Source organism: Lepisosteus platostomus, chromosome 13 (assembly GCF_059453375.1).
Source record: "Lepisosteus platostomus isolate fLepPlt1 chromosome 13, fLepPlt1.hap1, whole genome shotgun sequence".
NCBI classification, from domain to species: domain Eukaryota; kingdom Metazoa; phylum Chordata; class Actinopteri; order Semionotiformes; family Lepisosteidae; genus Lepisosteus; species Lepisosteus platostomus.
In genome coordinates, this window is record NC_142623.1 from 22,754,585 (window position 1) to 22,826,673 (window position 72,089).

Genomic DNA, 72,089 nt, shown 5'->3' on the forward strand with positions numbered 1-72,089 from the left:
CTTGCAGAAACATGTTTATTTCTGCTGAAAAACACGTTTTGACCCTTTCTGCACACTGGGGTTAAGAGCTGAGTGTGTGGGCTCCTCTGAGCCTTGCTGTTACATGGGGATTCAGTTGTCTGAAAAAACGCGTTTATTTCGGGCTGAAAAACACGTTTTGAAAAGTGTTCTGTTACTGTCCCATAACTTACACGGGGTTGACCAAACTTGCAGAAACATGTTTATTTCTGCTGAAAAACACGTTGTGACCCTTTCTGCACACTGGGGTTAAGAGCTGAGTGTGTGGGCTCCTCTGAGCCTTGCTGTTACATGGGGATTCAGTTGTCTGAAAAAACGCGTTTATTTCGGGCTGAAAAACACGTTTTGAAAAGTGTTCTGTTACTGCCCCATAACTTACATGGGGTTGACCAAACTTGCAGAAACATGTTTATTTCTGCTGAAAAACACGTTTTGACCCTTTCTGCACACTGGGGTTAAGAGCTGAGTGTGTGGGCTCCTCTGAGCCTTGCTGTTACATGGGGATTCAGTTGTCTGAAAAAACGCGTTTATTTCGGGCTGAAAAACACGTTTTGAAAAGTGTTCTGTTACTGTCCCATAACTTACATGGGGTTGACCAAACTTGCAGAAACATGTTTATTTCTGCTGAAAAACACGTTGTGACCCTTTCTGCACACTGGGGTTAAGAGCTGAGTGTGTGGGCTCCTCTGAGCCTTGCTGTTACATGGGGATTCAGTTGTCTGAAAAAACGCGTTTATTTCGGGCTGAAAAACACGTTTTGAAAAGTGTTCTGTTACTGCCCCATAACTTACATGGGGTTGACCAAACTTGCAGAAACATGTTTATTTCTGCTGAAAAACACGTTTTGACCCTTTCTGCACACTGGGGTTAAGAGCTGAGTGTGTGGGCTCCTCTGAGCCTTGCTGTTACATGGGGATTCAGTTGTCTGAAAAAACGCGTTTATTTCGGGCTGAAAAACACGTTTTGAAAAGTGTGCTGTTACTGCCCCATAACTTACATGGGGTTGACCAAACTTGCAGAAACATGTTTATTTCTGCTGAAAAACACGTTTTGACTCTTTCTGCACACTGGGGTTAAGAGCTGAGTGTGTGGGCTCCTCTGAGCCTTGCTGCTGCATGGGGATTCAGTTGTCTGAAAAAACGCGTTTATTTCGGGCTGAAAAACACGTTTTGAAAAGTGTTCTGTTACTGCCCCATAACTTACATGGGGTTGACCAAACTTGCAGAAACATGTTTATTTCTGCTGAAAAACACGTTTTGACCCTTTCTGCACACTGGGGTTAAGAGCTGAGTGTGTGGGCTCCTCTGAGCCTTTCTGTTACATGGGGATTCAGTTGTCTGAAAAAACGCGTTTATTTTGGGCTGAAAAACACGTTTTGAAAAGTGTTCTGTTACTGCCCCATAACTTACATGGTGTTGACCAAACTTGCAGAAAAATGTTTATTTCTGCTGAAAAACACGTTTTGACCCTTTCTGCACACTGGGGTTAAGAGCTGAGTGTGTGGGCTCCTCTGAGCCTTGCTGTTACATGGGGATTCAGTTGTCTGAAAAAACGCGTTTATTTCGGGCTGAAAAACACGTTTTGAAAAGTGTTCTGTTACTGCCCCATAACTTACATGGGGTTGACCAAACTTGCAGAAACATGTTTATTTCTGCTGAAAAACACGTTTTGACCCTTTCTGCACACTGGGGTTAAGAGCTGAGTGTGTGGGCTCCTCTGAGCCTTGCTGTTACATGGGGATTCAGTTGTCTGAAAAAACGCGTTTATTTCGGGCTGAAAAACACGTTTTGAAAAGTGTTCTGTTACTGTCCCATAACTTACATGGGGTTGACCAAACTTGCAGAAACATGTTTATTTCTGCTGAAAAACACGTTGTGACCCTTTCTGCACACTGGGGTTAAGAGCTGAGTGTGTGGGCTCCTCTGAGCCTTGCTGTTACATGGGGATTCAGTTGTCTGAAAAAACGCGTTTATTTCGGGCTGAAAAACACGTTTTGAAAAGTGTTCTGTTACTGCCCCATAACTTACATGGGGTTGACCAAACTTGCAGAAACATGTTTATTTCTGCTGAAAAACACGTTTTGACCCTTTCTGCACACTGGGGTTAAGAGCTGAGTGTGTGGGCTCCTCTGAGCCTTGCTGTTACATGGGGATTCAGTTGTCTGAAAAAACGCGTTTATTTCGGGCTGAAAAACACGTTTTGAAAAGTGTTCTGTTACTGTCCCATAACTTACATGGGGTTGACCAAACTTGCAGAAACATGTTTTTTTCTGCTGAAAAACACGTTTTGACCCTTTCTGCACACTGGGGTTAAGAGCTGAGTGTGTGGGCTCCTCTGAGCCTTGCTGTTACATGGGGATTCAGTTGTCTGAAAAAACGCGTTTATTTCGGGCTGAAAAACACGTTTTGAAAAGTGTTCTGTTACTGTCCCATAACTTACATGGGGTTGACCAAACTTGTAGAAACATGTTTATTTCTGCTGAAAAACACGTTGTGACCCTTTCTGCACACTGGGGTTAAGAGCTGAGTGTGTGGGCTCCTCTGAGCCTTGCTGTTACATGGGGATTCAGTTGTCTGAAAAAACGCGTTTATTTCGGGCTGAAAAACACGTTTTGAAAAGTGTTCTGTTACTGTCCCATAACTTACATGGGGTTGACCAAACTTGCAGAAACATGTTTATTTCTGCTGAAAAACACGTTTTGACTCTCTCTGCACACTGGGGTTAAGAGCTGAGTGTGTGGGCTCTTCTGAGCCTTGCTGTTGCATGGGGATTCAGTTGTCTGAAAAAACGCGTTTATTTCGGGCTGAAAAACACGTTTTGAAAAGTGTTCTGTTACTGTCCCATAACTTACATGGGGTTGACCAAACTTGCAGAAACATGTTTATTTCTGCTGAAAAACACGTTTTGACCCTTTCTGCACACTGGGGTTAAGAGCTGAGTGTGTGGGCTCCTCTGAGCCTTGCTGTTACATGGGGATTCAGTTGTCTGAAAAAACGCGTTTATTTCGGGCTGAAAAACACGTTTTGAAAAGTGTTCTGTTACTGTCCCATAACTTACATGGGGTTGACCAAACTTGCAGAAACATGTTTATTTCTGCTGAAAAACACGTTGTGACCCTTTCTGCACACTGGGGTTAAGAGCTGAGTGTGTGGGCTCCTCTGAGCCTTGCTGTTACATGGGGATTCAGTTGTCTGAAAAAACGCGTTTATTTCGGGCTGAAAAACACGTTTTGAAAAGTGTTCTGTTACTGCCCCATAACTTACATGGGGTTGACCAAACTTGCAGAAACATGTTTATTTCTGCTGAAAAACACGTTTTGACCCTTTCTGCACACTGGGGTTAAGAGCTGAGTGTGTGGGCTCCTCTGAGCCTTGCTGTTACATGGGGATTCAGTTGTCTGAAAAAACGCGTTTATTTCGGGCTGAAAAACACGTTTTGAAAAGTGTTCTGTTACTGTCCCATAACTTACATGGGGTTGACCAAACTTGCAGAAACATGTTTATTTCTGCTGAAAAACACGTTGTGACCCTTTCTGCACACTGGGGTTAAGAGCTGAGTGTGTGGGCTCCTCTGAGCCTTGCTGTTACATGGGGATTCAGTTGTCTGAAAAAACGCGTTTATTTCGGGCTGAAAAACACGTTTTGAAAAGTGTTCTGTTACTGCCCCATAACTTACATGGGGTTGACCAAACTTGCAGAAACATGTTTATTTCTGCTGAAAAACACGTTTTGACCCTTTCTGCACACTGGGGTTAAGAGCTGAGTGTGTGGGCTCCTCTGAGCCTTGCTGTTACATGGGGATTCAGTTGTCTGAAAAAACGCGTTTATTTCGGGCTGAAAAACACGTTTTGAAAAGTGTGCTGTTACTGCCCCATAACTTACATGGGGTTGACCAAACTTGCAGAAACATGTTTATTTCTGCTGAAAAACACGTTTTGACTCTTTCTGCACACTGGGGTTAAGAGCTGAGTGTGTGGGCTCCTCTGAGCCTTGCTGCTGCATGGGGATTCAGTTGTCTGAAAAAACGCGTTTATTTCGGGCTGAAAAACACGTTTTGAAAAGTGTTCTGTTACTGCCCCATAACTTACATGGGGTTGACCAAACTTGCAGAAACATGTTTATTTCTGCTGAAAAACACGTTGTGACCCTTTCTGCACACTGGGGTTAAGAGCTGAGTGTGTGGGCTCCTCTGAGCCTTGCTGTTACATGGGGATTCAGTTGTCTGAAAAAACGCGTTTATTTCGGGCTGAAAAACACGTTTTGAAAAGTGTTCTGTTACTGCCCCATAACTTACATGGGGTTGACCAAACTTGCAGAAACATGTTTATTTCTGCTGAAAAACACGTTTTGACCCTTTCTGCACACTGGGGTTAAGAGCTGAGTGTGTGGGCTCCTCTGAGCCTTGCTGTTACATGGGGATTCAGTTGTCTGAAAAAACGCGTTTATTTCGGGCTGAAAAACACGTTTTGAAAAGTGTGCTGTTACTGCCCCATAACTTACATGGGGTTGACCAAACTTGCAGAAACATGTTTATTTCTGCTGAAAAACACGTTTTGACTCTTTCTGCACACTGGGGTTAAGAGCTGAGTGTGTGGGCTCCTCTGAGCCTTGCTGCTGCATGGGGATTCAGTTGTCTGAAAAAACGCGTTTATTTCGGGCTGAAAAACACGTTTTGAAAAGTGTTCTGTTACTGCCCCATAACTTACATGGGGTTGACCAAACTTGCAGAAACATGTTTATTTCTGCTGAAAAACACGTTGTGACCCTTTCTGCACACTGGGGTTAAGAGCTGAGTGTGTGGGCTCCTCTGAGCCTTGCTGTTACATGGGGATTCAGTTGTCTGAAAAAACGCGTTTATTTCGGGCTGAAAAACACGTTTTGAAAAGTGTTCTGTTACTGCCCCATAACTTACATGGGGTTGACCAAACTTGCAGAAACATGTTTATTTCTGCTGAAAAACACGTTTTGACCCTTTCTGCACACTGGGGTTAAGAGCTGAGTGTGTGGGCTCCTCTGAGCCTTGCTGTTACATGGGGATTCAGTTGTCTGAAAAAACGCGTTTATTTCGGGCTGAAAAACACGTTTTGAAAAGTGTTCTGTTACTGTCCCATAACTTACATGGGGTTGACCAAACTTGCAGAAACATGTTTATTTCTGCTGAAAAACACGTTTTGACCCTTTCTGCACACTGGGGTTAAGAGCTGAGTGTGTGGGCTCCTCTGAGCCTTTCTGTTACATGGGGATTCAGTTGTCTGAAAAAACGCGTTTATTTCGGGCTGAAAAACACGTTTTGAAAAGTGTTCTGTTACTGCACCATAACTTACATGGGGTTGACCAAACTTGCAGAAACATGTTTATTTCTGCTGAAAAACACGTTTTGACTCTTTCTGCACACTGGGGTTAAGAGCTGAGTGTGTGGGCTCTTCTGAGCCTTGCTGTTGCATGGGGATTCAGTTGTCTGAAAAAACGCGTTTATTTCGGGCTGAAAAACACGTTTTGAAAAGTGTTCTGTTACTGTCCCATAACTTACATGGGGTTGACCAAACTTGCAGAAACATGTTTATTTCTGCTGAAAAACACGTTTTGACTCTCTCTGCACACTGGGGTTAAGAGCTGAGTGTGTGGGCTCTTCTGAGCCTTGCTGTTGCATGGGGATTCAGTTGTCTGAAAAAACGCGTTTATTTCGGGCTGAAAAACACGTTTTGAAAAGTGTTCTGTTACTGTCCCATAACTTACATGGGGTTGACCAAACTTGCAGAAACATGTTTATTTCTGCTGAAAAACACGTTTTGACCCTATCTGCACACTGGGGTTAAGATCTGAGTGTGTGGGCTCCTCTGAGCCTTGCTGTTACATGGGGATTCAGTTGTCTGAAAAAACGCGTTTATTTCGGGCTGAAAAACACGTTTTGAAAAGTGTTCTGTTACTGTCCCATAACTTACATGGGGTTGACCAAACTTGCAGAAACATGTTTATTTCTGCTGAAAAACACGTTTTGACCCTTTCTGCACACTGGGGTTAAGAGCTGAGTGTGTGGGCTCCTCTGAGCCTTGCTGTTACATGGGGATTCAGTTGTCTGAAAAAACGCGTTTATTTCGGGCTGAAAAACACGTTTTGAAAAGTGTTCTGTTACTGTCCCATAACTTACATGGGGTTGACCAAACTTGCAGAAACATGTTTATTTCTGCTGAAAAACACGTTTTGACCCTTTCTGCACACTGGGGTTAAGAGCTGAGTGTGTGGGCTCCTCTGAGCCTTGCTGTTACATGGGGATTCAGTTGTCTGAAAAAACGCGTTTATTTCGGGCTGAAAAACACGTTTTGAAAAGTGTTCTGTTACTGTCCCATAACTTACATGGGGTTGACCAAACTTGCAGAAACATGTTTATTTCTGCTGAAAAACACGTTTTGACCCTTTCTGCACACTGGGGTTAAGAGCTGAGTGTGTGGGCTCCTCTGAGCCTTGCTGTTACATGGGGATTCAGTTGTCTGAAAAAACGCGTTTATTTCGGGCTGAAAAACACGTTTTGAAAAGTGTTCTGTTACTGTCCCATAACTTACATGGGGTTGACCAAACTTGCAGAAACATGTTTATTTCTGCTGAAAAACACGTTGTGACCCTTTCTGCACACTGGGGTTAAGAGCTGAGTGTGTGGGCTCCTCTGAGCCTTGCTGTTACATGGGGATTCAGTTGTCTGAAAAAACGCGTTTATTTCGGGCTGAAAAACACGTTTTGAAAAGTGTTCTGTTACTGCCCCATAACTTACATGGGGTTGACCAAACTTGCAGAAACATGTTTATTTCTGCTGAAAAACACGTTTTGACCCTTTCTGCACACTGGGGTTAAGAGCTGAGTGTGTGGGCTCCTCTGAGCCTTGCTGTTACATGGGGATTCAGTTGTCTGAAAAAACGCGTTTATTTCGGGCTGAAAAACACGTTTTGAAAAGTGTTCTGTTACTGTCCCATAACTTACATGGGGTTGACCAAACTTGCAGAAACATGTTTATTTCTGCTGAAAAACACGTTGTGACCCTTTCTGCACACTGGGGTTAAGAGCTGAGTGTGTGGGCTCCTCTGAGCCTTGCTGTTACATGGGGATTCAGTTGTCTGAAAAAACGCGTTTATTTCGGGCTGAAAAACACGTTTTGAAAAGTGTTCTGTTACTGCCCCATAACTTACATGGGGTTGACCAAACTTGCAGAAACATGTTTATTTCTGCTGAAAAACACGTTTTGACCCTTTCTGCACACTGGGGTTAAGAGCTGAGTGTGTGGGCTCCTCTGAGCCTTGCTGTTACATGGGGATTCAGTTGTCTGAAAAAACGCGTTTATTTCGGGCTGAAAAACACGTTTTGAAAAGTGTGCTGTTACTGCCCCATAACTTACATGGGGTTGACCAAACTTGCAGAAACATGTTTATTTCTGCTGAAAAACACGTTTTGACTCTTTCTGCACACTGGGGTTAAGAGCTGAGTGTGTGGGCTCCTCTGAGCCTTGCTGCTGCATGGGGATTCAGTTGTCTGAAAAAACGCGTTTATTTCGGGCTGAAAAACACGTTTTGAAAAGTGTTCTGTTACTGCCCCATAACTTACATGGGGTTGACCAAACTTGCAGAAACATGTTTATTTCTGCTGAAAAACACGTTTTGACCCTTTCTGCACACTGGGGTTAAGAGCTGAGTGTGTGGGCTCCTCTGAGCCTTGCTGTTACATGGGGATTCAGTTGTCTGAAAAAACGCGTTTATTTCGGGCTGAAAAACACGTTTTGAAAAGTGTGCTGTTACTGCCCCATAACTTACATGGGGTTGACCAAACTTGCAGAAACATGTTTATTTCTGCTGAAAAACACGTTGTGACCCTTTCTGCACACTGGGGTTAAGAGCTGAGTGTGTGGGCTCCTCTGAGCCTTGCTGTTACATGGGGATTCAGTTGTCTGAAAAAACGCGTTTATTTCGGGCTGAAAAACACGTTTTGAAAAGTGTTCTGTTACTGTCCCATAACTTACATGGGGTTGACCAAACTTGCAGAAACATGTTTATTTCTGCTGAAAAACACGTTGTGACCCTTTCTGCACACTGGGGTTAAGAGCTGAGTGTGTGGGCTCCTCTGAGCCTTGCTGTTACATGGGGATTCAGTTGTCTGAAAAAACGCGTTTATTTCGGGCTGAAAAACACGTTTTGAAAAGTGTTCTGTTACTGCCCCATAACTTACATGGGGTTGACCAAACTTGCAGAAACATGTTTATTTCTGCTGAAAAACACGTTTTGACCCTTTCTGCACACTGGGGTTAAGAGCTGAGTGTGTGGGCTCCTCTGAGCCTTGCTGTTACATGGGGATTCAGTTGTCTGAAAAAACGCGTTTATTTCGGGCTGAAAAACACGTTTTGAAAAGTGTGCTGTTACTGCCCCATAACTTACATGGGGTTGACCAAACTTGCAGAAACATGTTTATTTCTGCTGAAAAACACGTTTTGACTCTTTCTGCACACTGGGGTTAAGAGCTGAGTGTGTGGGCTCCTCTGAGCCTTGCTGCTGCATGGGGATTCAGTTGTCTGAAAAAACGCGTTTATTTCGGGCTGAAAAACACGTTTTGAAAAGTGTTCTGTTACTGCCCCATAACTTACATGGGGTTGACCAAACTTGCAGAAACATGTTTATTTCTGCTGAAAAACACGTTTTGACCCTTTCTGCACACTGGGGTTAAGAGCTGAGTGTGTGGGCTCCTCTGAGCCTTGCTGTTACATGGGGATTCAGTTGTCTGAAAAAACGCGTTTATTTCGGGCTGAAAAACACGTTTTGAAAAGTGTTCTGTTACTGTCCCATAACTTACATGGGGTTGACCAAACTTGCAGAAACATGTTTATTTCTGCTGAAAAACACGTTGTGACCCTTTCTGCACACTGGGGTTAAGAGCTGAGTGTGTGGGCTCCTCTGAGCCTTGCTGTTACATGGGGATTCAGTTGTCTGAAAAAACGCGTTTATTTCGGGCTGAAAAACACGTTTTGAAAAGTGTTCTGTTACTGTCCCATAACTTACATGGGGTTGACCAAACTTGCAGAAACATGTTTATTTCTGCTGAAAAACACGTTTTGACTCTCTCTGCACACTGGGGTTAAGAGCTGAGTGTGTGGGCTCTTCTGAGCCTTGCTGTTGCATGGGGATTCAGTTGTCTGAAAAAACGCGTTTATTTCGGGCTGAAAAACACGTTTTGAAAAGTGTTCTGTTACTGTCCCATAACTTACATGGGGTTGACCAAACTTGCAGAAACATGTTTATTTCTGCTGAAAAACACGTTTTGACCCTTTCTGCACACTGGGGTTAAGAGCTGAGTGTGTGGGCTCCTCTGAGCCTTGCTGTTACATGGGGATTCAGTTGTCTGAAAAAACGCGTTTATTTCGGGCTGAAAAACACGTTTTGAAAAGTGTTCTGTTACTGTCCCATAACTTACATGGGGTTGACCAAATTTGCAGAAACATGTTTATTTCTGCTGAAAAACACGTTGTGACCCTTTCTGCACACTGGGGTTAAGAGCTGAGTGTGTGGGCTCCTCTGAGCCTTGCTGTTACATGGGGATTCAGTTGTCTGAAAAAACGCGTTTATTTCGGGCTGAAAAACACGTTTTGAAAAGTGTTCTGTTACTGCCCCATAACTTACATGGGGTTGACCAAACTTGCAGAAACATGTTTATTTCTGCTGAAAAACACGTTTTGACCCTTTCTGCACACTGGGGTTAAGAGCTGAGTGTGTGGGCTCCTCTGAGCCTTGCTGTTACATGGGGATTCAGTTGTCTGAAAAAACGCGTTTATTTCGGGCTGAAAAACACGTTTTGAAAAGTGTTCTGTTACTGTCCCATAACTTACATGGGGTTGACCAAACTTGCAGAAACATGTTTATTTCTGCTGAAAAACACGTTGTGACCCTTTCTGCACACTGGGGTTAAGAGCTGAGTGTGTGGGCTCCTCTGAGCCTTGCTGTTACATGGGGATTCAGTTGTCTGAAAAAACGCGTTTATTTCGGGCTGAAAAACACGTTTTGAAAAGTGTTCTGTTACTGCCCCATAACTTACATGGGGTTGACCAAACTTGCAGAAACATGTTTATTTCTGCTGAAAAACACGTTTTGACCCTTTCTGCACACTGGGGTTAAGAGCTGAGTGTGTGGGCTCCTCTGAGCCTTGCTGTTACATGGGGATTCAGTTGTCTGAAAAAACGCGTTTATTTCGGGCTGAAAAACACGTTTTGAAAAGTGTGCTGTTACTGCCCCATAACTTACATGGGGTTGACCAAACTTGCAGAAACATGTTTATTTCTGCTGAAAAACACGTTTTGACTCTTTCTGCACACTGGGGTTAAGAGCTGAGTGTGTGGGCTCCTCTGAGCCTTGCTGCTGCATGGGGATTCAGTTGTCTGAAAAAACGCGTTTATTTCGGGCTGAAAAACACGTTTTGAAAAGTGTTCTGTTACTGCCCCATAACTTACATGGGGTTGACCAAACTTGCAGAAACATGTTTATTTCTGCTGAAAAACACGTTGTGACCCTTTCTGCACACTGGGGTTAAGAGCTGAGTGTGTGGGCTCCTCTGAGCCTTGCTGTTACATGGGGATTCAGTTGTCTGAAAAAACGCGTTTATTTCGGGCTGAAAAACACGTTTTGAAAAGTGTTCTGTTACTGCCCCATAACTTACATGGGGTTGACCAAACTTGCAGAAACATGTTTATTTCTGCTGAAAAACACGTTTTGACCCTTTCTGCACACTGGGGTTAAGAGCTGAGTGTGTGGGCTCCTCTGAGCCTTGCTGTTACATGGGGATTCAGTTGTCTGAAAAAACGCGTTTATTTCGGGCTGAAAAACACGTTTTGAAAAGTGTGCTGTTACTGCCCCATAACTTACATGGGGTTGACCAAACTTGCAGAAACATGTTTATTTCTGCTGAAAAACACGTTTTGACTCTTTCTGCACACTGGGGTTAAGAGCTGAGTGTGTGGGCTCCTCTGAGCCTTGCTGCTGCATGGGGATTCAGTTGTCTGAAAAAACGCGTTTATTTCGGGCTGAAAAACACGTTTTGAAAAGTGTTCTGTTACTGCCCCATAACTTACATGGGGTTGACCAAACTTGCAGAAACATGTTTATTTCTGCTGAAAAACACGTTGTGACCCTTTCTGCACACTGGGGTTAAGAGCTGAGTGTGTGGGCTCCTCTGAGCCTTGCTGTTACATGGGGATTCAGTTGTCTGAAAAAACGCGTTTATTTCGGGCTGAAAAACACGTTTTGAAAAGTGTTCTGTTACTGCCCCATAACTTACATGGGGTTGACCAAACTTGCAGAAACATGTTTATTTCTGCTGAAAAACACGTTTTGACCCTTTCTGCACACTGGGGTTAAGAGCTGAGTGTGTGGGCTCCTCTGAGCCTTGCTGTTACATGGGGATTCAGTTGTCTGAAAAAACGCGTTTATTTCGGGCTGAAAAACACGTTTTGAAAAGTGTTCTGTTACTGTCCCATAACTTACATGGGGTTGACCAAACTTGCAGAAACATGTTTATTTCTGCTGAAAAACACGTTTTGACCCTTTCTGCACACTGGGGTTAAGAGCTGAGTGTGTGGGCTCCTCTGAGCCTTTCTGTTACATGGGGATTCAGTTGTCTGAAAAAACGCGTTTATTTCGGGCTGAAAAACACGTTTTGAAAAGTGTTCTGTTACTGCACCATAACTTACATGGGGTTGACCAAACTTGCAGAAACATGTTTATTTCTGCTGAAAAACACGTTTTGACTCTTTCTGCACACTGGGGTTAAGAGCTGAGTGTGTGGGCTCTTCTGAGCCTTGCTGTTGCATGGGGATTCAGTTGTCTGAAAAAACGCGTTTATTTCGGGCTGAAAAACACGTTTTGAAAAGTGTTCTGTTACTGTCCCATAACTTACATGGGGTTGACCAAACTTGCAGAAACATGTTTATTTCTGCTGAAAAACACGTTTTGACTCTCTCTGCACACTGGGGTTAAGAGCTGAGTGTGTGGGCTCTTCTGAGCCTTGCTGTTGCATGGGGATTCAGTTGTCTGAAAAAACGCGTTTATTTCGGGCTGAAAAACACGTTTTGAAAAGTGTTCTGTTACTGTCCCATAACTTACATGGGGTTGACCAAACTTGCAGAAACATGTTTATTTCTGCTGAAAAACACGTTTTGACCCTATCTGCACACTGGGGTTAAGATCTGAGTGTGTGGGCTCCTCTGAGCCTTGCTGTTACATGGGGATTCAGTTGTCTGAAAAAACGCGTTTATTTTGGGCTGAAAAACACGTTTTGAAAAGTGTTCTGTTACTGCCCCATAACTTACATGGTGTTGACCAAACTTGCAGAAAAATGTTTATTTCTGCTGAAAAACACGTTTTGACCCTTTCTGCACACTGGGGTTAAGAGCTGAGTGTGTGGGCTCCTCTGAGCCTTGCTGTTACATGGGGATTCAGTTGTCTGAAAAAACGCGTTTATTTCGGGCTGAAAAACACGTTTTGAAAAGTGTTCTGTTACTGCCCCATAACTTACATGGGGTTGACCAAACTTGCAGAAACATGTTTATTTCTGCTGAAAAACACGTTTTGACCCTTTCTGCACACTGGGGTTAAGAGCTGAGTGTGTGGGCTCCTCTGAGCCTTGCTGTTACATGGGGATTCAGTTGTCTGAAAAAACGCGTTTATTTCGGGCTGAAAAACACGTTTTGAAAAGTGTTCTGTTACTGTCCCATAACTTACATGGGGTTGACCAAACTTGCAGAAACATGTTTATTTCTGCTGAAAAACACGTTGTGACCCTTTCTGCACACTGGGGTTAAGAGCTGAGTGTGTGGGCTCCTCTGAGCCTTGCTGTTACATGGGGATTCAGTTGTCTGAAAAAACGCGTTTATTTCGGGCTGAAAAACACGTTTTGAAAAGTGTTCTGTTACTGCCCCATAACTTACATGGGGTTGACCAAACTTGCAGAAACATGTTTATTTCTGCTGAAAAACACGTTTTGACCCTTTCTGCACACTGGGGTTAAGAGCTGAGTGTGTGGGCTCCTCTGAGCCTTGCTGTTACATGGGGATTCAGTTGTCTGAAAAAACGCGTTTATTTCGGGCTGAAAAACACGTTTTGAAAAGTGTTCTGTTACTGTCCCATAACTTACATGGGGTTGACCAAACTTGCAGAAACATGTTTATTTCTGCTGAAAAACACGTTTTGACCCTTTCTGCACACTGGGGTTAAGAGCTGAGTGTGTGGGCTCCTCTGAGCCTTTCTGTTACATGGGGATTCAGTTGTCTGAAAAAACGCGTTTATTTCGGGCTGAAAAACACGTTTTGAAAAGTGTTCTGTTACTGCCCCATAACTTACATGGGGTTGACCAAACTTGCAGAAAAATGTTTATTTCTGCTGAAAAACACGTTTTGACCCTTTCTGCACACTGGGGTTAAGAGCTGAGTGTGTGGGCTCCTCTGAGCCTTGCTGTTACATGGGGATTCAGATGTCTGAAAAAACGCGTTTATTTCGGGCTGAAAAACACGTTTTGAAAAGTGTGCTGTTACTGCCCCATAACTTACATGGGGTTGACCAAACTTGCAGAAACATGTTTATTTCTGCTGAAAAACACGTTTTGACTCTTTCTGCACACTGGGGTTAAGAGCTGAGTGTGTGGGCTCCTCTGAGCCTTGCTGCTGCATGGGGATTCAGTTGTCTGAAAAAACGCGTTTATTTCGGGCTGAAAAACACGTTTTGAAAAGTGTTCTGTTACTGCCCCATAACTTACATGGGGTTGACCAAACTTGCAGAAACATGTTTATTTCTGCTGAAAAACACGTTTTGACCCTTTCTGCACACTGGGGTTAAGAGCTGAGTGTGTGGGCTCCTCTGAGCCTTGCTGTTACATGGGGATTCAGTTGTCTGAAAAAACGCGTTTATTTCGGGCTGAAAAACACGTTTTGAAAAGTGTTCTGTTACTGCCCCATAATTTACATGGGGTTGACCAAACTTGCAGAAACATGTTTATTTCTGCTGAAAAACACGTTTTGACCCTTTCTGCACACTGGGGTTAAGATCTGAGTGTGTGGGCTCCTCTGAGCCTTGCTGTTACATGGGGATTCAGTTGTCTGAAAAAACGCGTTTATTTCGGGCTGAAAAACACGTTTTGAAAAGTGTTCTGTTACTGCCCCATAATTTACATGGGAATGACCAAACTTGCAGAAACATGTTTATTTCTGCTGAAAAACACGTTTTGACCCTTTCTGCACACTGGGGTTAAGAGCTGAGTGTGTGGGCTCCTCTGAGCCTTGCTGTTACATGGGGATTCAGTTGTCTGAAAAAACGCGTTTATTTCGGGCTGAAAAACACGTTTTGAAAAGTGTTCTGTTACTGCCCCATAACTTACATGGGGTTGACCAAACTTGCAGAAACATGTTTATTTCTGCTGAAAAACACGTTTTGACCCTTTCTGCACACTGGGGTTAAGATCTGAGTGTGTGGGCTCCTCTGAGCCTTGCTGTTACATGGGGATTCAGTTGTCTGAAAAAACGCGTTTATTTCGGGCTGAAAAACACGTTTTGAAAAGTGTTCTGTTACTGTCCCATAACTTACATGGGGTTGACCAAACTTGCAGAAACATGTTTATTTCTGCTGAAAAACACGTTTTGACCCTTTCTGCACACTGGGGTTAAGATCTGAGTGTGTGGGCTCCTCTGAGCCTTGCTGTTACATGGGGATTCAGTTGTCTGAAAAAACGCGTTTATTTCGGGCTGAAAAACACGTTTTGAAAAGTGTTCTGTTACTGCCCCATAACTTACATGGTGTTGACCAAACTTGCAGAAAAATGTTTATTTCTGCTGAAAAACACGTTTTGACCCTTTCTGCACACTGGGGTTAAGAGCTGAGTGTGTGGGCTCCTCTGAGCCTTGCTGTTACATGGGGATTCAGTTGTCTGAAAAAACGCGTTTATTTCGGGCTGAAAAACACGTTTTGAAAAGTGTTCTGTTACTGTCCCATAACTTACATGGGGTTGACCAAACTTGCAGAAACATGTTTATTTCTGCTGAAAAACACGTTTTGACCCTTTCTGCACACTGGGGTTAAGAGCTGAGTGTGTGGGCTCCTCTGAGCCTTTCTGTTACATGGGGATTCAGTTGTCTGAAAAAACGCGTTTATTTCGGGCTGAAAAACACGTTTTGAAAAGTGTTCTGTTACTGCCCCATAACTTACATGGGGTTGACCAAACTTGCAGAAAAATGTTTATTTCTGCTGAAAAACACGTTTTGACCCTTTCTGCACACTGGGGTTAAGAGCTGAGTGTGTGGGCTCCTCTGAGCCTTGCTGTTACATGGGGATTCAGATGTCTGAAAAAACGCGTTTATTTCGGGCTGAAAAACACGTTTTGAAAAGTGTGCTGTTACTGCCCCATAACTTACATGGGGTTGACCAAACTTGCAGAAACATGTTTATTTCTGCTGAAAAACACGTTTTGACTCTTTCTGCACACTGGGGTTAAGAGCTGAGTGTGTGGGCTCCTCTGAGCCTTGCTGCTGCATGGGGATTCAGTTGTCTGAAAAAACGCGTTTATTTCGGGCTGAAAAACACGTTTTGAAAAGTGTTCTGTTACTGCCCCATAATTTACATGGGGTTGACCAAACTTGCAGAAACATGTTTATTTCTGCTGAAAAACACGTTTTGACCCTTTCTGCACACTGGGGTTAAGATCTGAGTGTGTGGGCTCCTCTGAGCCTTGCTGTTACATGGGGATTCAGTTGTCTGAAAAAACGCGTTTATTTCGGGCTGAAAAACAGGTTTTGAAAAGTGTTCTGTTACTGCCCCATAACTTACATGGGGTTGACCAAACTTGCAGAAACATGTTTATTTCTGCTGAAAAACACGTTTTGACCCTTTCTGCACACTGGGGTTAAGAGCTGAGTGTGTGGGCTCCTCTGAGCCTTGCTGTTACATGGGGATTCAGTTGTCTGAAAAAACGCGTTTATTTCGGGCTGAAAAACACGTTTTGAAAAGTGTTCTGTTACTGTCCCATAACTTACATGGGGTTGACCAAACTTGCAGAAACATGTTTATTTCTGCTGAAAAACACGTTGTGACCCTTTCTGCACACTGGGGTTAAGAGCTGAGTGTGTGGGCTCCTCTGAGCCTTGCTGTTACATGGGGATTCAGTTGTCTGAAAAAACGCGTTTATTTCGGGCTGAAAAACACGTTTTGAAAAGTGTTCTGTTACTGCCCCATAACTTACATGGGGTTGACCAAACTTGCAGAAACATGTTTATTTCTGCTGAAAAACACGTTTTGACCCTTTCTGCACACTGGGGTTAAGAGCTGAGTGTGTGGGCTCCTCTGAGCCTTGCTGTTACATGGGGATTCAGTTGTCTGAAAAAACGCGTTTATTTCGGGCTGAAAAACACGTTTTGAAAAGTGTTCTGTTACTGTCCCATAACTTACATGGGGTTGACCAAACTTGCAGAAACATGTTTATTTCTGCTGAAAAACACGTTGTGACCCTTTCTGCACACTGGGGTTAAGAGCTGAGTGTGTGGGCTCCTCTGAGCCTTGCTGTTACATGGGGATTCAGTTGTCTGAAAAAACGCGTTTATTTCGGGCTGAAAAACACGTTTTGAAAAGTATTCTGTTACTGCCCCATAACTTACATGGGGTTGACCAAACTTGCAGAAACATGTTTATTTCTGCTGAAAAACACGTTTTGACCCTTTCTGCACACTGGGGTTAAGAGCTGAGTGTGTGGGCTCCTCTGAGCCTTGCTGTTACATGGGGATTCAGTTGTCTGAAAAAACGCGTTTATTTCGGGCTGAAAAACACGTTTTGAAAAGTGTGCTGTTACTGCCCCATAACTTACATGGGGTTGACCAAACTTGCAGAAACATGTTTATTTCTGCTGAAAAACACGTTTTGACTCTTTCTGCACACTGGGGTTAAGAGCTGAGTGTGTGGGCTCCTCTGAGCCTTGCTGCTGCATGGGGATTCAGTTGTCTGAAAAAACGCGTTTATTTCGGGCTGAAAAACACGTTTTGAAAAGTGTTCTGTTACTGCCCCATAACTTACATGGGGTTGACCAAACTTGCAGAAACATGTTTATTTCTGCTGAAAAACACGTTTTGACCCTTTCTGCACACTGGGGTTAAGAGCTGAGTGTGTGGGCTCCTCTGAGCCTTGCTGTTACATGGGGATTCAGTTGTCTGAAAAAACGCGTTTATTTCGGGCTGAAAAACACGTTTTGAAAAGTGTTCTGTTACTGCCCCATAATTTACATGGGGTTGACCAAACTTGCAGAAACATGTTTATTTCTGCTGAAAAACACGTTTTGACCCTTTCTGCACACTGGGGTTAAGATCTGAGTGTGTGGGCTCCTCTGAGCCTTGCTGTTACATGGGGATTCAGTTGTCTGAAAAAACGCGTTTATTTCGGGCTGAAAAACACGTTTTGAAAAGTGTTCTGTTACTGCCCCATAACTTACATGGGGTTGACCAAACTTGCAGAAACATGTTTATTTCTGCTGAAAAACACGTTGTGACCCTTTCTGCACACTGGGGTTAAGAGCTGAGTGTGTGGGCTCCTCTGAGCCTTGCTGTTACATGGGGATTCAGTTGTCTGAAAAAACGCGTTTATTTCGGGCTGAAAAACACGTTTTGAAAAGTGTTCTGTTACTGCCCCATAACTTACATGGGGTTGACCAAACTTGCAGAAACATGTTTATTTCTGCTGAAAAACACGTTTTGACCCTTTCTGCACACTGGGGTTAAGAGCTGAGTGTGTGGGCTCCTCTGAGCCTTGCTGTTACATGGGGATTCAGTTGTCTGAAAAAACGCGTTTATTTCGGGCTGAAAAACACGTTTTGAAAAGTGTTCTGTTACTGCCCCATAACTTACATGGGGTTGACCAAACTTGCAGAAACATGTTTATTTCTGCTGAAAAACACGTTTTGACCCTTTCTGCACACTGGGGTTAAGAGCTGAGTGTGTGGGCTCCTCTGAGCCTTGCTGTTACATGGGGATTCAGTTGTCTGAAAAAACGCGTTTATTTCGGGCTGAAAAACACGTTTTGAAAAGTGTTCTGTTACTGTCCCATAACTTACATGGGGTTGACCAAACTTGCAGAAACATGTTTATTTCTGCTGAAAAACACGTTTTGTCCCTTTCTGCACACTGGGGTTAAGAGCTGAGTGTGTGGGCTCCTCTGAGCCTTGCTGTTACATGGGGATTCAGTTGTCTGAAAAAACGCGTTTATTTCGGGCTGAAAAACACGTTTTGAAAAGTGTGCTGTTACTGCCCCATAACTTACATGGGGTTGACCAATCTTGCAGAAACATGTTTATTTCTGCTGAAAAACATGTTTTGACTCTTTCTGCACACTGGGGTTAAGAGCTGAGTGTGTGGGCTCCTCTGAGCCTTGCTGCTGCATGGGGATTCAGTTGTCTGAAAAAACGCGTTTATTTCGGGCTGAAAAACACGTTTTGAAAAGTGTTCTGTTACTGCCCCATAACTTACATGGGGTTGACCAAACTTGCAGAAACATGTTTATTTCTGCTGAAAAACACGTTTTGACCCTTTCTGCACACTGGGGTTAAGAGCTGAGTGTGTGGGCTCCTCTGAGCCTTGCTGTTACATGGGGATTCAGTTGTCTGAAAAAACGCGTTTATTTCGGGCTGAAAAACACGTTTTGAAAAGTGTTCTGTTACTGCCCCATAACTTACATGGGGTTGACCAAACTTGCAGAAACATGTTTATTTCTGCTGAAAAACACGTTTTGACCCTTTCTGCACACTGGGGTTAAGATCTGAGTGTGTGGGCTCCTCTGAGCCTTGCTGTTACATGGGGATTCAGTTGTCTGAAAAAACGCGTTTATTTCGGGCTGAAAAACACGTTTTGAAAAGTGTTCTGTTACTGCCCCATAACTTACATGGGGTTGACCAAACTTGCAGAAACATGTTTATTTCTGCTGAAAAACACGTTTTGACCCTTTCTGCACACTGGGGTTAAGAGCTGGGTGTGTGGGCTCCTCTGAGCCTTGCTGTTACATGGGGATTCAGTTGTCTGAAAAAACGCGTTTATTTCGGGCTGAAAAACACGTTTTGAAAAGTGTTCTGTTACTGTCCCATAACTTACATGGGGTTGACCAAACTTGCAGAAACATGTTTATTTCTGCTGAAAAACACGTTGTGACCCTTTCTGCACACTGGGGTTAAGAGCTGAGTGTGTGGGCTCCTCTGAGCCTTGCTGTTACATGGGGATTCAGTTGTCTGAAAAAACGCGTTTATTTCGGGCTGAAAAACACGTTTTGAAAAGTGTGCTGTTACTGCCCCATAACTTACATGGGGTTGACCAAACTTGCAGAAACATGTTTATTTCTGCTGAAAAACACGTTTTGACTCTTTCTGCACACTGGGGTTAAGAGCTGAGTGTGTGGGCTCCTCTGAGCCTTGCTGCTGCATGGGGATTCAGTTGTCTGAAAAAACGCGTTTATTTCGGGCTGAAAAACACGTTTTGAAAAGTGTTCTGTTACTGCCCCATAACTTACATGGGGTTGACCAAACTTGCAGAAACATGTTTATTTCTGCTGAAAAACACGTTGTGACCCTTTCTGCACACTGGGGTTAAGAGCTGAGTGTGTGGGCTCCTCTGAGCCTTGCTGTTACATGGGGATTCAGTTGTCTGAAAAAACGCGTTTATTTCGGGCTGAAAAACACGTTTTGAAAAGTGTTCTGTTACTGCCCCATAACTTACATGGGGTTGACCAAACTTGCAGAAACATGTTTATTTCTGCTGAAAAACACGTTTTGACCCTTTCTGCACACTGGGGTTAAGAGCTGAGTGTGTGGGCTCCTCTGAGCCTTGCTGTTACATGGGGATTCAGTTGTCTGAAAAAACGCGTTTATTTCGGGCTGAAAAACACGTTTTGAAAAGTGTGCTGTTACTGCCCCATAACTTACATGGGGTTGACCAAACTTGCAGAAACATGTTTATTTCTGCTGAAAAACACGTTTTGACTCTTTCTGCACACTGGGGTTAAGAGCTGAGTGTGTGGGCTCCTCTGAGCCTTGCTGCTGCATGGGGATTCAGTTGTCTGAAAAAACGCGTTTATTTCGGGCTGAAAAACACGTTTTGAAAAGTGTTCTGTTACTGCCCCATAACTTACATGGGGTTGACCAAACTTGCAGAAACATGTTTATTTCTGCTGAAAAACACGTTGTGACCCTTTCTGCACACTGGGGTTAAGAGCTGAGTGTGTGGGCTCCTCTGAGCCTTGCTGTTACATGGGGATTCAGTTGTCTGAAAAAACGCGTTTATTTCGGGCTGAAAAACACGTTTTGAAAAGTGTTCTGTTACTGCCCCATAACTTACATGGGGTTGACCAAACTTGCAGAAACATGTTTATTTCTGCTGAAAAACACGTTTTGACCCTTTCTGCACACTGGGGTTAAGAGCTGAGTGTGTGGGCTCCTCTGAGCCTTGCTGTTACATGGGGATTCAGTTGTCTGAAAAAACGCGTTTATTTCGGGCTGAAAAACACGTTTTGAAAAGTGTTCTGTTACTGTCCCATAACTTACATGGGGTTGACCAAACTTGCAGAAACATGTTTATTTCTGCTGAAAAACACGTTTTGACCCTTTCTGCACACTGGGGTTAAGAGCTGAGTGTGTGGGCTCCTCTGAGCCTTTCTGTTACATGGGGATTCAGTTGTCTGAAAAAACGCGTTTATTTCGGGCTGAAAAACACGTTTTGAAAAGTGTTCTGTTACTGCACCATAACTTACATGGGGTTGACCAAACTTGCAGAAACATGTTTATTTCTGCTGAAAAACACGTTTTGACTCTTTCTGCACACTGGGGTTAAGAGCTGAGTGTGTGGGCTCTTCTGAGCCTTGCTGTTGCATGGGGATTCAGTTGTCTGAAAAAAACGCGTTTATTTCGGGCTGAAAAACACGTTTTGAAAAGTGTTCTGTTACTGTCCCATAACTTACATGGGGTTGACCAAACTTGCAGAAACATGTTTATTTCTGCTGAAAAACACGTTTTGACTCTCTCTGCACACTGGGGTTAAGAGCTGAGTGTGTGGGCTCTTCTGAGCCTTGCTGTTGCATGGGGATTCAGTTGTCTGAAAAAACGCGTTTATTTCGGGCTGAAAAACACGTTTTGAAAAGTGTTCTGTTACTGTCCCATAACTTACATGGGGTTGACCAAACTTGCAGAAACATGTTTATTTCTGCTGAAAAACACGTTTTGACCCTATCTGCACACTGGGGTTAAGATCTGAGTGTGTGGGCTCCTCTGAGCCTTGCTGTTACATGGGGATTCAGTTGTCTGAAAAAACGCGTTTATTTTGGGCTGAAAAACACGTTTTGAAAAGTGTTCTGTTACTGCCCCATAACTTACATGGTGTTGACCAAACTTGCAGAAAAATGTTTATTTCTGCTGAAAAACACGTTTTGACCCTTTCTGCACACTGGGGTTAAGAGCTGGGTGTGTGGGCTCCTCTGAGCCTTGCTGTTACATGGGGATTCAGTTGTCTGAAAAAACGCGTTTATTTCGGGCTGAAAAACACGTTTTGAAAAGTGTTCTGTTACTGCCCCATAACTTACATGGGGTTGACCAAACTTGCAGAAACATGTTTATTTCTGCTGAAAAACACGTTTTGACCCTTTCTGCACACTGGGGTTAAGAGCTGAGTGTGTGGGCTCCTCTGAGCCTTGCTGTTACATGGGGATTCAGTTGTCTGAAAAAACGCGTTTATTTCGGGCTGAAAAACACGTTTTGAAAAGTGTTCTGTTACTGCCCCATAACTTACATGGGGTTGACCAAACTTGCAGAAACATGTTTATTTCTGCTGAAAAACACGTTTTGACCCTTTCTGCACACTGGGGTTAAGAGCTGAGTGTGTGGGCTCCTCTGAGCCTTGCTGTTACATGGGGATTCAGTTGTCTGAAAAAACGCGTTTATTTCGGGCTGAAAAACACGTTTTGAAAAGTGTTCTGTTACTGTCCCATAACTTACATGGGGTTGACCAAACTTGCAGAAACATGTTTATTTCTGCTGAAAAACACGTTTTGTCCCTTTCTGCACACTGGGGTTAAGAGCTGAGTGTGTGGGCTCCTCTGAGCCTTGCTGTTACATGGGGATTCAGTTGTCTGAAAAAACGCGTTTATTTCGGGCTGAAAAACACGTTTTGAAAAGTGTGCTGTTACTGCCCCATAACTTACATGGGGTTGACCAATCTTGCAGAAACATGTTTATTTCTGCTGAAAAACATGTTTTGACTCTTTCTGCACACTGGGGTTAAGAGCTGAGTGTGTGGGCTCCTCTGAGCCTTGCTGCTGCATGGGGATTCAGTTGTCTGAAAAAACGCGTTTATTTCGGGCTGAAAAACACGTTTTGAAAAGTGTTCTGTTACTGCCCCATAACTTACATGGGGTTGACCAAACTTGCAGAAACATGTTTATTTCTGCTGAAAAACACGTTTTGACCCTTTCTGCACACTGGGGTTAAGAGCTGAGTGTGTGGGCTCCTCTGAGCCTTGCTGTTACATGGGGATTCAGTTGTCTGAAAAAACGCGTTTATTTCGGGCTGAAAAACACGTTTTGAAAAGTGTTCTGTTACTGCCCCATAACTTACATGGGGTTGACCAAACTTGCAGAAACATGTTTATTTCTGCTGAAAAACACGTTTTGACCCTTTCTGCACACTGGGGTTAAGATCTGAGTGTGTGGGCTCCTCTGAGCCTTGCTGTTACATGGGGATTCAGTTGTCTGAAAAAACGCGTTTATTTCGGGCTGAAAAACACGTTTTGAAAAGTGTTCTGTTACTGCCCCATAACTTACATGGGGTTGACCAAACTTGCAGAAACATGTTTATTTCTGCTGAAAAACACGTTTTGACCCTTTCTGCACACTGGGGTTAAGAGCTGGGTGTGTGGGCTCCTCTGAGCCTTGCTGTTACATGGGGATTCAGTTGTCTGAAAAAACGCGTTTATTTCGGGCTGAAAAACACGTTTTGAAAAGTGTTCTGTTACTGTCCCATAACTTACATGGGGTTGACCAAACTTGCAGAAACATGTTTATTTCTGCTGAAAAACACGTTGTGACCCTTTCTGCACACTGGGGTTAAGAGCTGAGTGTGTGGGCTCCTCTGAGCCTTGCTGTTACATGGGGATTCAGTTGTCTGAAAAAACGCGTTTATTTCGGGCTGAAAAACACGTTTTGAAAAGTGTGCTGTTACTGCCCCATAACTTACATGGGGTTGACCAAACTTGCAGAAACATGTTTATTTCTGCTGAAAAACACGTTTTGACTCTTTCTGCACACTGGGGTTAAGAGCTGAGTGTGTGGGCTCCTCTGAGCCTTGCTGCTGCATGGGGATTCAGTTGTCTGAAAAAACGCGTTTATTTCGGGCTGAAAAACACGTTTTGAAAAGTGTTCTGTTACTGCCCCATAACTTACATGGGGTTGACCAAACTTGCAGAAACATGTTTATTTCTGCTGAAAAACACGTTGTGACCCTTTCTGCACACTGGGGTTAAGAGCTGAGTGTGTGGGCTCCTCTGAGCCTTGCTGTTACATGGGGATTCAGTTGTCTGAAAAAACGCGTTTATTTCGGGCTGAAAAACACGTTTTGAAAAGTGTTCTGTTACTGCCCCATAACTTACATGGGGTTGACCAAACTTGCAGAAACATGTTTATTTCTGCTGAAAAACACGTTTTGACCCTTTCTGCACACTGGGGTTAAGAGCTGAGTGTGTGGGCTCCTCTGAGCCTTGCTGTTACATGGGGATTCAGTTGTCTGAAAAAACGCGTTTATTTCGGGCTGAAAAACACGTTTTGAAAAGTGTGCTGTTACTGCCCCATAACTTACATGGGGTTGACCAAACTTGCAGAAACATGTTTATTTCTGCTGAAAAACACGTTTTGACTCTTTCTGCACACTGGGGTTAAGAGCTGAGTGTGTGGGCTCCTCTGAGCCTTGCTGCTGCATGGGGATTCAGTTGTCTGAAAAAACGCGTTTATTTCGGGCTGAAAAACACGTTTTGAAAAGTGTTCTGTTACTGCCCCATAACTTACATGGGGTTGACCAAACTTGCAGAAACATGTTTATTTCTGCTGAAAAACACGTTGTGACCCTTTCTGCACACTGGGGTTAAGAGCTGAGTGTGTGGGCTCCTCTGAGCCTTGCTGTTACATGGGGATTCAGTTGTCTGAAAAAACGCGTTTATTTCGGGCTGAAAAACACGTTTTGAAAAGTGTTCTGTTACTGCCCCATAACTTACATGGGGTTGACCAAACTTGCAGAAACATGTTTATTTCTGCTGAAAAACACGTTTTGACCCTTTCTGCACACTGGGGTTAAGAGCTGAGTGTGTGGGCTCCTCTGAGCCTTGCTGTTACATGGGGATTCAGTTGTCTGAAAAAACGCGTTTATTTCGGGCTGAAAAACACGTTTTGAAAAGTGTTCTGTTACTGTCCCATAACTTACATGGGGTTGACCAAACTTGCAGAAACATGTTTATTTCTGCTGAAAAACACGTTTTGACCCTTTCTGCACACTGGGGTTAAGAGCTGAGTGTGTGGGCTCCTCTGAGCCTTTCTGTTACATGGGGATTCAGTTGTCTGAAAAAACGCGTTTATTTCGGGCTGAAAAACACGTTTTGAAAAGTGTTCTGTTACTGCACCATAACTTACATGGGGTTGACCAAACTTGCAGAAACATGTTTATTTCTGCTGAAAAACACGTTTTGACTCTTTCTGCACACTGGGGTTAAGAGCTGAGTGTGTGGGCTCTTCTGAGCCTTGCTGTTGCATGGGGATTCAGTTGTCTGAAAAAACGCGTTTATTTCGGGCTGAAAAACACGTTTTGAAAAGTGTTCTGTTACTGTCCCATAACTTACATGGGGTTGACCAAACTTGCAGAAACATGTTTATTTCTGCTGAAAAACACGTTTTGACTCTCTCTGCACACTGGGGTTAAGAGCTGAGTGTGTGGGCTCTTCTGAGCCTTGCTGTTGCATGGGGATTCAGTTGTCTGAAAAAACGCGTTTATTTCGGGCTGAAAAACACGTTTTGAAAAGTGTTCTGTTACTGTCCCATAACTTACATGGGGTTGACCAAACTTGCAGAAACATGTTTATTTCTGCTGAAAAACACGTTTTGACCCTATCTGCACACTGGGGTTAAGATCTGAGTGTGTGGGCTCCTCTGAGCCTTGCTGTTACATGGGGATTCAGTTGTCTGAAAAAACGCGTTTATTTTGGGCTGAAAAACACGTTTTGAAAAGTGTTCTGTTACTGCCCCATAACTTACATGGTGTTGACCAAACTTGCAGAAAAATGTTTATTTCTGCTGAAAAACACGTTTTGACCCTTTCTGCACACTGGGGTTAAGAGCTGAGTGTGTGGGCTCCTCTGAGCCTTGCTGTTACATGGGGATTCAGTTGTCTGAAAAAACGCGTTTATTTCGGGCTGAAAAACACGTTTTGAAAAGTGTTCTGTTACTGCCCCATAACTTACATGGGGTTGACCAAACTTGCAGAAACATGTTTATTTCTGCTGAAAAACACGTTTTGACCCTTTCTGCACACTGGGGTTAAGAGCTGAGTGTGTGGGCTCCTCTGAGCCTTGCTGTTACATGGGGATTCAGTTGTCTGAAAAAACGCGTTTATTTCGGGCTGAAAAACACGTTTTGAAAAGTGTTCTGTTACTGTCCCATAACTTACATGGGGTTGACCAAACTTGCAGAAACATGTTTATTTCTGCTGAAAAACACGTTGTGACCCTTTCTGCACACTGGGGTTAAGAGCTGAGTGTGTGGGCTCCTCTGAGCCTTGCTGTTACATGGGGATTCAGTTGTCTGAAAAAACGCGTTTATTTCGGGCTGAAAAACACGTTTTGAAAAGTGTTCTGTTACTGCCCCATAACTTACATGGGGTTGACCAAACTTGCAGAAACATGTTTATTTCTGCTGAAAAACACGTTTTGACCCTTTCTGCACACTGGGGTTAAGAGCTGAGTGTGTGGGCTCCTCTGAGCCTTGCTGTTACATGGGGATTCAGTTGTCTGAAAAAACGCGTTTATTTCGGGCTGAAAAACACGTTTTGAAAAGTGTTCTGTTACTGTCCCATAACTTACATGGGGTTGACCAAACTTGCAGAAACATGTTTATTTCTGCTGAAAAACACGTTTTGACCCTTTCTGCACACTGGGGTTAAGAGCTGAGTGTGTGGGCTCCTCTGAGCCTTTCTGTTACATGGGGATTCAGTTGTCTGAAAAAACGCGTTTATTTCGGGCTGAAAAACACGTTTTGAAAAGTGTTCTGTTACTGCCCCATAACTTACATGGGGTTGACCAAACTTGCAGAAAAATGTTTATTTCTGCTGAAAAACACGTTTTGACCCTTTCTGCACACTGGGGTTAAGAGCTGAGTGTGTGGGCTCCTCTGAGCCTTGCTGTTACATGGGGATTCAGATGTCTGAAAAAACGCGTTTATTTCGGGCTGAAAAACACGTTTTGAAAAGTGTGCTGTTACTGCCCCATAACTTACATGGGGTTGACCAAACTTGCAGAAACATGTTTATTTCTGCTGAAAAACACGTTTTGACTCTTTCTGCACACTGGGGTTAAGAGCTGAGTGTGTGGGCTCCTCTGAGCCTTGCTGCTGCATGGGGATTCAGTTGTCTGAAAAAACGCGTTTATTTCGGGCTGAAAAACACGTTTTGAAAAGTGTTCTGTTACTGCCCCATAACTTACATGGGGTTGACCAAACTTGCAGAAACATGTTTATTTCTGCTGAAAAACACGTTTTGACCCTTTCTGCACACTGGGGTTAAGAGCTGAGTGTGTGGGCTCCTCTGAGCCTTGCTGTTACATGGGGATTCAGTTGTCTGAAAAAACGCGTTTATTTCGGGCTGAAAAACACGTTTTGAAAAGTGTTCTGTTACTGCCCCATAATTTACATGGGGTTGACCAAACTTGCAGAAACATGTTTATTTCTGCTGAAAAACACGTTTTGACCCTTTCTGCACACTGGGGTTAAGATCTGAGTGTGTGGGCTCCTCTGAGCCTTGCTGTTACATGGGGATTCAGTTGTCTGAAAAAACGCGTTTATTTCGGGCTGAAAAACACGTTTTGAAAAGTGTTCTGTTACTGCCCCATAATTTACATGGGAATGACCAAACTTGCAGAAACATGTTTATTTCTGCTGAAAAACACGTTTTGACCCTTTCTGCACACTGGGGTTAAGAGCTGAGTGTGTGGGCTCCTCTGAGCCTTGCTGTTACATGGGGATTCAGTTGTCTGAAAAAACGCGTTTATTTCGGGCTGAAAAACACGTTTTGAAAAGTGTTCTGTTACTGCCCCATAACTTACATGGGGTTGACCAAACTTGCAGAAACATGTTTATTTCTGCTGAAAAACACGTTTTGACCCTTTCTGCACACTGGGGTTAAGATCTGAGTGTGTGGGCTCCTCTGAACCTTGCTGTTACATGGGGATTCAGTTGTCTGAAAAAACGCGTTTATTTCGGGCTGAAAAACACGTTTTGAAAAGTGTTCTGTTACTGTCCCATAACTTACATGGGGTTGACCAAACTTGCAGAAACATGTTTATTTCTGCTGAAAAACACGTTTTGACCCTTTCTGCACACTGGGGTTAAGATCTGAGTGTGTGGGCTCCTCTGAGCCTTGCTGTTACATGGGGATTCAGTTGTCTGAAAAAACGCGTTTATTTCGGGCTGAAAAACACGTTTTGAAAAGTGTTCTGTTACTGCCCCATAACTTACATGGTGTTGACCAAACTTGCAGAAAAATGTTTATTTCTGCTGAAAAACACGTTTTGACCCTTTCTGCACACTGGGGTTAAGAGCTGAGTGTGTGGGCTCCTCTGAGCCTTGCTGTTACATGGGGATTCAGTTGTCTGAAAAAACGCGTTTATTTCGGGCTGAAAAACACGTTTTGAAAAGTGTTCTGTTACTGTCCCATAACTTACATGGGGTTGACCAAACTTGCAGAAACATGTTTATTTCTGCTGAAAAACACGTTTTGACCCTTTCTGCACACTGGGGTTAAGAGCTGAGTGTGTGGGCTCCTCTGAGCCTTTCTGTTACATGGGGATTCAGTTGTCTGAAAAAACGCGTTTATTTCGGGCTGAAAAACACGTTTTGAAAAGTGTTCTGTTACTGCCCCATAACTTACATGGGGTTGACCAAACTTGCAGAAAAATGTTTATTTCTGCTGAAAAACACGTTTTGACCCTTTCTGCACACTGGGGTTAAGAGCTGAGTGTGTGGGCTCCTCTGAGCCTTGCTGTTACATGGGGATTCAGATGTCTGAAAAAACGCGTTTATTTCGGGCTGAAAAACACGTTTTGAAAAGTGTGCTGTTACTGCCCCATAACTTACATGGGGTTGACCAAACTTGCAGAAACATGTTTATTTCTGCTGAAAAACACGTTTTGACTCTTTCTGCACACTGGGGTTAAGAGCTGAGTGTGTGGGCTCCTCTGAGCCTTGCTGCTGCATGGGGATTCAGTTGTCTGAAAAAACGCGTTTATTTCGGGCTGAAAAACACGTTTTGAAAAGTGTTCTGTTACTGCCCCATAACTTACATGGGGTTGACCAAACTTGCAGAAACATGTTTATTTCTGCTGAAAAACACGTTTTGACCCTTACTGCACACTGGGGTTAAGAGCTGAGTGTGTGGGCTCCTCTGAGCCTTGCTGTTACATGGGGATTCAGTTGTCTGAAAAAACGCGTTTATTTCGGGCTGAAAAACACGTTTTGAAAAGTGTTCTGTTACTGCCCCATAATTTACATGGGGTTGACCAAACTTGCAGAAACATGTTTATTTCTGCTGAAAAACACGTTTTGACCCTTTCTGCACACTGGGGTTAAGATCTGAGTGTGTGGGCTCCTCTGAGCCTTGCTGTTACATGGGGATTCAGTTGTCTGAAAAAACGCGTTTATTTCGGGCTGAAAAACACGTTTTGAAAAGTGTTCTGTTACTGCCCCATAACTTACATGGGGTTGACCAAACTTGCAGAAACATGTTTATTTCTGCTGAAAAACACGTTTTGACCCTTTCTGCACACTGGGGTTAAGAGCTGAGTGTGTGGGCTCCTCTGAGCCTTGCTGTTACATGGGGATTCAGTTGTCTGAAAAAACGCGTTTATTTCGGGCTGAAAAACACGTTTTGAAAAGTGTTCTGTTACTGTCCCATAACTTACATGGGGTTGACCAAACTTGCAGAAACATGTTTATTTCTGCTGAAAAACACGTTGTGACCCTTTCTGCACACTGGGGTTAAGAGCTGAGTGTGTGGGCTCCTCTGAGCCTTGCTGTTACATGGGGATTCAGTTGTCTGAAAAAACGCGTTTATTTCGGGCTGAAAAACACGTTTTGAAAAGTGTTCTGTTACTGCCCCATAACTTACATGGGGTTGACCAAACTTGCAGAAACATGTTTATTTCTGCTGAAAAACACGTTTTGACCCTTTCTGCACACTGGGGTTAAGAGCTGAGTGTGTGGGCTCCTCTGAGCCTTGCTGTTACATGGGGATTCAGTTGTCTGAAAAAACGCGTTTATTTCGGGCTGAAAAACACGTTTTGAAAAGTGTTCTGTTACTGTCCCATAACTTACATGGGGTTGACCAAACTTGCAGAAACATGTTTATTTCTGCTGAAAAACACGTTGTGACCCTTTCTGCACACTGGGGTTAAGAGCTGAGTGTGTGGGCTCCTCTGAGCCTTGCTGTTACATGGGGATTCAGTTGTCTGAAAAAACGCGTTTATTTCGGGCTGAAAAACACGTTTTGAAAAGTATTCTGTTACTGCCCCATAACTTACATGGGGTTGACCAAACTTGCAGAAACATGTTTATTTCTGCTGAAAAACACGTTTTGACCCTTTCTGCACACTGGGGTTAAGAGCTGAGTGTGTGGGCTCCTCTGAGCCTTGCTGTTACATGGGGATTCAGTTGTCTGAAAAAACGCGTTTATTTCGGGCTGAAAAACACGTTTTGAAAAGTGTGCTGTTACTGCCCCATAACTTACATGGGGTTGACCAAACTTGCAGAAACATGTTTATTTCTGCTGAAAAACACGTTTTGACTCTTTCTGCACACTGGGGTTAAGAGCTGAGTGTGTGGGCTCCTCTGAGCCTTGCTGCTGCATGGGGATTCAGTTGTCTGAAAAAACGCGTTTATTTCGGGCTGAAAAACACGTTTTGAAAAGTGTTCTGTTACTGCCCCATAACTTACATGGGGTTGACCAAACTTGCAGAAACATGTTTATTTCTGCTGAAAAACACGTTTTGACCCTTTCTGCACACTGGGGTTAAGAGCTGAGTGTGTGGGCTCCTCTGAGCCTTGCTGTTACATGGGGATTCAGTTGTCTGAAAAAACGCGTTTATTTCGGGCTGAAAAACACGTTTTGAAAAGTGTTCTGTTACTGCCCCATAATTTACATGGGGTTGACCAAACTTGCAGAAACATGTTTATTTCTGCTGAAAAACACGTTTTGACCCTTTCTGCACACTGGGGTTAAGATCTGAGTGTGTGGGCTCCTCTGAGCCTTGCTGTTACATGGGGATTCAGTTGTCTGAAAAAACGCGTTTATTTCGGGCTGAAAAACACGTTTTGAAAAGTGTTCTGTTACTGCCCCATAACTTACATGGGGTTGACCAAACTTGCAGAAACATGTTTATTTCTGCTGAAAAACACGTTGTGACCCTTTCTGCACACTGGGGTTAAGAGCTGAGTGTGTGGGCTCCTCTGAGCCTTGCTGTTACATGGGGATTCAGTTGTCTGAAAAAACGCGTTTATTTCGGGCTGAAAAACACGTTTTGAAAAGTGTTCTGTTACTGCCCCATAACTTACATGGGGTTGACCAAACTTGCAGAAACATGTTTATTTCTGCTGAAAAACACGTTTTGACCCTTTCTGCACACTGGGGTTAAGAGCTGAGTGTGTGGGCTCCTCTGAGCCTTGCTGTTACATGGGGATTCAGTTGTCTGAAAAAACGCGTTTATTTCGGGCTGAAAAACACGTTTTGAAAAGTGTTCTGTTACTGCCCCATAACTTACATGGGGTTGACCAAACTTGCAGAAACATGTTTATTTCTGCTGAAAAACACGTTTTGACCCTTTCTGCACACTGGGGTTAAGAGCTGAGTGTGTGGGCTCCTCTGAGCCTTGCTGTTACATGGGGATTCAGTTGTCTGAAAAAACGCGTTTATTTCGGGCTGAAAAACACGTTTTGAAAAGTGTTCTGTTACTGTCCCATAACTTACATGGGGTTGACCAAACTTGCAGAAACATGTTTATTTCTGCTGAAAAACACGTTTTGTCCCTTTCTGCACACTGGGGTTAAGAGCTGAGTGTGTGGGCTCCTCTGAGCCTTGCTGTTACATGGGGATTCAGTTGTCTGAAAAAACGCGTTTATTTCGGGCTGAAAAACACGTTTTGAAAAGTGTGCTGTTACTGCCCCATAACTTACATGGGGTTGACCAATCTTGCAGAAACATGTTTATTTCTGCTGAAAAACATGTTTTGACTCTTTCTGCACACTGGGGTTAAGAGCTGAGTGTGTGGGCTCCTCTGAGCCTTGCTGCTGCATGGGGATTCAGTTGTCTGAAAAAACGCGTTTATTTCGGGCTGAAAAACACGTTTTGAAAAGTGTTCTGTTACTGCCCCATAACTTACATGGGGTTGACCAAACTTGCAGAAACATGTTTATTTCTGCTGAAAAACACGTTTTGACCCTTTCTGCACACTGGGGTTAAGAGCTGAGTGTGTGGGCTCCTCTGAGCCTTGCTGTTACATGGGGATTCAGTTGTCTGAAAAAACGCGTTTATTTCGGGCTGAAAAACACGTTTTGAAAAGTGTTCTGTTACTGCCCCATAACTTACATGGGGTTGACCAAACTTGCAGAAACATGTTTATTTCTGCTGAAAAACACGTTTTGACCCTTTCTGCACACTGGGGTTAAGATCTGAGTGTGTGGGCTCCTCTGAGCCTTGCTGTTACATGGGGATTCAGTTGTCTGAAAAAACGCGTTTATTTCGGGCTGAAAAACACGTTTTGAAAAGTGTTCTGTTACTGCCCCATAACTTACATGGGGTTGACCAAACTTGCAGAAACATGTTTATTTCTGCTGAAAAACACGTTTTGACCCTTTCTGCACACTGGGGTTAAGAGCTGGGTGTGTGGGCTCCTCTGAGCCTTGCTGTTACATGGGGATTCAGTTGTCTGAAAAAACGCGTTTATTTCGGGCTGAAAAACACGTTTTGAAAAGTGTTCTGTTACTGTCCCATAACTTACATGGGGTTGACCAAACTTGCAGAAACATGTTTATTTCTGCTGAAAAACACGTTGTGACCCTTTCTGCACACTGGGGTTAAGAGCTGAGTGTGTGGGCTCCTCTGAGCCTTGCTGTTACATGGGGATTCAGTTGTCTGAAAAAACGCGTTTATTTCGGGCTGAAAAACACGTTTTGAAAAGTGTTCTGTTACTGCCCCATAACTTACACGGGGTTGACCAAACTTGCAGAAACATGTTTATTTCTGCTGAAAAACACGTTTTGACCCTTTCTGCACACTGGGGTTAAGAGCTGAGTGTGTGGGCTCCTCTGAGCCTTGCTGTTACATGGGGATTCAGTTGTCTGAAAAAACGCGTTTATTTCGGGCTGAAAAACACGTTTTGAAAAGTGTTCTGTTACTGTCCCATAACTTACATGGGGTTGACCAAACTTGCAGAAACATGTTTATTTCTGCTGAAAAACACGTTGTGACCCTTTCTGCACACTGGGGTTAAGAGCTGAGTGTGTGGGCTCCTCTGAGCCTTGCTGTTACATGGGGATTCAGTTGTCTGAAAAAACGCGTTTATTTCGGGCTGAAAAACACGTTTTGAAAAGTGTTCTGTTACTGCCCCATAACTTACATGGGGTTGACCAAACTTGCAGAAACATGTTTATTTCTGCTGAAAAACACGTTTTGACCCTTTCTGCACACTGGGGTTAAGAGCTGAGTGTGTGGGCTCCTCTGAGCCTTGCTGTTACATGGGGATTCAGTTGTCTGAAAAAACGCGTTTATTTCGGGCTGAAAAACACGTTTTGAAAAGTGTTCTGTTACTGCCCCATAACTTACATGGGGTTGACCAAACTTGCAGAAACATGTTTATATCTGCTGAAAAACACGTTTTGACCCTTTCTGCACACTGGGGTTAAGAGCTGAGTGTGTGGGCTCCTCTGAGCCTTGCTGTTACATGGGGATTCAGTTGTCTGAAAAAACGCGTTTATTTCGGGCTGAAAAACACGTTTTGAAAAGTGTTCTGTTACTGTCCCATAACTTACATGGGGTTGACCAAACTTGCAGAAACATGTTTATTTCTGCTGAAAAACACGTTTTGACCCTTTCTGCACACTGGGGTTAAGAGCTGAGTGTGTGGGCTCCTCTGAGCCTTTCTGTTACATGGGGATTCAGTTGTCTGAAAAAACGCGTTTATTTCGGGCTGAAAAACACGTTTTGAAAAGTGTTCTGTTACTGCCCCATAACTTACATGGGGTTGACCAAACTTGCAGAAAAATGTTTATTTCTGCTGAAAAACACGTTTTGACCCTTTCTGCACACTGGGGTTAAGAGCTGAGTGTGTGGGCTCCTCTGAGCCTTGCTGTTACATGGGGATTCAGATGTCTGAAAAAACGCGTTTATTTCGGGCTGAAAAACACGTTTTGAAAAGTGTGCTGTTACTGCCCCATAACTTACATGGGGTTGACCAATCTTGCAGAAACATGTTTATTTCTGCTGAAAAACATGTTTTGACTCTTTCTGCACACTGGGGTTAAGAGCTGAGTGTGTGGGCTCCTCTGAGCCTTGCTGCTGCATGGGGATTCAGTTGTCTGAAAAAACGCGTTTATTTCGGGCTGAAAAACACGTTTTGAAAAGTGTTCTGTTACTGCCCCATAACTTACATGGGGTTGACCAAACTTGCAGAAACATGTTTATTTCTGCTGAAAAACACGTTTTGACCCTTTCTGCACACTGGGGTTAAGAGCTGAGTGTGTGGGCTCCTCTGAGCCTTGCTGTTACATGGGGATTCAGTTGTCTGAAAAAACGCGTTTATTTCGGGCTGAAAAACACGTTTTGAAAAGTGTTCTGTTACTGCCCCATAACTTACATGGGGTTGACCAAACTTGCAGAAACATGTTTATTTCTGCTGAAAAACACGTTTTGACCCTTTCTGCACACTGGGGTTAAGATCTGAGTGTGTGGGCTCCTCTGAGCCTTGCTGTTACATGGGGATTCAGTTGTCTGAAAAAACGCGTTTATTTCGGGCTGAAAAACACGTTTTGAAAAGTGTTCTGTTACTGTCCCATAACTTACATGGGGTTGACCAAACTTGCAGAAACATGTTTATTTCTGCTGAAAAACACGTTTTGACCCTTTCTGCACACTGGGGTTAAGATCTGAGTGTGTGGGCTCCTCTGAGCCTTGCTGTTACATGGGGATTCAGTTGTCTGAAAAAACGCGTTTATTTCGGGCTGAAAAACACGTTTTGAAAAGTGTTCTGTTACTGCCCCATAACTTACATGGTGTTGACCAAACTTGCAGAAAAATGTTTATTTCTGCTGAAAAACACGTTTTGACCCTTTCTGCACACTGGGGTTAAGAGCTGAGTGTGTGGGCTCCTCTGAGCCTTGCTGTTACATGGGGATTCAGTTGTCTGAAAAAACGCGTTTATTTCGGGCTGAAAAACACGTTTTGAAAAGTGTGCTGTTACTGCCCCATAACTTACATGGGGTTGACCAAACTTGCAGAAACATGTTTATTTCTGCTGAAAAACACGTTTTGACTCTTTCTGCACACTGGGGTTAAGAGCTGAGTGTGTGGTCTCTTCTGAGCCTTGCTGTTACATGGGGATTCAGTTGTCTGAAAAAACGCGTTTATTTCGGGCTGAAAAACACGTTTTGAAAAGTGTGCTGTTACTGCCCCATAACTTACATGGGGTTGACCAAACTTGCAGAAACATGTCTATTTCTGCTGAAAAACACGTTTTGACTCTTTCTGCACACTGGGGTTAAGAGCTGAGTGTGGGGGCTCTTCTGAGCCTTGCTGTTGCATGGGGATTCAGTTGTCTGAAAAAACGCGTTTATTTCGGGCTGAAAAACACGTTTTGAAAAGTGTTCTGTTACTGCACCATAACTTACATGGGGTTGACCAAACTTGCAGAAACATGTTTATTTCTGCTGAAAAACACGTTTTGACTCTTTCTGCACACTGGGGTTAAGAGCTGAGTGTGTGGGCTCCTCTGAGCCTTGCTGTTACATGGGGATTCAGTTGTCTGAAAAAACGCGTTTATTTCGGGCTGAAAAACACGTTTTGAAAAGTGTTCTGTTACTGCCCCATAACTTACATGGGGTTGACCAAACTTGCAGAAACATGTTTATTTCTGCTGAAAAACACGTTTTGACCCTTTCTGCACACTGGGGTTAAGAGCTGAGTGTGTGGGCTCCTCTGACCCTTGCTGTTACATGGGGATTCAGTTGTCTGAAAAAACGCGTTTATTTCGGGCTGAAAAACACGTTTTGAAAAGTGTTCTGTTACTGCCCCATAACTTACATGGGGTTGACCAAACTTGCAGAAAAATGTTTATTTCTGCTGAAAAACACGTTTTGACCCTTTCTGCACACTGGGGTTAAGAGCTGAGTGTGTGGGCTCCTCTGACCCTTGCTGTTACATGGGGATTCAGTTGTCTGAAAAAACGCGTTTATTTCGGGCTGAAAAACACGTTTTGAAAAGTGTTCTGTTACTGCCCCATAACTTACATGGGGTTGACCAAACTTGCAGAAACATGTCTATTTCTGCTGAAAAACACGTTTTGACTCTTTCTGCACACTGGGGTTAAGAGCTGAGTGTGGGGGCTCTTCTGAGCCTTGCTGTTGCATGGGGATTCAGTTGTCTGAAAAAACGCGTTTATTTTGGGCTGAAAAACACGTTTTGAAAAGTGTTCTGTTACTGCACCATAACTTACATGGGGTTGACCAAACTTGCAGAAACATGTTTATTTCTGCTGAAAAACACGTTTTGACTCTTTCTGCACACTGGGGTTAAGAGCTGAGTGTGTGGGCTCTTCTGAGCCTTGCTGTTACATGGGGATTCAGTTGTCTGAAAAAACGCGTTTATTTCGGGCTGAAAAACACGTTTTGAAAAGTGTGCTGTTACTGCCCCATAACTTACATGGGGTTGACCAAACTTGCAGAAACATGTCTATTTCTGCTGAAAAACACGTTTTGACTCTTTCTGCACACTGGGGTTAAGAGCTGAGTGTGGGGGCTCTTCTGAGCCTTGCTGTTGCATGGGGATTCAGTTGTCTGAAAAAACGCGTTTATTTCGGGCTGAAAAACACGTTTTGAAAAGTGTTCTGTTACTGCACCATAACTTACATGGGGTTGACCAAACTTGCAGAAACATGTTTATTTCTGCTGAAAAACACGTTTTGACTCTTTCTGCACACTGGGGTTAAGAGCTGAGTGTGTGGGCTCTTCTGAGCCTTGCTGTTGCATGGGGATTCAGTTGTCTGAAAAAACGCGTTTATTTCGGGCTGAAAAACACGTTTTGAAAAGTGTTCTGTTACTGTCCCATAACTTACATGGGGTTGACCAAACTTGCAGAAACATGTTTATTTCTGCTGAAAAACACGTTTTGACTCTCTCTGCACACTGGGGTTAAGAGCTGAGTGTGTGGGCTCTTCTGAGCCTTGCTGTTGCATGGGGATTCAGTTGTCTGAAAAAACGCGTTTATTTCGGGCTGAAAAACACGTTTTGAAAAGTGTTCTGTTACTGTCCCATAACTTACATGGGGTTGACCAAACTTGCAGAAACATGTTTATTTCTGCTGAAAAACACGTTTTGACCCTTTCTGCACACTGGGGTTAAGAGCTGAGTGTGTGGGCTCCTCTGAGCCTTGCTGTTACATGGGGATTCAGTTGTCTGAAAAAACGCGTTTATTTCGGGCTGAAAAACACGTTTTGAAAAGTGTTCTGTTACTGTCCCATAACTTACATGGGGTTGACCAAACTTGCAGAAACATGTTTATTTCTGCTGAAAAACACGTTTTGACCCTTTCTGCACACTGGGGTTAAGAGCTGAGTGTGTGGGCTCCTCTGAGCCTTTCTGTTACATGGGGATTCAGTTGTCTGAAAAAACGCGTTTATTTCGGGCTGAAAAACACGTTTTGAAAAGTGTTCTGTTACTGCCCCATAACTTACATGGGGTTGACCAAACTTGCAGAAAAATGTTTATTTCTGCTGAAAAACACGTTTTGACCCTTTCTGCACACTGGGGTTAAGAGCTGAGTGTGTGGGCTCCTCTGAGCCTTGCTGTTACATGGGGATTCAGATGTCTGAAAAAACGCGTTTATTTCGGGCTGAAAAACACGTTTTGAAAAGTGTGCTGTTACTGCCCCATAACTTACATGGGGTTGACCAAACTTGCAGAAACATGTTTATTTCTGCTGAAAAACACGTTTTGACCCTTTCTGCACACTGGGGTTAAGAGCTGAGTGTGTGGGCTCCTCTGAGCCTTGCTGTTACATGGGGATTCAGTTGTCTGAAAAAACGCGTTTATTTCGGGCTGAAAAACACGTTTTGAAAAGTGTTCTGTTACTGCCCCATAACTTACATGGGGTTGACCAAACTTGCAGAAACATGTTTATTTCTGCTGAAAAACACGTTTTGACCCTTTCTGCACACTGGGGTTAAGATCTGAGTGTGTGGGCTCCTCTGAGCCTTGCTGTTACATGGGGATTCAGTTGTCTGAAAAAACGCGTTTATTTCGGGCTGAAAAACACGTTTTGAAAAGTGTTCTGTTACTGTCCCATAACTTACATGGGGTTGACCAAACTTGCAGAAACATGTTTATTTCTGCTGAAAAACACGTTGTGACCCTTTCTGCACACTGGGGTTAAGAGCTGAGTGTGGGGGCTCTTCTGAGCCTTGCTGTTGCATGGGGATTCAGTTGTCTGAAAAAACGCGTTTATTTCGGGATGAAAAACACGTTTTGAAAAGTGTTCTGTTACTGCACCATAACTTACATGGGGTTGACCAAACTTGCAGAAACATGTTTATTTCTGCTGAAAAACACGTTTTGACTCTTTCTGCACACTGGGGTTAAGAGCTGAGTGTGTGGGCTCTTCTGAGCCTTGCTGTTGCATGGGGATTCAGTTGTCTGAAAAAATGCGTTTATTTCGGGCTGAAAAACACGTTTTGAAAAGTGTTCTGTTACTGTCCCATAACTTACATGGGGTTGACCAAACTTGCAGAAACATGTTTATTTCTGCTGAAAAACACGTTTTGACTCTCTCTGCACACTGGGGTTAAGAGCTGAGTGTGTGGGCTCTTCTGAGCCTTGCTGTTGCATGGGGATTCAGTTGTCTGAAAAAACGCGTTTATTTCGGGCTGAAAAACACGTTTTGAAAAGTGTTCTGTTACTGTCCCATAACTTACATGGGGTTGACCAAACTTGCAGAAACATGTTTATTTCTGCTGAAAAACACGTTTTGACCCTTTCTGCACACTGGGGTTAAGATCTGAGTGTGTGGGCTCCTCTGAGCCTTGCTGTTACATGGGGATTCAGTTGTCTGAAAAAACGCGTTTATTTCGGGCTGAAAAACACGTTTTGAAAAGTGTTCTGTTACTTCCCCATAACTTACATGGGGTTGACCAAACTTGCAGAAAAATGTTTATTTCTGCTGAAAAACACGTTTTGACCCTTTCTGCACACTAGGGTTAAGAGCTGAGTGTGTGGGCTCCTCTGAGCCTTGCTGTTACATGGGGATTCAGTTGTCTGAAAAAACGCGTTTATTTCGGGCTGAAAAACACGTTTTGAAAAGTGTTCTGTTACTGTCCCATAACTTACATGGGGTTGACCAAACTTGCAGAAACATGTTTATTTCTGCTGAAAAACACGTTTTGACCCTTTCTGCACACTGGGGTTAAGAGCTGAGTGTGTGGGCTCCTCTGAGCCTTTCTGTTACATGGGGATTCAGTTGTCTGAAAAAACGCGTTTATTTCGGGCTGAAAAACACGTTTTGAAAAGTGTTCTGTTACTGTCCCATAACTTACATGGGGTTGACCAAACTTGCAGAAAAATGTTTATTTCTGCTGAAAAACACGTTTTGACCCTTTCTGCACACTGGGGTTAAGAGCTGAGTGTGTGGGCTCCTCTGAGCCTTGCTGTTACATGGGGATTCAGTTGTCTGAAAAAACGCGTTTATTTCGGGCTGAAAAACACGTTTTGAAAAGTGTTCTGTTACTGTCCCATAACTTACATGGGGTTGACCAAACTTTCAGAAACATGTTTATTTCTGCTGAAAAACACGTTGTGACCCTTTCTGCACACTGGGGTTAAGAGCTGAGTGTGTGGGCTCCTCTGAGCCTTGCTGTTACATGGGGATTCAGTTGTCTGAAAAAACGCGTTTATTTCGGGCTGAAAAACACGTTTTGAAAAGTGTTCTGTTACTGCCCCATAACTTACATGGGGTTGACCAAACTTGCAGAAACATGTTTATTTCTGCTGAAAAACACGTTTTGACCCTTTCTGCACACTGGGGTTAAGAGCTGAGTGTGTGGGCTCCTCTGAGCCTTGCTGTTACATGGGGATTCAGTTGTCTGAAAAAACGCGTTTATTTCGGGCTGAAAAACACGTTTTGAAAAGTGTTCTGTTACTGTCCCATAACTTACATGGGGTTGACCAAACTTGCAGAAACATGTTTATTTCTGCTGAAAAACACGTTTTGACCCTTTCTGCACACTGGGGTTAAGAGCTGAGTGTGTGGGCTCCTCTGAGCCTTTCTGTTACATGGGGATTCAGTTGTCTGAAAAAACGCGTTTATTTCGGGCTGAAAAACACGTTTTGAAAAGTGTTCTGTTACTGTCCCATAACTTACATGGGGTTGACCAAACTTGCAGAAAAATGTTTATTTCTGCTGAAAAACACGTTTTGACCCTTTCTGCACACTGGGGTTAAGAGCTGAGTGTGTGGGCTCCTCTGAGCCTTGCTGTTACATGGGGATTCAGTTGTCTGAAAAAACGCGTTTATTTCGGGCTGAAAAACACGTTTTGAAAAGTGTTCTGTTACTGTCCCATAACTTACATGGGGTTGACCAAACTTGCAGAAACATGTTTATTTCTGCTGAAAAACACGTTGTGACCCTTTCTGCACACTGGGGTTAAGAGCTGAGTGTGTGGGCTCCTCTGAGCCTTGCTGTTACATGGGGATTCAGTTGTCTGAAAAAACGCGTTTATTTCGGGCTGAAAAACACGTTTTGAAAAGTGTTCTGTTACTGCCCCATAACTTACATGGGGTTGACCAAACTTGCAGAAACATGTTTATTTCTGCTGAAAAACACGTTTTGACCCTTTCTGCACACTGGGGTTAAGAGCTGAGTGTGTGGGCTCCTCTGAGCCTTGCTGTTACATGGGGATTCAGTTGTCTGAAAAAACGCGTTTATTTCGGGCTGAAAAACACGTTTTGAAAAGTGTTCTGTTACTGTCCCATAACTTACATGGGGTTGACCAAACTTGCAGAAACATGTTTATTTCTGCTGAAAAACACGTTTTGACCCTTTCTGCACACTGGGGTTAAGAGCTGAGTGTGTGGGCTCCTCTGAGCCTTGCTGTTACATGGGGATTCAGTTGTCTGAAAAAACGCGTTTATTTCGGGCTGAAAAACACGTTTTGAAAAGTGTTCTGTTACTGCCCCATAACTTACATGGGGATGACCAAACTTGCAGAAAAATGTTTATTTCTGCTGAAAAACACGTTTTGACCCTTTCTGCACACTGGGGTTAAGAGCTGAGTGTGTGGGCTCCTCTGAGCCTTGCTGTTACATGGGGATTCAGTTGTCTGAAAAAACGCGTTTATTTCGGGCTGAAAAACACGTTTTGAAAAGTGTTCTGTTACTGCCCCATAACTTACATGGGGTTGACCAAACTTGCAGAAACATGTTTATTTCTGCTGAAAAACACGTTTTTACCCTTTCTGCACACTGGGGTTAAGAGCTGAGTGTGTGGGCTCTTCTGAGCCTTGCTGTTACATGGGGATTCAGTTGTCTGAAAAAACGCGTTTATTTCGGGCTGAAAAACACGTTTTGAAAAGTGTGCTGTTACTGCCCCATAACTTACATGGGGTTGACCAAACTTGCAGAAACATGTCTATTTCTGCTGAAAAACACGTTTTGACTCTTTCTGCACACTGGGGTTAAGAGCTGAGTGTGGGGGCTCTTCTGAGCCTTGCTGTTGCATGGGGATTCAGTTGTCTGAAAAAACGCGTTTATTTCGGGCTGAAAAACACGTTTTGAAAAGTGTTCTGTTACTGTCCCATAACTTACATGGGGTTGACCAAACTTGCAGAAACATGTTTATTTCTGCTGAAAAACACGTTTTGACTCTCTCTGCACACTGGGGTTAAGAGCTGAGTCTGTGGGCTCTTCTGAGCCTTGCTGTTGCATGGGGATTCAGTTGTCTGAAAAAACGCGTTTATTTCGGGCTGAAAAACACGTTTTGAAAAGTGTTCTGTTACTGCCCCATAACTTACATGGGGTTGACCAAACTTGCAGAAACATGTTTATTTCTGCTGAAAAACACGTTTTGACCCTTTCTGCACACTGGGGTTAAGAGCTGAGTGTGTGGGCTCCTCTGAGCCTTGCTGTTACATGGGGATTCAGTTGTCTGAAAAAACGCGTTTATTTCGGGCTGAAAAACACGTTTTGAAAAGTGTTCTGTTACTGCCCCATAACTTACATGGGGTTGACCAAACTTGCAGAAAAATGTTTATTTCTGCTGAAAAACACGTTTTGACCCTTTCTGCACACTGGGGTTAAGAGCTGAGTGTGTGGGCTCCTCTGAGCCTTGCTGTTACATGGGGATTCAGATGTCTGAAAAAACGCGTTTATTTCGGGCTGAAAAACACGTTTTGAAAAGTGTGCTGTTACTGCCCCATAACTTACATGGGGTTGACCAAACTTGCAGAAACATGTTTATTTCTGCTGAAAAACACGTTTTGACTCTTTCTGCACACTGGGGTTAAGAGCTGAGTGTGTGGGCTCTTCTGAGCCTTGCTGTTACATGGGGATTCAGTTGTCTGAAAAAACGCGTTTATTTCGGGCTGAAAAACACGTTTTGAAAAGTGTGCTGTTACTGCCCCATAACTTACATGGGGTTGACCAAACTTGCAGAAACATGTCTATTTCTGCTGAAAAACACGTTTTGACTCTTTCTGCACACTGGGGTTAAGAGCTGAGTGTGGGGGCTCTTCTGAGCCTTGCTGTTGCATGGGGATTCAGTTGTCTGAAAAAACGCGTTTATTTCGGGCTGAAAAACACGTTTTGAAAAGTGTTCTGTTACTGCACCATAACTTACATGGGGTTGACCAAACTTGCAGAAACATGTTTATTTCTGCTGAAAAACACGTTTTGACTCTTTCTGCACACTGGGGTTAAGAGCTGAGTGTGTGGGCTCCTCTGAGCCTTGCTGTTACATGGGGATTCAGTTGTCTGAAAAAACGCGTTTATTTCGGGCTGAAAAACACGTTTTGAAAAGTGTTCTGTTACTGCCCCATAACTTACATGGGGTTGACCAAACTTGCAGAAACATGTTTATTTCTGCTGAAAAACACGTTTTGACCCTTTCTGCACACTGGGGTTAAGAGCTGAGAGTGTGGGCTCCTCTGAGCCTTGCTGTTACATGGGGATTCAGTTGTCTGAAAAAACGTGTTTATTTCGGGCTGAAAAACACGTTTTGAAAAGTGTTCTGTTACTGCCCCATAACTTACATGGGGTTGACCAAACTTGCAGAAAAATGTTTATTTCTGCTGAAAAACACGTTTTGACCCTTTCTGCACACTGGGGTTAAGAGCTGAGTGTGTGGGCTCCTCTGAGCCTTGCTGTTACATGGGGATTCAGATGTCTGAAAAAACGCGTTTATTTCGGGCTGAAAAACACGTTTTGAAAAGTGTGCTGTTACTGCCCCATAACTTACATGGGGTTGACCAAACTTGCAGAAACATGTTTATTTCTGCTGAAAAACACGTTTTGACTCTTTCTGCACACTGGGGTTAAGAGCTGAGTGTGTGGGCTCTTCTGAGCCTTGCTGTTACATGGGGATTCAGTTGTCTGAAAAAACGCGTTTATTTCGGGCTGAAAAACACGTTTTGAAAAGTGTGCTGTTACTGCCCCATAACTTACATGGGGTTGACCAAACTTGCAGAAACATGTCTATTTCTGCTGAAAAACACGTTTTGACTCTTTCTGCACACTGGGGTTAAGAGCTGAGTGTGGGGGCTCTTCTGAGCCTTGCTGTTGCATGGGGATTCAGTTGTCTGAAAAAACGCGTTTATTTCGGGCTGAAAAACACGTTTTGAAAAGTGTTCTGTTACTGCACCATAACTTACATGGGGTTGACCAAACTTGCAGAAACATGTTTATTTCTGCTGAAAAACACATTTTGACTCTTTCTGCACACTGGGGTTAAGAGCTGAGTGTGTGGGCTCTTCTGAGCCTTGCTGTTGCATGGGGATTCAGTTGTCTGAAAAAACGCGTTTATTTCGGGCTGAAAAACACGTTTTGAAAAGTGTTCTGTTACTGTCCCATAACTTACATGGGGTTGACCAAACTTGCAGAAACATGTTTATTTCTGCTGAAAAACACGTTTTGACTCTCTCTGCACACTGGGGTTAAGAGCTGAGTGTGTGGGCTCTTCTGAGCCTTGCTGTTGCATGGGGATTCAGTTGTCTGAAAAAACGCGTTTATTTCGGGCTGAAAAACACGTTTTGAAAAGTGTTCTGTTACTGTCCCATAACTTACATGGGGTTGACCAAACTTGCAGAAACATGTTTATTTCTGCTGAAAAACACGTTTTGACTCTTTCTGCACACTGGGGTTAAGAGCTGAGTGTGTGGGCTCCTCTGAGCCTTGCTGCTGCATGGGGATTCAGTTGTCTGAAAAAACGCGTTTATTTCGGGCTGAAAAACACGTTTTGAAAAGTGTTCTGTTACTGCCCCATAACTTACATGGGGTTGACCAAACTTGCAGAAACATGTTTATTTCTGCTGAAAAACACGTTTTGACCCTTTCTGCACACTGGGGTTAAGAGCTGAGTGTGTGGGCTCCTCTGAGCCTTGCTGTTACATGGGGATTCAGTTGTCTGAAAAAACGCGTTTATTTCGGGCTGAAAAACACGTTTTGAAAAGTGTTCTGTTACTGCCCCATAACTTACATGGGGTTGACCAAACTTGCAGAAACATGTTTATTTCTGCTGAAAAACACGTTTTGACCCTTTCTGCACACTGGGGTTAAGATCTGAGTGTGTGGGCTCCTCTGAGCCTTGCTGTTACATGGGGATTCAGTTGTCTGAAAAAACGCGTTTATTTCGGGCTGAAAAACACGTTTTGAAAAGTGTTCTGTTACTGTCCCATAACTTACATGGGGTTGACCAAACTTGCAGAAACATGTTTATTTCTGCTGAAAAACACGTTGTGACCCTTTCTGCACACTGGGGTTAAGAGCTGAGTGTGTGGGCTCCTCTGAGCCTTGCTGTTACATGGGGATTCAGTTGTCTGAAAAAACGCGTTTATTTCGGGCTGAAAAACACGTTTTGAAAAGTGTTCTGTTACTGCCCTATAACTTACATGGGGATGACCAAACTTGCAGAAAAATGTTTATTTCTGCTGAAAAACACGTTTTGACCCTTTCTGCACACTGGGGTTAAGAGCTGAGTGTGTGGGCTCCTCTGAGCCTTGCTGTTACATGGGGATTCAGTTGTCTGAAAAAACGCGTTTATTTCGGGCTGAAAAACACGTTTTGAAAAGTGTTCTGTTACTGCCCCATAACTTACATGGGGTTGACCAAACTTGCAGAAACATGTTTATTTCTGCTGAAAAACACGTTTTTACCCTTTCTGCACACTGGGGTTAAGAGCTGAGTGTGTGGGCTCTTCTGAGCCTTGCTGTTACATGGGGATTCAGTTGTCTGAAAAAACGCGTTTATTTCGAGCTGAAAAACACGTTTTGAAAAGTGTGCTGTTACTGCCCCATAACTTACATGGGGTTGACCAAACTTGCAGAAACATGTCTATTTCTGCTGAAAAACACGTTTTGACTCTTTCTGCACACTGGGGTTAAGAGCTGAGTGTGGGGGCTCTTCTGAGCCTTGCTGTTGCATGGGGATTCAGTTGTCTGAAAAAACGCGTTTATTTCGGGCTGAAAAACACGTTTTGAAAAGTGTTCTGTTACTGCACCATAACTTACATGGGGTTGACCAAACTTGCAGAAACATGTTTATTTCTGCTGAAAAACACGTTTTGACTCTTTCTGCACACTGGGGTTAAGAGCTGAGTGTGTGGGCTCTTCTGAGCCTTGCTGTTGCATGGGGATTCAGTTGTCTGAAAAAACGCGTTTATTTCGGGCTGAAAAACATGTTTTGAAAAGTGTTCTGTTACTGTCCCATAACTTACATGGGGTTGACCAAACTTGCAGAAACATGTTTATTTCTGCTGAAAAACACGTTTTGACTCTCTCTGCACACTGGGGTTAAGAGCTGAGTGTGTGGGCTCTTCTGAGCCTTGCTGTTGCATGGGGATTCAGTTGTCTGAAAAAACGCGTTTATTTCGGGCTGAAAAACACGTTTTGAAAACTGTTCTGTTACTGTCCCATAACTTACATGGGGTTGACCAAACTTGCAGAAACATGTTTATTTCTGCTGAAAAACACGTTTTGACCCTTTCTGCACACTGGGGTTAAGATCTGAGTGTGTGGGCTCCTCTGAGCCTTGCTGTTACATGGGGATTCAGTTGTCTGAAAAAACGCGTTTATTTCGGGCTGAAAAACACGTTTTGAAAAGTGTTCTGTTACTGCCCCATAACTTACATGGGGTTGACCAAACTTGCAGAAAAATGTTTATTTCTGCTGAAAAACACGTTTTGACCCTTTCTGCACACTGGGGTTAAGAGCTGAGTGTGTGGGCTCCTCTGAGCCTTGCTGTTACATGGGGATTCAGTTGTCTGAAAAAACGCGTTTATTTCGGGCTGAAAAACACGTTTTGAAAAGTGTTCTGTTACTGTCCCATAACTTACATGGGGTTGACCAAACTTGCAGAAACATGTTTATTTCTGCTGAAAAACACGTTTTGACCCTTTCTGCACACTGGGGTTAAGAGCTGAGTGTGTGGGCTCCTCTGAGCCTTTCTGTTACATGGGGATTCAGTTGTCTGAAAAAACGCGTTTATTTCGGGCTGAAAAACACGTTTTGAAAAGTGTTCTGTTACTGTCCCATAACTTACATGGGGTTGACCAAACTTGCAGAAAAATGTTTATTTCTGCTGAAAAACACGTTTTGACCCTTTCTGCACACTGGGGTTAAGAGCTGAGTGTGTGGGCTCCTCTGAGCCTTGCTGTTACATGGGGATTCAGATGTCTGAAAAAACGCGTTTATTTCGGGCTGAAAAACACGTTTTGAAAAGTGTGCTGTTACTGCCCCATAACTTACATGGGGTTGACCAAACTTGCAGAAACATGTTTATTTCTGCTGAAAAACACGTTTTGACTCTTTCTGCACACTGGGGTTAAGAGCTGAGTGTGTGGGCTCCTCTGAGCCTTGCTGCTGCATGGGGATTCAGTTGTCTGAAAAAACGCGTTTATTTCGGGCTGAAAAACACGTTTTGAAAAGTGTTCTGTTACTGCCCCATAACTTACATGGGGTTGACCAAACTTGCAGAAACATGTTTATTTCTGCTGAAAAACACGTTTTGACCCTTTCTGCACACTGGGGTTAAGAGCTGAGTGTGTGGGCTCCTCTGAGCCTTGCTGTTACATGGGGATTCAGTTGTCTGAAAAAACGCGTTTATTTCGGGCTGAAAAACACGTTTTGAAAAGTGTTCTGTTACTGCCCCATAACTTACATGGGGTTGACCAAACTTGCAGAAACATGTTTATTTCTGCTGAAAAACACGTTTTGACCCTTTCTGCACACTGGGGTTAAGAGCTGAGTGTGTGGGCTCCTCTGAGCCTTGCTGTTACATGGGGATTCAGTTGTCTGAAAAAACGCGTTTATTTCGGGCTGAAAAACACGTTTTGAAAAGTGTTCTGTTACTGTCCCATAACTTACATGGGGTTGACCAAACTTGCAGAAACATGTTTATTTCTGCTGAAAAACACGTTTTGACCCTTTCTGCACACTGGGGTTAAGAGCTGAGTGTGTGGGCTCCTCTGAGCCTTTCTGTTACATGGGGATTCAGTTGTCTGAAAAAACGCGTTTATTTCGGGCTGAAAAACACGTTTTGAAAAGTGTTCTGTTACTGCCCCATAACTTACATGGGGTTGACCAAACTTGCAGAAAAATGTTTATTTCTGCTGAAAAACACGTTTTGACCCTTTCTGCACACTGGGGTTAAGAGCTGAGTGTGTGGGCTCCTCTGAGCCTTGCTGTTACATGGGGATTCAGATGTCTGAAAAAACGCGTTTATTTCGGGCTGAAAAACACGTTTTGAAAAGTGTGCTGTTACTGCCCCATAACTTACATGGGGTTGACCAAACTTGCAGAAACATGTTTATTTCTGCTGAAAAACACGTTTTGACTCTTTCGGCACACTGGGGTTAAGAGCTGAGTGTGTGGGCTCTTCTGAGCCTTGCTGTTACATGGGGATTCAGTTGTCTGAAAAAACGCGTTTATTTCGGGCTGAAAAACACGTTTTGAAAAGTGTGCTGTTACTGCCCCATAACTTACATGGGGTTGACCAAACTTGCAGAAACATGTCTATTTCTGCTGAAAAACACGTTTTGACTCTTTCTGCACACTGGGGTTAAGAGCTGAGTGTGGGGGCTCTTCTGAGCCTTGCTGTTGCATGGGGATTCAGTTGTCTGAAAAAACGCGTTTATTTCGGGCTGAAAAACACGTTTTGAAAAGTGTTCTGTTACTGCACCATAACTTACATGGGGTTGACCAAACTTGCAGAAACATGTTTATTTCTGCTGAAAAACACATTTTGACTCTTTCTGCACACTGGGGTTAAGAGCTGAGTGTGTGGGCTCTTCTGAGCCTTGCTGTTGCATGGGGATTCAGTTGTCTGAAAAAACGCGTTTATTTCGGGCTGAAAAACACGTTTTGAAAAGTGTTCTGTTACTGTCCCATAACTTACATGGGGTTGACCAAACTTGCAGAAACATGTTTATTTCTGCTGAAAAACACGTTTTGACTCTCTCTGCACACTGGGGTTAAGAGCTGAGTGTGTGGGCTCTTCTGAGCCTTGCTGTTGCATGGGGATTCAGTTGTCTGAAAAAACGCGTTTATTTCGGGCTGAAAAACACGTTTTGAAAAGTGTTCTGTTACTGTCCCATAACTTACATGGGGTTGACCAAACTTGCAGAAACATGTTTATTTCTGCTGAAAAACACGTTTTGACCCTTTCTGCACACTGGGGTTAAGAGCTGAGTGTGTGGGCTCCTCTGAGCCTTGCTGTTACATGGGGATTCAGTTGTCTGAAAAAACGCGTTTATTTCGGGCTGAAAAACACGTTTTGAAAAGTGTTCTGTTACTGTCCCATAACTTACATGGGGTTGACCAAACTTGCAGAAACATGTTTATTTCTGCTGAAAAACACGTTTTGACCCTTTCTGCACACTGGGGTTAAGAGCTGAGTGTGTGGGCTCCTCTGAGCCTTTCTGTTACATGGGGATTCAGTTGTCTGAAAAAACGCGTTTATTTCGGGCTGAAAAACACGTTTTGAAAAGTGTTCTGTTACTGCCCCATAACTTACATGGGGTTGACCAAACTTGCAGAAAAATGTTTATTTCTGCTGAAAAACACGTTTTGACCCTTTCTGCACACTGGGGTTAAGAGCTGAGTGTGTGGGCTCCTCTGAGCCTTGCTGTTACATGGGGATTCAGATGTCTGAAAAAACGCGTTTATTTCGGGCTGAAAAACACGTTTTGAAAAGTGTGCTGTTACTGCCCCATAACTTACATGGGGTTGACCAAACTTGCAGAAACATGTTTATTTCTGCTGAAAAACACGTTTTGACTCTTTCTGCACACTGGGGTTAAGAGCTGAGTGTGTGGGCTCCTCTGAGCCTTGCTGCTGCATGGGGATTCAGTTGTCTGAAAAAACGCGTTTTTTTCGGGCTGAAAAACACGTTTTGAAAAGTGTTCTGTTACTGCCCCATAACTTACATGGGGTTGACCAAACTTGCAGAAACATGTTTATTTCTGCTGAAAAACACGTTTTGACCCTTTCTGCACACTGGGGTTAAGAGCTGAGTGTGTGGGCTCCTCTGAGCCTTGCTGTTACATGGGGATTCAGTTGTCTGAAAAAACGCGTTTATTTCGGGCTGAAAAACACGTTTTGAAAAGTGTTCTGTTACTGCCCCATAACTTACATGGGGTTGACCAAACTTGCAGAAACATGTTTATTTCTGCTGAAAAACACGTTTTGACCCTTTCTGCACACTGGGGTTAAGATCTGAGTGTGTGGGCTCCTCTGAGCCTTGCTGTTACATGGGGATTCAGTTGTCTGAAAAAACGCGTTTATTTCGGGCTGAAAAACACGTTTTGAAAAGTGTTCTGTTACTGCCCCATAACTTACATGGGGTTGACCAAACTTGCAGAAACATGTTTATTTCTGCTGAAAAACACGTTTTGACCCTTTCTGCACACTGGGGTTAAGAGCTGAGTGTGTGGGCTCCTCTGAGCCTTGCTGTTACATGGGGATTCAGTTGTCTGAAAAAACGCGTTTATTTCGGGCTGAAAAACACGTTTTGAAAAGTGTTCTGTTACTGTCCCATAACTTACATGGGGTTGACCAAACTTGCAGAAACATGTTTATTTCTGCTGAAAAACACGTTTTGACCCTTTCTGCACACTGGGGTTAAGAGCTGAGTGTGTGGGCTCCTCTGAGCCTTGCTGTTACATGGGGATTCAGTTGTCTGAAAAAACGCGTTTATTTCGGGCTGAAAAACACGTTTTGAAAAGTGTTCTGTTACTGCCCTATAACTTACATGGGGATGACCAAACTTGCAGAAAAATGTTTATTTCTGCTGAAAAACACGTTTTGACCCTTTCTGCACACTGGGGTTAAGAGCTGAGTGTGTGGGCTCCTCTGAGCCTTGCTGTTACATGGGGATTCAGTTGTCTGAAAAAACGCGTTTATTTCGGGCTGAAAAACACGTTTTGAAAAGTGTTCTGTTACTGCCCCATAACTTACATGGGGTTGACCAAACTTGCAGAAACATGTTTATTTCTGCTGAAAAACACGTTTTTACCCTTTCTGCACACTGGGGTTAAGAGCTGAGTGTGTGGGCTCTTCTGAGCCTTGCTGTTACATGGGGATTCAGTTGTCTGAAAAAACGCGTTTATTTCGGGCTGAAAAACACGTTTTGAAAAGTGTGCTGTTACTGCCCCATAACTTACATGGGGTTGACCAAACTTGCAGAAACATGTCTATTTCTGCTGAAAAACACGTTTTGACTCTTTCTGCACACTGGGGTTAAGAGCTGAGTGTGGGGGCTCTTCTGAGCCTTGCTGTTGCATGGGGATTCAGTTGTCTGAAAAAACGCGTTTATTTCGGGCTGAAAAACACGTTTTGAAAAGTGTTCTGTTACTGCACCATAACTTACATGGGGTTGACCAAACTTGCAGAAACATGTTTATTTCTGCTGAAAAACACGTTTTGACTCTTTCTGCACACTGGGGTTAAGAGCTGAGTGTGTGGGCTCTTCTGAGCCTTGCTGTTGCATGGGGATTCAGTTGTCTGAAAAAACGCGTTTATTTCGGGCTGAAAAACACGTTTTGAAAAGTGTTCTGTTACTGTCCCATAACTTACATGGGGTTGACCAAACTTGCAGAAACATGTTTATTTCTGCTGAAAAACACGTTTTGACTCTCTCTGCACACTGGGGTTAAGAGCTGAGTGTGTGGGCTCTTCTGAGCCTTGCTGTTGCATGGGGATTCAGTTGTCTGAAAAAACGCGTTTATTTTGGGCTGAAAAACACGTTTTGAAAAGTGTTCTGTTACTGTCCCATAACTTACATGGGGTTGACCAAACTTGCAGAAACATGTTTATTTCTGCTGAAAAACACGTTTTGACCCTTTCTGCACACTGGGGTTAAGATCTGAGTGTGTGGGCTCCTCTGAGCCTTGCTGTTACATGGGGATTCAGTTGTCTGAAAAAACGCGTTTATTTCGGGCTGAAAAACACGTTTTGAAAAGTGTTCTGTTACTGCCCCATAACTTACATGGGGTTGACCAAACTTGCAGAAAAATGTTTATTTCTGCTGAAAAACACGTTTTGACCCTTTCTGCACACTGGGGTTAAGAGCTGAGTGTGTGGGCTCCTCTGAGCCTTGCTGTTACATGGGGATTCAGTTGTCTGAAAAAACGCGTTTATTTCGGGCTGAAAAACACGTTTTGAAAAGTGTTCTGTTACTGCCCCATAACTTACATGGGGTTGACCAAACTTGCAGAAACATGTTTATTTCTGCTGAAAAACACGTTTTTACCCTTTCTGCACACTGGGGTTAAGAGCTGAGTGTGTGGGCTCTTCTGAGCCTTGCTGTTACATGGGGATTCAGTTGTCTGAAAAAACGCGTTTATTTCGGGCTGAAAAACACGTTTTGAAAAGTGTGCTGTTACTGCCCCATAACTTACATGGGGTTGACCAAACTTGCAGAAACATGTCTATTTCTGCTGAAAAACACGTTTTGACTCTTTCTGCACACTGGGGTTAAGAGCTGAGTGTGGGGGCTCTTCTGAGCCTTGCTGTTGCATGGGGATTCAGTTGTCTGAAAAAACGCGTTTATTTCGGGATGAAAAACACGTTTTGAAAAGTGTTCTGTTACTGCACCATAACTTACATGGGGTTGACCAAACTTGCAGAAACATGTTTATTTCTGCTGAAAAACACGTTTTGACCCTTTCTGCACACTGGGGTTAAGATCTGTGTGTGTGGGCTCCTCTGAGCCTTGCTGTTACATGGGGATTCAGTTGTCTGAAAAAACGCGTTTATTTCGGGCTGAAAAACACGTTTTGAAAAGTGTTCTGTTACTGTCCCATAACTTACATGGGGTTGACCAAACTTGCAGAAACATGTTTATTTCTGCTGAAAAACACGTTTTGACTCTCTCTGCACACTGGGGTTAAGAGCTGAGTGTGTGGGCTCTTCTGAGCCTTGCTGTTGCATGGGGATTCAGTTGTCTGAAAAAACGCGTTTATTTCGGGCTGAAAAACACGTTTTGAAAAGTGTTCTGTTACTGTCCCATAACTTACATGGGGTTGACCAAACTTGCAGAAACATGTTTATTTCTGCTGAAAAACACGTTTTGACCCTTTCTGCACACTGGGGTTAAGAGCTGAGTGTGTGGGCTCCTCTGAGCCTTGCTGTTACATGGGGATTCAGTTGTCTGAAAAAACGCGTTTATTTCGGGCTGAAAAACACGTTTTGAAAAGTGTTCTGTTACTGTCCCATAACTTACATGGGGTTGACCAAACTTGCAGAAACATGTTTATTTCTGCTGAAAAACACGTTTTGACCCTTTCTGCACACTGGGGTTAAGAGCTGAGTGTGTGGGCTCCTCTGAGCCTTTCTGTTACATGGGGATTCAGTTGTCTGAAAAAACGCGTTTATTTCGGGCTGAAAAACACGTTTTGAAAAGTGTTCTGTTACTGCCCCATAACTTACATGGGGTTGACCAAACTTGCAGAAAAATGTTTATTTCTGCTGAAAAACACGTTTTGACCCTTTCTGCACACTGGGGTTAAGAGCTGAGTGTGTGGGCTCCTCTGAGCCTTGCTGTTACATGGGGATTCAGATGTCTGAAAAAACGCGTTTATTTCGGGCTGAAAAACACGTTTTGAAAAGTGTGCTGTTACTGCCCCATAACTTACATGGGGTTGACCAAACTTGCAGAAACATGTTTATTTCTGCTGAAAAACACGTTTTGACTCTTTCTGCACACTGGGGTTAAGAGCTGAGTGTGTGGGCTCCTCTGAGCCTTGCTGCTGCATGGGGATTCAGTTGTCTGAAAAAACGCGTTTTTTTCGGGCTGAAAAACACGTTTTGAAAAGTGTTCTGTTACTGCCCCATAACTTACATGGGGTTGACCAAACTTGCAGAAACATGTTTATTTCTGCTGAAAAACACGTTTTGACCCTTTCTGCACACTGGGGTTAAGAGCTGAGTGTGTGGGCTCCTCTGAGCCTTGCTGTTACATGGGGATTCAGTTGTCTGAAAAAACGCGTTTATTTCGGGCTGAAAAACACGTTTTGAAAAGTGTTCTGTTACTGCCCCATAACTTACATGGGGTTGACCAAACTTGCAGAAACATGTTTATTTCTGCTGAAAAACACGTTTTGACCCTTTCTGCACACTGGGGTTAAGATCTGAGTGTGTGGGCTCCTCTGAGCCTTGCTGTTACATGGGGATTCAGTTGTCTGAAAAAACGCGTTTATTTCGGGCTGAAAAACACGTTTTGAAAAGTGTTCTGTTACTGCCCCATAACTTACATGGGGTTGACCAAACTTGCAGAAACATGTTTATTTCTGCTGAAAAACACGTTTTGACCCTTTCTGCACACTGGGGTTAAGAGCTGAGTGTGTGGGCTCCTCTGAGCCTTGCTGTTACATGGGGATTCAGTTGTCTGAAAAAACGCGTTTATTTCGGGCTGAAAAACACGTTTTGAAAAGTGTTCTGTTACTGTCCCATAACTTACATGGGGTTGACCAAACTTGCAGAAACATGTTTATTTCTGCTGAAAAACACGTTTTGACCCTTTCTGCACACTGGGGTTAAGAGCTGAGTGTGTGGGCTCCTCTGAGCCTTGCTGTTACATGGGGATTCAGTTGTCTGAAAAAACGCGTTTATTTCGGGCTGAAAAACACGTTTTGAAAAGTGTTCTGTTACTGCCCTATAACTTACATGGGGATGACCAAACTTGCAGAAAAATGTTTATTTCTGCTGAAAAACACGTTTTGACCCTTTCTGCACACTGGGGTTAAGAGCTGAGTGTGTGGGCTCCTCTGAGCCTTGCTGTTACATGGGGATTCAGTTGTCTGAAAAAACGCGTTTATTTCGGGCTGAAAAACACGTTTTGAAAAGTGTTCTGTTACTGCCCCATAACTTACATGGGGTTGACCAAACTTGCAGAAACATGTTTATTTCTGCTGAAAAACACGTTTTTACCCTTTCTGCACACTGGGGTTAAGAGCTGAGTGTGTGGGCTCTTCTGAGCCTTGCTGTTACATGGGGATTCAGTTGTCTGAAAAAACGCGTTTATTTCGGGCTGAAAAACACGTTTTGAAAAGTGTGCTGTTACTGCCCCATAACTTACATGGGGTTGACCAAACTTGCAGAAACATGTCTATTTCTGCTGAAAAACACGTTTTGACTCTTTCTGCACACTGGGGTTAAGAGCTGAGTGTGGGGGCTCTTCTGAGCCTTGCTGTTGCATGGGGATTCAGTTGTCTGAAAAAACGCGTTTATTTCGGGCTGAAAAACACGTTTTGAAAAGTGTTCTGTTACTGCACCATAACTTACATGGGGTTGACCAAACTTGCAGAAACATGTTTATTTCTGCTGAAAAACACGTTTTGACTCTTTCTGCACACTGGGGTTAAGAGCTGAGTGTGTGGGCTCTTCTGAGCCTTGCTGTTGCATGGGGATTCAGTTGTCTGAAAAAACGCGTTTATTTCGGGCTGAAAAACACGTTTTGAAAAGTGTTCTGTTACTGTCCCATAACTTACATGGGGTTGACCAAACTTGCAGAAACATGTTTATTTCTGCTGAAAAACACGTTTTGACTCTCTCTGCACACTGGGGTTAAGAGCTGAGTGTGTGGGCTCTTCTGAGCCTTGCTGTTGCATGGGGATTCAGTTGTCTGAAAAAACGCGTTTATTTCGGGCTGAAAAACACGTTTTGAAAAGTGTTTTGTTACTGTCCCATAACTTACATGGGGTTGACCAAACTTGCAGAAACATGTTTATTTCTGCTGAAAAACACGTTTTGACCCTTTCTGCACACTGGGGTTAAGATCTGAGTGTGTGGGCTCCTCTGAGCCTTGCTGTTACATGGGGATTCAGTTGTCTGAAAAAACGCGTTTATTTCGGGCTGAAAAACACGTTTTGAAAAGTGTTCTGTTACTGCCCCATAACTTACATGGGGTTGACCAAACTTGCAGAAAAATGTTTATTTCTGCTGAAAAACACGTTTTGACCCTTTCTGCACACTGGGGTTAAGAGCTGAGTGTGTGGGCTCCTCTGAGCCTTGCTGTTACATGGGGATTCAGTTGTCTGAAAAAACGCGTTTATTTCGGGCTGAAAAACACGTTTTGAAAAGTGTTCTGTTACTGCCCCATAACTTACATGGGGTTGACCAAACTTGCAGAAACATGTTTATTTCTGCTGAAAAACACGTTTTTACCCTTTCTGCACACTGGGGTTAAGAGCTGAGTGTGTGGGCTCTTCTGAGCCTTGCTGTTACATGGGGATTCAGTTGTCTGAAAAAACGCGTTTATTTCGGGCTGAAAAACACGTTTTGAAAAGTGTGCTGTTACTGCCCCATAACTTACATGGGGTTGACCAAACTTGCAGAAACATGTCTATTTCTGCTGAAAAACACGTTTTGACTCTTTCTGCACACTGGGGTTAAGAGCTGAGTGTGGGGGCTCTTCTGAGCCTTGCTGTTGCATGGGGATTCAGTTGTCTGAAAAAACGCGTTTATTTCGGGATGAAAAACACGTTTTGAAAAGTGTTCTGTTACTGCACCATAACTTACATGGGGTTGACCAAACTTGCAGAAACATGTTTATTTCTGCTGAAAAACACGTTTTGACCCTTTCTGCACACTGGGGTTAAGATCTGAGTGTGTGGGCTCCTCTGAGCCTTGCTGTTACATGGGGATTCAGTTGTCTGAAAAAACGCGTTTATTTCGGGCTGAAAAACACGTTTTGAAAAGTGTTCTGTTACTGTCCCATAACTTACATGGGGTTGACCAAACTTGCAGAAACATGTTTATTTCTGCTGAAAAACACGTTTTGACTCTCTCTGAACACTGGGGTTAAGAGCTGAGTGTGTGGGCTCTTCTGAGCCTTGCTGTTGCATGGGGATTCAGTTGTCTGAAAAAACGCGTTTATTTCGGGCTGAAAAACACGTTTTGAAAAGTGTTCTGTTACTGTCCCATAACTTACATGGGGTTGACCAAACTTGCAGAAACATGTTTATTTCTGCTGAAAAACACGTTTTGACCCTTTCTGCACACTGGGGTTAAGATCTGAGTGTGTGGGCTCCTCTGAGCCTTGCTGTTACATGGGGATTCAGTTGTCTGAAAAAACGCGTTTATTTCGGGCTGAAAAACACGTTTTGAAAAGTGTTCTGTTACTGCCCCATAACTTACATGGGGTTGACCAAACTTGCAGAAAAATGTTTATTTCTGCTGAAAAACACGTTTTGACCCTTTCTGCACACTGGGGTTAAGAGCTGAGTGTGTGGGCTCCTCTGAGCCTTGCTGTTACATGGGGATTCAGTTGTCTGAAAAAACGCGTTTATTTCGGGCTGAAAAACACGTTTTGAAAAGTGTTCTGTTACTGCCCCATAACTTACATGGGGTTGACCAAACTTGCAGAAACATGTTTATTTCTGCTGAAAAACACGTTTTGACCCTTTCTGCACACTGGGGTTAAGAGCTGAGTGTGTGGGCTCCTCTGAGCCTTGCTGTTACATGGGGATTCAGTTGTCTGAAAAAACGCGTTTATTTCGGGCTGAAAAACACGTTTTGAAAAGTGTTCTGTTACTGCCCCATAACTTACATGGGGTTGACCAAACTTGCAGAAACATGTTTATTTCTGCTGAAAAACACGTTTTGACCCTTTCTGCACACTGGGGTTAAGAGCTGAGTGTGTGGGCTCCTCTGAGCCTTGCTGTTACATGGGGATTCAGTTGTCTGAAAAAACGCGTTTATTTCGGGCTGAAAAACACGTTTTGAAAAGTGTTCTGTTACTGCCCCATAACTTACATGGGGTTGACCAAACTTGCAGAAACATGTTTATTTCTGCTGAAAAACACGTTTTTACCCTTTCTGCACACTGGGGTTAAGAGCTGAGTGTGTGGGCTCTTCTGAGCCTTGCTGTTGCATGGGGATTCAGTTGTCTGAAAAAACGCGTTTATTTCGGGCTGAAAAACACGTTTTGAAAAGTGTTCTGTTACTGTCCCATAACTTACATGGGGTTGACCAAACTTGCAGAAACATGTTTATTTCTGCTGAAAAACACGTTTTGACTCTCTCTGCACACTGGGGTTAAGAGCTGAGTGTGTGGGCTCTTCTGAGCCTTGCTGTTGCATGGGGATTCAGTTGTCTGAAAAAACGCGTTTATTTCGGGCTGAAAAACACGTTTTGAAAAGTGTTCTGTTACTGTCCCATAACTTACATGGGGTTGACCAAACTTGCAGAAACATGTTTATTTCTGCTGAAAAACACGTTTTGACCCTTTCTGCACACTGGGGTTAAGATCTGAGTGTGTGGGCTCCTCTGAGCCTTGCTGTTACATGGGGATTCAGTTGTCTGAAAAAACGCGTTTATTTCGGGCTGAAAAACACGTTTTGAAAAGTGTTCTGTTACTGCCCCATAACTTACATGGGGTTGACCAAACTTGCAGAAACATGTTTATTTCTGCTGAAAAACACGTTTTGACCCTTTCTGCACACTGGGGTTAAGAGCTGAGTGTGTGGGCTCCTCTGAGCCTTGCTGTTACATGGGGATTCAGTTGTCTGAAAAAACGCGTTTATTTCGGGCTGAAAAACACGTTTTGAAAAGTGTTCTGTTACTGCCCCATAACTTACATGGGGTTGACCAAACTTGCAGAAACATGTTTATTTCTGCTGAAAAACACGTTCTTACCCTTTCTGCACACTGGGGTTAAGAGCTGAGTGTGTGGGCTCTTCTGAGCCTTGCTGTTACATGGGGATTCAGTTGTCTGAAAAAACGCGTTTATTTCGGGCTGAAAAACACGTTTTGAAAAGTGTGCTGTTACTGCCCCATAACTTACATGGGGTTGACCAAACTTGCAGAAACATGTCTATTTCTGCTGAAAAACACGTTTTGACTCTTTCTGCACACTGGGGTTAAGAGCTGAGTGTGGGGGCTCTTCTGAGCCTTGCTGTTGCATGGGGATTCAGTTGTCTGAAAAAACGCGTTTATTTCGGGCTGAAAAACACGTTTTGAAAAGTGTTCTGTTACTGCACCATAACTTACATGGGGTTGACCAAACTTGCAGAAACATGTTTATTTCTGCTGAAAAACACGTTTTGACTCTTTCTGCACACTGGGGTTAAGAGCTGAGTGTGTGGGCTCTTCTGAGCCTTGCTGTTGCATGGGGATTCAGTTGTCTGAAAAAACGCGTTTATTTCGGGCTGAAAAACACGTTTTGAAAAGTGTTCTGTTACTGTCCCATAACTTACATGGGGTTGACCAAACTTGCAGAAACATGTTTATTTCTGCTGAAAAACACGTTTTGACTCTCTCTGCACACTGGGGTTAAGAGCTGAGTGTGTGGGCTCCTCTGAGCCTTGCTGTTGCATGGGGATTCAGTTGTCTGAAAAAACGCGTTTATTTCGGGCTGAAAAACACGTTTTGAAAAGTGTTCTGTTACTGTCCCATAACTTACATGGGGTTGACCAAACTTGCAGAAACATGTTTATTTCTGCTGAAAAACACGTTTTGACCCTTTCTGCACACTGGGGTTAAGATCTGAGTGTGTGGGCTCCTCTGAGCCTTGCTGTTACATGGGGATTCAGTTGTCTGAAAAAACGCGTTTATTTCGGGCTGAAAAACACGTTTTGAAAAGTGTTCTGTTACTGCCCCATAACTTACATGGGGTTGACCAAACTTGCAGAAACATGTTTATTTCTGCTGAAAAACACGTTGTGACCCTTTCTGCACACTGGGGTTAAGAGCTGAGTGTGTGGGCTCCTCTGAGCCTTGCTGTTACATGGGGATTCAGTTGTCTGAAAAAACGCGTTTATTTCGGGCTGAAAAACACGTTTTGAAAAGTGTTCTGTTACTGCCCCATAACTTACATGGGGTTGACCAAACTTGCAGAAACATGTTTATTTCTGCTGAAAAACACGTTTTGACCCTTTCTGCACACTGGGGTTAAGAGCTGAGTGTGTGGGCTCCTCTGAGCCTTGCTGTTACATGGGGATTCAGTTGTCTGAAAAAACGCGTTTATTTCGGGCTGAAAAACACGTTTTGAAAAGTGTTCTGTTACTGCCCCATAACTTACATGGGGTTGACCAAACTTGCAGAAACATGTTTATTTCTGCTGAAAAACACGTTTTGACCCTTTCTGCACACTGGGGTTAAGAGCTGAGTGTGTGGGCTCCTCTGAGCCTTGCTGTTACATGGGGATTCAGTTGTCTGAAAAAACGCGTTTATTTCGGGCTGAAAAACACGTTTTGAAAAGTGTTCTGTTACTGTCCCATAACTTACATGGGGTTGACCAAACTTGCAGAAACATGTTTATTTCTGCTGAAAAACACGTTTTGACCCTTTCTGCACACTGGGGTTAAGAGCTGAGTGTGTGGGCTCCTCTGAGCCTTTCTGTTACATGGGGATTCAGTTGTCTGAAAAAACGCGTTTATTTCGGGCTGAAAAACACGTTTTGAAAAGTGTTCTGTTACTGCCCCATAACTTACATGGGGTTGACCAAACTTGCAGAAAAATGTTTATTTCTGCTGAAAAACACGTTTTGACCCTTTCTGCACACTGGGGTTAAGAGCTGAGTGTGTGGGCTCCTCTGAGCCTTGCTGTTACATGGGGATTCAGATGTCTGAAAAAACGCGTTTATTTCGGGCTGAAAAACACGTTTTGAAAAGTGTGCTGTTACTGCCCCATAACTTACATGGGGTTGACCAAACTTGCAGAAACATGTTTATTTCTGCTGAAAAACACGTTTTGACTCTTTCTGCACACTGGGGTTAAGAGCTGAGTGTGTGGGCTCCTCTGAGCCTTGCTGCTGCATGGGGATTCAGTTGTCTGAAAAAACGCGTTTATTTCGGGCTGAAAAACACGTTTTGAAAAGTGTTCTGTTACTGCCCCATAACTTACATGGGGTTGACCAAACTTGCAGAAACATGTTTATTTCTGCTGAAAAACACGTTTTGACCCTTTCTGCACACTGGGGTTAAGAGCTGAGTGTGTGGGCTCCTCTGAGCCTTGCTGTTACATGGGGATTCAGTTGTCTGAAAAAACGGGTTTATTTCGGGCTGAAAAACACGTTTTGAAAAGTGTTCTGTTACTGCCCCATAACTTACATGGGGTTGACCAAACTTGCAGAAACATGTTTATTTCTGCTGAAAAACACGTTTTGACCCTTTCTGCACACTGGGGTTAAGATCTGAGTGTGTGGGCTCCTCTGAGCCTTGCTGTTACATGGGGATTCAGTTGTCTGAAAAAACGCGTTTATTTCGGGCTGAAAAACACGTTTTGAAAAGTGTTCTGTTACTGCCCCATAACTTACATGGGGTTGACCAAACTTGCAGAAACATGTTTATTTCTGCTGAAAAACACGTTTTGACCCTTTCTGCACACTGGGGTTAAGAGCTGAGTGTGTGGGCTCCTCTGAGCCTTGCTGTTACATGGGGATTCAGTTGTCTGAAAAAACGCGTTTATTTCGGGCTGAAAAACACGTTTTGAAAAGTGTTCTGTTACTGCCCCATAACTTACATGGGGTTGACCAAACTTGCAGAAACATGTTTATTTCTGCTGAAAAACACGTTTTGACCCTTTCTGCACACTGGGGTTAAGAGCTGAGTGTGTGGGCTCCTCTGAGCCTTGCTGTTACATGGGGATTCAGTTGTCTGAAAAAACGCGTTTATTTCGGGCTGAAAAACACGTTTTGAAAAGTGTTCTGTTACTGCCCCATAACTTACATGGGGTTGACCAAACTTGCAGAAAAATGTTTATTTCTGCTGAAAAACATGTTTTGACCCTTTCTGCACACTGGGGTTAAGAGCTGAGTGTGTGGGCTCCTCTGAGCCTTGCTGTTACATGGGGATTCAGATGTCTGAAAAAACGCGTTTATTTCGGGCTGAAAAACACGTTTTGAAAAGTGTGCTGTTACTGCCCCATAACTTACATGGGGTTGACCAAACTTGCAGAAACATGTTTATTTCTGCTGAAAAACACGTTTTGACTCTTTCTGCACACTGGGGTTAAGAGCTGAGTGTGTGGGCTCCTCTGAGCCTTGCTGCTGCATGGGGATTCAGTTGTCTGAAAAAACGCGTTTATTTCGGGCTGAAAAACACGTTTTGAAAAGTGTTCTGTTACTGCCCCATAACTTACATGGGGTTGACCAAACTTGCAGAAACATGTTTATTTCTGCTGAAAAACACGTTTTGACCCTTTCTGCACACTGGGGTTAAGAGCTGAGTGTGTGGGCTCCTCTGAGCCTTTCTGTTACATGGGGATTCAGTTGTCTGAAAAAACGCGTTTATTTCGGGCTGAAAAACACGTTTTGAAAAGTGTTCTGTTACTGCCCCATAACTTACATGGGGTTGACCAAACTTGCAGAAACATGTTTATTTCTGCTGAAAAACACGTTTTGACCCTTTCTGCACACTGGGGTTAAGAGCTGAGTGTGTGGGCTCCTCTGAGCCTTGCTGTTACATGGGGATTCAGTTGTCTGAAAAAACGCGTTTATTTCGGGCTGAAAAACACGTTTTGAAAAGTGTTCTGTTACTGCCCCATAACTTACATGGGGTTGACCAAACTTGCAGAAAAATGTTTATTTCTGCTGAAAAACACGTTTTGACCCTTTCTGCACACTGGGGTTAAGAGCTGAGTGTGTGGGCTCCTCTGAGCCTTGCTGTTACATGGGGATTCAGATGTCTGAAAAAACGCGTTTATTTCGGGCTGAAAAACACGTTTTGAAAAGTGTGCTGTTACTGCCCCATAACTTACATGGGGTTGACCAAACTTGCAGAAACATGTTTATTTCTGCTGAAAAACACGTTTTGACTCTTTCTGCACACTGGGGTTAAGAGCTGAGTGTGTGGGCTCCTCTGAGCCTTGCTGCTGCATGGGGATTCAGTTGTCTGAAAAAACGCGTTTATTTCGTGCTGAAAAACACGTTTTGAAAAGTGTTCTGTTACTGCCCCATAACTTACATGGGGTTGACCAAACTTGCAGAAACATGTTTATTTCTGCTGAAAAACACGTTTTGAACCTTTCTGCACACTGGGGTTAAGAGCTGAGTGTGTGGGCTCCTCTGAGCCTTTCTGTTACATGGGGATTCAGTTGTCTGAAAAAACGCGTTTATTTCGGGCTGAAAAACACGTTTTGAAAAGTGTTCTGTTACTGTCCCATAACTTACATGGGGTTGACCAAACTTGCAGAAACATGTTTATTTCTGCTGAAAAACACGTTTTGACTCTCTCTGCACACTGGGGTTAAGAGCTGAGTGTGTGGGCTCTTCTGAGCCTTGCTGTTGCATGGGGATTCAGTTGTCTGAAAAAACGCGTTTATTTCGGGCTGAAAAACACGTTTTGAAAAGTGTTCTGTTACTGTCCCATAACTTACATGGGGTTGACCAAACTTGCAGAAACATGTTTATTTCTGCTGAAAAACACGTTTTGACCCTTTCTGCACACTGGGGTTAAGAGCTGAGTGTGTGGGCTCCTTTGAGCCTTGCTGTTACATGGGGATTCAGATGTCTGAAAAAACGCGTTTATTTCGGGCTGAAAAACACGTTTTGAAAAGAGTGCTGTTACTGCCCCATAACTTACATGGGGTTGACCAAACTTGCAGAAACATGTTTATTTCTGCTGAAAAACACGTTTTGACTCTTTCTGCACACTGGGGTTAAGAGCTGAGTGTGTGGGCTCCTCTGAGCCTTGCTGCTGCATGGGGATTCAGTTGTCTGAAAAAACGCGTTTATTTCGGGCTGAAAAACACGTTTTGAAAAGTGTTCTGTTACTGTCCCATAACTTACATGGGGTTGACCAAACTTGCAGAAACATGTTTATTTCTGCTGAAAAACACGTTTTGACCCTTTCTGCACACTGGGGTTAAGAGCTGAGTGTGTGGGCTCCTCTGAGCCTTGCTGTTACATGGGGATTCAGTTGTCTGAAAAAACGCGTTTATTTCGGGCTGAAAAACACGTTTTGAAAAGTGTGCTGTTACTGCCCCATAACTTACATGGGGTTGACCAAACTTGCAGAAACATGTCTATTTCTGCTGAAAAACACGTTTTGACTCTTTCTGCACACTGGGGTTAAGAGCTGAGTGTGGGGGCTCTTCTGAGCCTTGCTGTTGCATGGGGATTCAGTTGTCTGAAAAAACGCGTTTATTTCGGGATGAAAAACACGTTTTGAAAAGTGTTCTGTTACTGCACCATAACTTACATGGGGTTGACCAAACTTGCAGAAACATGTTTATTTCTGCTGAAAAACACGTTTTGACTCTTTCTGCACACTGGGGTTAAGAGCTGAGTGTGTGGGCTCTTCTGAGCCTTGCTGTTGCATGGGGATTCAGTTGTCTGAAAAAATGCGTTTATTTCGGGCTGAAAAACACGTTTTGAAAAGTGTTCTGTTACTGTCCCATAACTTACATGGGGTTGACCAAACTTGCAGAAACATGTTTATTTCTGCTGAAAAACACGTTTTGACTCTCTCTGCACACTGGGGTTAAGAGCTGAGTGTGTGGGCTCTTCTGAGCCTTGCTGTTGCATGGGGATTCAGTTGTCTGAAAAAACGCGTTTATTTCGGGCTGAAAAACACGTTTTGAAAAGTGTTCTGTTACTGTCCCATAACTTACATGGGGTTGACCAAACTTGCAGAAACATGTTTATTTCTGCTGAAAAACACGTTTTGACCCTTTCTGCACACTGGGGTTAAGATCTGAGTGTGTGGGCTCCTCTGAGCCTTGCTGTTACATGGGGATTCAGTTGTCTGAAAAAACGCGTTTATTTCGGGCTGAAAAACACGTTTTGAAAAGTGTTCTGTTACTTCCCCATAACTTACATGGGGTTGACCAAACTTGCAGAAAAATGTTTATTTCTGCTGAAAAACACGTTTTGACCCTTTCTGCACACTAGGGTTAAGAGCTGAGTGTGTGGGCTCCTCTGAGCCTTGCTGTTACATGGGGATTCAGTTGTCTGAAAAAACGCGTTTATTTCGGGCTGAAAAACACGTTTTGAAAAGTGTTCTGTTACTGTCCCATAACTTACATGGGGTTGACCAAACTTGCAGAAACATGTTTATTTCTGCTGAAAAACACGTTGTGACCCTTTCTGCACACTGGGGTTAAGAGCTGAGTGTGTGGGCTCCTCTGAGCCTTGCTGTTACATGGGGATTCAGTTGTCTGAAAAAACGCGTTTATTTCGGGCTGAAAAACACGTTTTGAAAAGTGTTCTGTTACTGCCCCATAACTTACATGGGGTTGACCAAACTTGCAGAAACATGTTTATTTCTGCTGAAAAACACGTTTTGACCCTTTCTGCACACTGGGGTTAAGAGCTGAGTGTGTGGGCTCCTCTGAGCCTTGCTGTTACATGGGGATTCAGTTGTCTGAAAAAACGCGTTTATTTCGGGCTGAAAAACACGTTTTGAAAAGTGTTCTGTTACTGCCCCATAACTTACATGGGGTTGACCAAACTTGCAGAAACATGTTTATTTCTGCTGAAAAACACGTTTTGACCCTTTCTGCACACTGGGGTTAAGAGCTGAGTGTGTGGGCTCCTCTGAGCCTTGCTGTTACATGGGGATTCAGTTGTCTGAAAAAACGCGTTTATTTCGGGCTGAAAAACACGTTTTGAAAAGTGTTCTGTTACTGTCCCATAACTTACATGGGGTTGACCAAACTTGCAGAAACATGTTTATTTCTGCTGAAAAACACGTTTTGACCCTTTCTGCACACTGGGGTTAAGAGCTGAGTGTGTGGGCTCCTCTGAGCCTTTCTGTTACATGGGGATTCAGTTGTCTGAAAAAACGCGTTTATTTCGGGCTGAAAAACACGTTTTGAAAAGTGTTCTGTTACTGTCCCATAACTTACATGGGGTTGACCAAACTTGCAGAAAAATGTTTATTTCTGCTGAAAAACACGTTTTGACCCTTTCTGCACACTGGGGTTAAGAGCTGAGTGTGTGGGCTCCTCTGAGCCTTGCTGTTACATGGGGATTCAGATGTCTGAAAAAACGCGTTAATTTCGGGCTGAAAAACACGTTTTGAAAAGTGTGCTGTTACTGCCCCATAACTTACATGGGGTTGACCAAACTTGCAGAAACATGTTTATTTCTGCTGAAAAACACGTTTTGACTCTTTCTGCACACTGGGGTTAAGAGCTGAGTGTGTGGGCTCCTCTGAGCCTTGCTGCTGCATGGGGATTCAGTTGTCTGAAAAAACGCATTTATTTCGGGCTGAAAAACACGTTTTGAAAAGTGTTCTGTTACTGCCCCATAACTTACATGGGGTTGACCAAACTTGCAGAAACATGTTTATTTCTGCTGAAAAACACGTTTTGACCCTTTCTGCACACTGGGGTTAAGAGCTGAGTGTGTGGGCTCCTCTGAGCCTTGCTGTTACATGGGGATTCAGTTGTCTGAAAAAACGCGTTTATTTCGGGCTGAAAAACACGTTTTGAAAAGTGTTCTGTTACTGCCCCATAACTTACATGGGGTTGACCAAACTTGCAGAAACATGTTTATTTCTGCTGAAAAACACGTTTTGACCCTTTCTGCACACTGGGGTTAAGATCTGAGTGTGTGGGCTCCTCTGAGCCTTGCTGTTACATGGGGATTCAGTTGTCTGAAAAAACGCGTTTATTTCGGGCTGAAAAACACGTTTTGAAAAGTGTTCTGTTACTGTCCCATAACTTACATGGGGTTGACCAAACTTGCAGAAACATGTTTATTTCTGCTGAAAAACACGTTTTGACTCTCTCTGAACACTGGGGTTAAGAGCTGAGTGTGTGGGCTCTTCTGAGCCTTGCTGTTGCATGGGGATTCAGTTGTCTGAAAAAACGCGTTTATTTCGGGCTGAAAAACACGTTTTGAAAAGTGTTCTGTTACTGTCCCATAACTTACATGGGGTTGACCAAACTTGCAGAAACATGTTTATTTCTGCTGAAAAACACGTTTTGACCCTTTCTGCACACTGGGGTTAAGATCTGAGTGTGTGGGCTCCTCTGAGCCTTGCTGTTACATGGGGATTCAGTTGTCTGAAAAAACGCGTTTATTTCGGGCTGAAAAACACGTTTTGAAAAGTGTTCTGTTACTGCCCCATAACTTACATGGGGTTGACCAAACTTGCAGAAAAATGTTTATTTCTGCTGAAAAACACGTTTTGACCCTTTCTGCACACTGGGGTTAAGAGCTGAGTGTGTGGGCTCCTCTGAGCCTTGCTGTTACATGGGGATTCAGTTGTCTGAAAAAACGCGTTTATTTCGGGCTGAAAAACACGTTTTGAAAAGTGTTCTGTTACTGCCCCATAACTTACATGGGGTTGACCAAACTTGCAGAAACATGTTTATTTCTGCTGAAAAACACGTTTTGACCCTTTCTGCACACTGGGGTTAAGAGCTGAGTGTGTGGGCTCCTCTGAGCCTTGCTGTTACATGGGGATTCAGTTGTCTGAAAAAACGCGTTTATTTCGGGCTGAAAAACACGTTTTGAAAAGTGTTCTGTTACTGCCCCATAACTTACATGGGGTTGACCAAACTTGCAGAAACATGTTTATTTCTGCTGAAAAACACGTTTTGACCCTTTCTGCACACTGGGGTTAAGAGCTGAGTGTGTGGGCTCCTCTGAGCCTTGCTGTTACATGGGGATTCAGTTGTCTGAAAAAACGCGTTTATTTCGGGCTGAAAAACACGTTTTGAAAAGTGTTCTGTTACTGCCCCATAACTTACATGGGGTTGACCAAACTTGCAGAAACATGTATATTTCTGCTGAAAAACACGTTTTTACCCTTTCTGCACACTGGGGTTAAGAGCTGAGTGTGTGGGCTCTTCTGAGCCTTGCTGTTACATGGGGATTCAGTTGTCTGAAAAAACGCGTTTATTTCGGGCTGAAAAACACGTTTTGAAAAGTGTGCTGTTACTGCCCCATAACTTACATGGGGTTGACCAAACTTGCAGAAACATGTCTATTTCTGCTGAAAAACACGTTTTGACTCTTTCTGCACACTGGGGTTAAGAGCTGAGTGTGGGGGCTCTTCTGAGCCTTGCTGTTGCATGGGGATTCAGTTGTCTGAAAAAACGCGTTTATTTCGGGCTGAAAAACACGTTTTGAAAAGTGTTCTGTTACTGCCCCATAACTTACATGGGGTTGACCAAACTTGCAGAAACATGTTTATTTCTGCTGAAAAACACGTTTTGACTCTTTCTGCACACTGGGGTTAAGAGCTGAGTGTGTGGGCTCTTCTGAGCCTTGCTGTTGCATGGGGATTCAGTTGTCTGAAAAAACGCGTTTATTTCGGGCTGAAAAACACGTTTTGAAAAGTGTTCTGTTACTGTCCCATAACTTACATGGGGTTGACCAAACTTGCAGAAACATGTTTATTTCTGCTGAAAAACACGTTTTGACTCTCTCTGCACACTGGGGTTAAGAGCTGAGTGTGTGGGCTCTTCTGAGCCTTGCTGTTGCATGGGGATTCAGTTGTCTGAAAAAACGCGTTTATTTCGGGCTGAAAAACACGTTTTGAAAAGTGTTCTGTTACTGTCCCATAACTTACATGGGGTTGACCAAACTTGCAGAAACATGTTTATTTCTGCTGAAAAACACGTTTTGACCCTTTCTGCACACTGGGGTTAAGATCTGAGTGTGTGGGCTCCTCTGAGCCTTGCTGTTACATGGGGATTCAGTTGTCTGAAAAAACGCGTTTATTTCGGGCTGAAAAACACGTTTTGAAAAGTGTTCTGTTACTGCCCCATAACTTACATGGGGTTGACCAAACTTGCAGAAACATGTTTATTTCTGCTGAAAAACACGTTTTGACCCTTTCTGCACACTGGGGTTAAGAGCTGAGTGTGTGGGCTCCTCTGAGCCTTGCTGTTACATGGGGATTCAGTTGTCTGAAAAAACGCGTTTATTTCGGGCTGAAAAACACGTTTTGAAAAGTGTTCTGTTACTGCCCCATAACTTACATGGGGTTGACCAAACTTGCAGAAACATGTTTATTTCTGCTGAAAAACACGTTCTTACCCTTTCTGCACACTGGGGTTAAGAGCTGAGTGTGTGGGCTCTTCTGAGCCTTGCTGTTACATGGGGATTCAGTTGTCTGAAAAAACGCGTTTATTTCGGGCTGAAAAACACGTTTTGAAAAGTGTGCTGTTACTGCCCCATAACTTACATGGGGTTGACCAAACTTGCAGAAACATGTCTATTTCTGCTGAAAAACACGTTTTGACTCTTTCTGCACACTGGGGTTAAGAGCTGAGTGTGGGGGCTCTTCTGAGCCTTGCTGTTGCATGGGGATTCAGTTGTCTGAAAAAACGCGTTTATTTCGGGCTGAAAAACACGTTTTGAAAAGTGTTCTGTTACTGCACCATAACTTACATGGGGTTGACCAAACTTGCAGAAACATGTTTATTTCTGCTGAAAAACACGTTTTGACTCTTTCTGCACACTGGGGTTAAGAGCTGAGTGTGTGGGCTCTTCTGAGCCTTGCTGTTGCATGGGGATTCAGTTGTCTGAAAAAACGCGTTTATTTCGGGCTGAAAAACACGTTTTGAAAAGTGTTCTGTTACTGTCCCATAACTTACATGGGGTTGACCAAACTTGCAGAAACATGTTTATTTCTGCTGAAAAACACGTTTTGACTCTCTCTGCACACTGGGGTTAAGAGCTGAGTGTGTGGGCTCCTCTGAGCCTTGCTGTTGCATGGGGATTCAGTTGTCTGAAAAAACGCGTTTATTTCGGGCTGAAAAACACGTTTTGAAAAGTGTTCTGTTACTGTCCCATAACTTACATGGGGTTGACCAAACTTGCAGAAACATGTTTATTTCTGCTGAAAAACACGTTTTGACCCTTTCTGCACACTGGGGTTAAGATCTGAGTGTGTGGGCTCCTCTGAGCCTTGCTGTTACATGGGGATTCAGTTGTCTGAAAAAACGCGTTTATTTCGGGCTGAAAAACACGTTTTGAAAAGTGTTCTGTTACTGCCCCATAACTTACATGGGGTTGACCAAACTTGCAGAAACATGTTTATTTCTGCTGAAAAACACGTTGTGACCCTTTCTGCACACTGGGGTTAAGAGCTGAGTGTGTGGGCTCCTCTGAGCCTTGCTGTTACATGGGGATTCAGTTGTCTGAAAAAACGCGTTTATTTCGGGCTGAAAAACACGTTTTGAAAAGTGTTCTGTTACTGCCCCATAACTTACATGGGGTTGACCAAACTTGCAGAAACATGTTTATTTCTGCTGAAAAACACGTTTTGACCCTTTCTGCACACTGGGGTTAAGAGCTGAGTGTGTGGGCTCCTCTGAGCCTTGCTGTTACATGGGGATTCAGTTGTCTGAAAAAACGCGTTTATTTCGGGCTGAAAAACACGTTTTGAAAAGTGTTCTGTTACTGCCCCATAACTTACATGGGGTTGACCAAACTTGCAGAAACATGTTTATTTCTGCTGAAAAACACGTTTTGACCCTTTCTGCACACTGGGGTTAAGAGCTGAGTGTGTGGGCTCCTCTGAGCCTTGCTGTTACATGGGGATTCAGTTGTCTGAAAAAACGCGTTTATTTCGGGCTGAAAAACACGTTTTGAAAAGTGTTCTGTTACTGTCCCATAACTTACATGGGGTTGACCAAACTTGCAGAAACATGTTTATTTCTGCTGAAAAACACGTTTTGACCCTTTCTGCACACTGGGGTTAAGAGCTGAGTGTGTGGGCTCCTCTGAGCCTTTCTGTTACATGGGGATTCAGTTGTCTGAAAAAACGCGTTTATTTCGGGCTGAAAAACACGTTTTGAAAAGTGTTCTGTTACTGCCCCATAACTTACATGGGGTTGACCAAACTTGCAGAAAAATGTTTATTTCTGCTGAAAAACACGTTTTGACCCTTTCTGCACACTGGGGTTAAGAGCTGAGTGTGTGGGCTCCTCAGAGCCTTGCTGTTACATGGGGATTCAGATGTCTGAAAAAACGCGTTTATTTCGGGCTGAAAAACACGTTTTGAAAAGTGTGCTGTTACTGCCCCATAACTTACATGGGGTTGACCAAACTTGCAGAAACATGTTTATTTCTGCTGAAAAACACGTTTTGACTCTTTCTGCACACTGGGGTTAAGAGCTGAGTGTGTGGGCTCCTCTGAGCCTTGCTGCTGCATGGGGATTCAGTTGTCTGAAAAAACGCGTTTATTTCGGGCTGAAAAACACGTTTTGAAAAGTGTTCTGTTACTGCCCCATAACTTACATGGGGTTGACCAAACTTGCAGAAACATGTTTATTTCTGCTGAAAAACACGTTTTGACCCTTTCTGCACACTGGGGTTAAGAGCTGAGTGTGTGGGCTCCTCTGAGCCTTGCTGTTACATGGGGATTCAGTTGTCTGAAAAAACGCGTTTATTTCGGGCTGAAAAACACGTTTTGAAAAGTGTTCTGTTACTGCCCCATAACTTACATGGGGTTGACCAAACTTGCAGAAACATGTTTATTTCTGCTGAAAAACACGTTTTGACCCTTTCTGCACACTGGGGTTAAGATCTGAGTGTGTGGGCTCCTCTGAGCCTTGCTGTTACATGGGGATTCAGTTGTCTGAAAAAACGCGTTTATTTCGGGCTGAAAAACACGTTTTGAAAAGTGTTCTGTTACTGCCCCATAACTTACATGGGGTTGACCAAACTTGCAGAAACATGTTTATTTCTGCTGAAAAACACGTTTTGACCCTTTCTGCACACTGGGGTTAAGAGCTGAGTGTGTGGGCTCCTCTGAGCCTTGCTGTTACATGGGGATTCAGTTGTCTGAAAAAACGCGTTTATTTCGGGCTGAAAAACACGTTTTGAAAAGTGTTCTGTTACTGCCCCATAACTTACATGGGGTTGACCAAACTTGCAGAAACATGTTTATTTCTGCTGAAAAACACGTTTTGACCCTTTCTGCACACTGGGGTTAAGAGCTGAGTGTGTGGGCTCCTCTGAGCCTTGCTGTTACATGGGGATTCAGTTGTCTGAAAAAACGCGTTTATTTCGGGCTGAAAAACACGTTTTGAAAAGTGTTCTGTTACTGCCCCATAACTTACATGGGGTTGACCAAACTTGCAGAAAAATGTTTATTTCTGCTGAAAAACATGTTTTGACCCTTTCTGCACACTGGGGTTAAGAGCTGAGTGTGTGGGCTCCTCTGAGCCTTGCTGTTACATGGGGATTCAGATGTCTGAAAAAACGCGTTTATTTCGGGCTGAAAAACACGTTTTGAAAAGTGTGCTGTTACTGCCCCATAACTTACATGGGGTTGACCAAACTTGCAGAAACGTTTATTTCTGCTGAAAAACACGTTTTGACTCTTTCTGCACACTGGGGTTAAGAGCTGAGTGTGTGGGCTCCTCTGAGCCTTGCTGTTGCATGGGGATTCAGTTGTCTGAAAAAACGCGTTTATTTCGGGCTGAAAAACACGTTTTGAAAAGTGTTCTGTTACTGTCCCATAACTTACATGGGGTTGACCAAACTTGCAGAAACATGTTTATTTCTGCTGAAAAACACGTTTTGACCCTTTCTGCACACTGGGGTTAAGAGCTGAGTGTGTGGGCTCCTTTGAGCCTTGCTGTTACATGGGGATTCAGATGTCTGAAAAAACGCGTTTATTTCGGGCTGAAAAACACGTTTTGAAAAGTGTGCTGTTACTGCCCCATAACTTACATGGGGTTGACCAAACTTGCAGAAACATGTTTATTTCTGCTGAAAAACACGTTTTGACCCTTTCTGCACACTGGGGTTAAGAGCTGAGTGTGTGGGCTCCTCTGAGCCTTGCTGTTACATGGGGATTCAGTTGTCTGAAAAAACGCGTTTATTTCGGGCTGAAAAACACGTTTTGAAAAGTGTTCTGTTACTGTCCCATAACTTACATGGG